The sequence below is a fragment of the Cynocephalus volans genome, chromosome 6, assembly GCF_027409185.1.
Source record: "Cynocephalus volans isolate mCynVol1 chromosome 6, mCynVol1.pri, whole genome shotgun sequence".
Classification (NCBI taxonomy): Eukaryota; Metazoa; Chordata; class Mammalia; order Dermoptera; family Cynocephalidae; genus Cynocephalus; species Cynocephalus volans.
The window spans coordinates 27587873-27652075 of record NC_084465.1 but is presented as its reverse complement, the minus strand read 5'-3'; the positions used below and the strand labels follow the sequence as shown (position 1 = coordinate 27652075).

At 44.2% G+C, this 64203-nt stretch overlaps 2 protein-coding genes across 3 annotated transcripts; both read right to left on the bottom strand.

Annotated features, from left to right (window-relative positions):
• Positions 1-13805: 13805 nt before the first annotated feature.
• Positions 13806-44018, bottom strand: RBM28 (RNA binding motif protein 28). Its single transcript, XM_063099994.1, has 19 exons — positions 43807-44018; positions 39945-40103; positions 39515-39609; positions 39008-39083; positions 38459-38551; positions 37643-37714; positions 36659-36818; positions 36262-36401; positions 34327-34399; positions 32113-32222; positions 29447-29520; positions 28492-28627; positions 27452-27516; positions 25537-25695; positions 23599-23748; positions 23157-23231; positions 20517-20773; positions 19790-19889; positions 13806-17954 (listed from the first exon to the last, which is right to left on the bottom strand). The coding sequence occupies exons 1-19, from the start codon at positions 43922-43924 to the stop codon at positions 17820-17822; spliced, it is 2247 nt and encodes a 748-aa protein (XP_062956064.1). The 5' UTR covers positions 43925-44018; the 3' UTR covers positions 13806-17819.
• Positions 44019-49147: 5129 nt separating this feature from the next.
• PRRT4 (proline rich transmembrane protein 4) lies at positions 49148-57228 on the bottom strand. Of its 2 annotated transcripts, none has more exons than XM_063098582.1 (4): positions 56577-57228; positions 56386-56490; positions 55910-56029; positions 49148-50973 (listed from the first exon to the last, which is right to left on the bottom strand). In XM_063098582.1, the coding sequence occupies exons 1-4, from the start codon at positions 57226-57228 to the stop codon at positions 49148-49150; spliced, it is 2703 nt and encodes a 900-aa protein (XP_062954652.1). The 2 variants fall into 2 exon arrangements, with proteins under 2 accessions (XP_062954652.1, XP_062954653.1); XM_063098583.1 differs by having other exon boundaries at positions 49177-49712.
• Positions 57229-64203: the final 6975 nt, after the last annotated feature.

Below are 64203 nucleotides of genomic sequence, written 5' to 3'. Positions count from 1 at the left end.
ATATACAGTGAAGATAAAATAATGAAATTCTTGCATCAGTGTAGCCATGATGCAAGAATTGGCAGACACATCAGTGGCTCATACCTACAAGCAAAAGTTAGTGTGTAAGAACCTAGGGTCCAATGAAAGCGGAACCACAATCCTGAGTAGAGAGATGCAGTATGTAATAAATGGTTTAGAGAAAAATTGGTTAATGATTTGGGGAAAAATTATACCTTCTTTCATACCACACATCCAAATAAATAAATTCTTTGTGGATGAAAGCATTTAATGTTGTTATGGGTTGAATTGTGTCTTCCCCCAAAAAGATACATCGGGGCCTAACGCCCAGCACCTCAGAATGTGACCTTATTTGGAAATAGTCGTTGCAGATGTAATTAATAAAGGTAAGATGAGGTTATACTAGAATAGGGTAGGCCCCTAATCTGATATGACTGGTGTCCTTATAAGAAGTGGGCATGTGAAGACAGGCAGAGATCAGGGTTACACTGCGCTGCTGTAATCTCAGGAAGTCTGGGGCTACCAGAAGCTGGAAGAGGCAAGGAAGTACCCTTCCCCTACAGGTTTCAGAGGGAGCATGGTTCTGCAGATACCAGACTTCTGGCTTCCAGAACTGAGACAATAAATTTCTATTGTCCTAAGCTACCCCATCTGTGGCACTTTGCTACAACAGCCCTAGGAAACTAATACAAGTGTATAACTTTAGAACCATCTTAAAAATGCAAAGAAAACATAGGTGAAAAATGAATATACTTTCAAAAGCAATAAGGACGTTTAAGCATAAAAGCAATGGAAAAACCCCAAAGGGAAAATCAATACTTTTTATATATAAAAAACTTATATGAAAAATAGCTTTACTAAAACTAAGAGGTAAACAGCAAACTGGGAAATACAATTGCCACAAATTGAAATATGACACAAAATGACAATATTATTAATATATAAGGAGAATCCTAAAACCCCATATAGAAAATTGGGTGAAGAATACGGTTTGATAATTCACAGAATACACGTGACTATAAACATAAAAAAATGTTCAATCTTGCTGGTAAACAAATCCATACAAGTCAAAGATAATTTTTGCCTTTCAAATTAACAGCATTTATGTGATAGTACTTAATCCCAATAAGAGTGCAGTAAAAATTATATACCTCCCCCACAATACTGTTCAAACTATAAATTTCCACATCTTTTAGAATGCAATCTGGTGCTATGTATAAAGAGACTTTTAAAAACCTGGGGCCTTTGACTCAGTAATTCTCCATCTAAAAATATTTTCTTGGACTTCCAGTCAAGATGGCTGAATAGACGGTCCCTAGCATCACTCTCTCCCACAAATCAACTGATTTAAACTATAAAAACATAACATCAAGTGCATATGGAACGGGGAGACGTCCAGCGGGGGAGGCAGAAGCTCCGCGGAGACCACATGCCCTGCGGGGCCGCCACTGTCTGATCCAGCAGATAGGCTTCACCGCAGGCACCCGGCTCCATTCCCAGCCTGGCCTAGTGCACTCGGAGCAGGGAGACGTCTGGCAGGGGAGGCGGGAACTCCACGGGGACCACACTGCTGCTGCACGATCCAGCAGCCTGGCCCAATGCATATGGAGCACAGAGTCGTCCAGCAAGGGAGATAGAAGCTCCGTAGAATCCACACACCGTGTGGGGGGGCCGCCGCCACACGATCCAGCAGCAAGTAGGCTTCACCGCCACCACCCAGCTCCATCCCAAGCCCGGCCTAGCGTGCACAGAGCAGGGAGACATCCTGCAGGGGAAGGGGAAGCTCTGCAGAGACCACACACTCTGTGGTGCCTCAGCACATCCCAGCAGCCCGGGCCAGAGCACACGGAACCAGAGCAGGGAGAAGTCCAGCACGGGAGGTGGAAGCTCAGCAGAAACCACACACCCTGCAGTACCGCCCCATGACCCAGCAGCCTGGCAGAGTCCAAGCTGACAAGAGAGGGGGCTCCCCGGACAGGCCCAAGACCTGAGGCAACCACACATGCACGGCACTAATGGCCAACTGAGTAGTCACTGAGGTAGCCATACCAAATTGGCAACAACACCAACATCTTAGTCAGTCAATAGTGTCAAATCTGTGGACTGTGAAACCCCCTGTCACAATGAATAAACATCAAAGAAAAGATACCAGAAATACGAAAAATCAAGAAAGTACACCACCAAAGGATAATAACTCTCAAGCTCTAGATCCTATAGAACAAGAAGCCCTTGAAATGACTGACAAGGAATTTCGAGTGATAATTCTAAGGAAACTGAATGAGATACAAGAAAACTCAGCTAGACATCATGATGGACCTTGAGAGCTTGTTTGGAGGTTCTAGCAGGGGAGCGCAGCTACTCGTATACCCTTGACCGAAGAACGGTCCTCTCCTCTAGCGGGGAAGGTCGTCCTCTTCGACCGAGCGCGCAGCTTCGGGAGGGACGCACATGGAGCGGTGAGGGAGGAAGGGGACACCCGCCTAGCCAGCCAGATCAGCCGAATCAACCCTGGCGATCAATGGGGTGACAGATGTCGCAGCCAGATCGCCCTCACATCCTAGACATCATGATGAAACAAGGAAAAGTATAAAGGACCTGAAAGAGGAAATGCACAAGGAAATCAATGCACTGAAAAACAATGTAGCAGAACTTGCCGAACTGAAGAAGTTATTCAGCAAAATAAAAAACACAAAGGAGAGTTTAACCAGCAGGCTTGCAGAAGTTGAAGAGAGAACCTCTGAACTTGAAAATGGGCTGTTTGAAATAACACAAGCAGACAAAAAGAAAAAAGAAAAAAGAATCAAAGGCATTGAAGAAAATCTGAGAGAGATATCAGACAACCTTAAGCGCTCAAATATTCGAGTCATGGGTATTCCAGAAGGGGAGAAAAAAAGGAGATTGCATTGAAAACATATTCAACAAAATAGTGGCAGAAAACTTCCCAGGTATAGGAAAAATCACAGATCTTCAGATCCAGGAAGCTCAACGATCTCCAAACATATTCAACCCAAAAAGGTCTTCTCCAAGACATGTTATAGTCAAATTGGCAAAACTCAAAGACAAAGAGAGAATCTTAAAAGCTGCAAGAGAGAAGCATCAAATCACCTATAAGGGAGCCCCAATCAGGCTAACATCAGACTTTTCATCACAAAACCTAAAAGCCAGAAAGGAATGGGATGATATATTCAAAATACTAAAAGACAGAGATTGTCAGCCAAGAATACTCTACCCTGCAAGGCTATCCTTCCGAAATGAAGGGCAAATAGTATATTTCTCAGGCAAACAAAAACTGTGGGAGTTCACCACCACACGACCACCCTTACAAGAAATTCTCAAGGGAGTACTGGGTTTGGTTCCTGAAAAAGTAACTACCACTGCCATAAAAACCCAAGAAAAATCAATACCCACTAGTATAATAAAAATGGCATTCATGAAGAGAAAACAAACAAACAAAGAGGCTATCTACAACCCAAGGAATCAACAAACACAGAAAACAAACAGTAAATCATAAAGCAAGGAACAAAAGACACCTAAGACAACCAAACAACAATCAAAAAAATGCTAGGAATAAATCAACACTATTCAATAACAACTCTTAATGTAAAAGGCTTAAATTCCCCAATCAAAAGACACAGACTGGCTGACTGGATTAAAAAGGAGGACCCAACTATATGCTGCCTTCAAGAGACCCACCTCACCCATAAAGACTCACATAGACTAAGAGTGAAAGGATGGAAAAAAGATTTACCATGCAAACAGAAAAGAAAAACGAGGTGGAATAGCTATTCTTATATCTGACAAAATAGACTTTAAACTAAAAACCATAAAAAGAGACAATGAGGGACACTACGTAATGATAAAAGGATTGATCCATCAAGAAGACATAACAATCATAAATATGTACGCACCCAATGTTGGAGCAGCCAGATTTATAAAACAAACTCCATTAGACCTAAAGAAGGAAATAGACACTAATACCATAATAGCAGGGGACCTGAACACCCCACTGTCAATATTGGACAGATCATCTAGGCAAAGAATCAGCAGAGAAACACAAGATCTAAACAATACTCTAGACCAATTGGACTTGGCAGATATCTACAGAACATTCCACTCAACAATCTCTAAATATTCATTCTTCTCATCAGCACATGGATCATTCTCCAGGATAGATCACATATTAGGTCATGAATCAAGTCTCAACAAATTCAAAAAAATTGGAATTATCCCATGTATTTTCTCAGACCACAATGGATTAAAATTAGAAATCAATAACAAATGAAATTCTCGAAACTATACAAACACATGGAAATCAAGCAGCATTCTACTCAATAACATATGGGTCCAAGAAGAAATCAAGCAGGGAATCAAAAAATTTATTGAAACTAATGAAAACAATGATACATCATACCAAAACCTGTGGGATACTGCAAAAGCAGTACTAAGGGGGAAATTTATTGCATTAAATGCTCACCTCAGAAGAATGGAAAGATGGCAAGTGAACAACCTAACACTTCACCTTAAAGAACTAGAAAAACAAGAACAATCCAAACCTAAAGTTAGCAGACGGAAAGAAATCATTAAGATCAGAGCAGAACTGAATGAAATTGAAACCCAAAAAACAAAACAAAAGATCAATGAATCAAAAAGTTGGTTTTTTGAAAAGATAAATAAAATTGACAAACCATTAGCATGGCTAACAAAAAAGAAGAGAGAAGATTCAAATAACAAAAATTAGAAATGAAAAAGGTGATATTACAACTGATTCATCTGAAATACAAGGAATCATTCGAGACTACTATAAACAACTATATGCCAACAAATTTGAAAATCTGGAGGTAATGGATAAATTTCTGGACACACACAAGCTCCCAAAACTAAGCCATGAAGACGTAGAAAATCTGAACAGACCAATAACAATAAAGGAGATTGAAGCGGTTATCAGAAGGCTCCCAGCAAAGAAAAGCCCAGGACCAGATGGATTCACGGCAGAATTTTTCCAAACATTCAAAGAGGAATTGACACCAATTCTTTACAAACTATTCCAAAAGATTGAAACAGACACAAATCTCCCAAACTCATTCTATGAAGCAAACATCATCCTGACACCAAAACCAGGTAAAGATATAACCAAAAAAGAAAACTACAGGCCGATATCCTTGAGGAATAGAGATGCAAAAGTCCTCAATAAAATACTAGCAAACAGAATACAGCAACACATACGTAAAATTATTCACCACAATCAAGAGGGATTCATCCCAAGGATGCAAGGTTGGTTCAACATACGCAAATCAATAAATGTGATACACCATATTAATAAAATCAAACACAAGGATCATATATGATCATCTCTATAGATGCTGAAAAAGCATTTGACAAAATTCAACACTCATTCATGACAAAGACCCTCTGTAAGTTAGGTATAGAGGGAAAGTATCTCAACATAATTAAAGCCATATATGCCAAACCCACTGCCAATATCATCCTGAATGGGGAAAAGCTGAAAGCTTTTCCTTTAAGAACAGGAACTAGACAAGGATGCCCACTCTCACCACTCCTATTCAACATAGTGTTGGAAGTACTAGCCAAAGCAATCAGAGAAGAGAAGGAAATAAAGGGCATCCAGATTGGAAAAGAGGAAGTCAAACTGTCCCTGTTTGCAGATGACATGATCCTATATATCAAACTGCCTAAAACCTCTACAAAAAAACTCTTGGAGTTGATAAATGATTTCAGCACAGTAGCAGGATACAAAATCAACACACAAAATCAGGAACATTTCTAATCTCCAATAGTGAACATGCAGAAAGAGAAGTCAAGAAAGCCTGCCCATTTACAATAGCCACCAAAAAAATAAAATACTTAGGAATTGAGTTAACCAAGGAGGTGAAAAATCTCTATAATGAGAACTACAAACCAGTGCTGAGAGAAATTAGAGAGGATACAAGAAGATGGAAAGATATCCCATGCTCTTGGATTGGAAGAATCAACATAGTGAAAATGTCCATACTGCCCAAATTGATATACAAATTCAATGCAATCCCCATCAAAATTCCAATGACATTTTTCTCAGAAATGGAAAGAATTATCCAGACATTTATATGGAATAACAAAAGACCACACATAGCCAAAGCAACACTGAGTAAAAAAAATAAAACTGGAGGTATAACACTACCTGACTTTAAACTATACTACAAAGCTATAATAACCAAAGCAGTATGGTACTGGCATAAAAACAGACACACTGATCAATGGAATAGAATAGAGAATTCAGAAATCAACCCACACACCTACAGCCATCTGATCTTTGACAAAGGCACCAAGCCTATACACTGGGGAAGAGACTGCCTCTTTAGCAAATGGCGCTGGGAGAACTGGATATCAATATGGAGGAGAATAAAACTAGACCCATACCTTTCACCATACACTAAACTCAATTCAAAATGGATTAAAGAATTAAATATACACCCTAACAATAAAACTTCTGAAAGAAAACATAGGAGAAACACTTCAGGAAGTAGGACTGGACACAGACTTCATGAATACGACCCCAAAAGCACAGGCAACCAAAGGAAAAATAAGCAAATGGGATTATATCAAACTAAAGAGCTTCTGCACAGCAAAAGAAACAATTAACAGAGTTAAAAGACAACCAACAGAGTAGGAGAACATATTTGCAAAATAGACATCTCACAAAGGATTAATATCCAGAATATACAAGGAACTCAAACAACTTTACAAGAAAAAAACAAGCAACCCAATTAAAAAATGGGCAAAAGAGCCAAGTAGGCATCTCTCTGAGGAAGATGTACAAATGGCCAACAGACATATGAAAAAATGCTCAACATCACTCAGCATCCGGGAAATGCAAATCAAAACCACACGGAGATACCATCTCACCCCAGTTAGGATGGCTAAAATCCAAAAGACTCTGAACGATAAATGCTGGAGAGGTTGCGAAGGAAAAGGAAATCTCATACGTTGTTGGTGGGACTGCAAAATAGTGCAGCCTCTATGGAAAATGGTATGGAGGTTCCTCAAACAATTGCAGATAGATCTACCATATGACCCAGCTATCCCACTGTTGGGAATATACCCAGAGGAATGGAAATTATGAAGTCGAAGGTATACCTGTTCCCCAATGTTCATCGCAGCACTCTTTACTATAGCCAAGAGTTGGAACCAGCCCAAATGTCCATCATCGGATGAGTGGATACGGAAAATGTGGTATATCTACACAATGGAATACTACTCAGCTATAAAAACGAATGAAATACTGCCATTTGCAACAACATGGATGGACCTTGAGAGAATTATATTAAGTGAAACAAGTCAGAGAAAGAGAAATACCACATGTTCTCACTTATTGGTGGGAGCTAAAAATAAATAAATTCACACACACACGCACACACAAAAAAAAACCAGGGGGGGGAGAAGAAGACATAACAACTACAATTCCTTGAAGTTGATATGACAAGCAAACAGAAAGGACATTGTTGGGTGCGAGGAGGGAGAGGGAGGAGGTAGGGAGATTTCAGTAATGGGCCACAATAATCAACCACATTGTATATCGACAAAATAAAATTTAAAAGAAAAAGAAAAAAATCAAAATATTTCTTAAGGAAACTATTTGAAATTTAGGCAAATATCTACAAAGATGTTTATCATTGCATTATTTATAATAATGAAAAATTAGAAACAGCCTTGATGTCCAACAATAAGGGAATCATGGCACATCCATGTAATGTTGTTATGCAACAATTAATGGTGGTGATTTCAAATATTACATGGAAAATAACCGCAATAAAAATGTAAAATTAAAGAGCTCATTATTATATTTATATTATAAACCAAATCTTATAAGGCACATACTTCCACAGGAAAAAAGTGTTAAACTAAGTCAAAACATTTATCTTTTCCTCTAGATAGCATGATTTATGGATGATTTTAATTGTTTTTTTCTAGTAAAATATAAATTTAAATATTTATCATTTTAACCATTTTTAAGTGTATAATTTAATGGCATTAAGTACATTCACAATGTTGTTAACCATCACTATTATGATTTTCCAGAACTTTTTTATCTCCTGGAACTTTTTTATCTTCCTATACTGAAACTCTGTACCCATTAATCGATAATTCCCCATCCCCCCTTCTGCTCAAGCCTCTGGTAACCTCTTATGAATTTGCCATTCTGGGTAGTTTGTATAAGTGGAGTCATAGAATATTTTTTTTTTTTTGTATCTGGCTTATTTCACTTAGCATGATGTCTTCAAGGCTCATCCGTGTGTCAGAATTTTCTTCCTTGTATGGCTGAATAATATTCCATTGTATGTAACTTACATACCACATTTTGTTTATCCAATCATTCGTTGATGAGCATTTGAATTGTTTACAGCTTTTGGCTACTGTGAATAATGCTATGAACATTAGAGTACAGGTATATATTCAAGTTCCTGCTTTCAATTTTTGGGGGTATATACTGAGTAGCAGAATTGCTGGGTTATATGGTAATTCTATGTTTAACTTTTCTGAGGAATCGTTCATTTTAATTTTTAAAAACTTTCTTCTGCATTTTTCAATTTTTCTCTATTGAGCATGTATTTTTTTTTTTATAATTAGAAAAAAATAAGCATATTTGTTTTCAAGTAGAGACTTCAAATGGCTCTGCTGAGGGGTCCTGAGGCACTTTGGGTGCCCAGGAGGGACTCACTCTGTTAATTAGCCCCAGTCCCTGAACACATGTTCCAAGCTGTGTGAAAATGATGGAGGTACTTAGGGCAGGCAGTGAGCTTCTTGTCACTGAAGGTCTGCAAGCAGAGAGCAAGGGGATGTCTTGTCTTCTCAAACAGAGATTTCTCTTCTGTTGCCTTCATCTGGGCCACTGGGAGTGGGAATAAGGATGAGATAAGCATTTTTCTTAATGAGATGATCTTTTGCACATGCTTGACACATAGTAAGCACTCATTGTTACCTGCTGTCAGTAACTATCATTTGAGTTTACAGTGCCCACCCTCTTGAAGAGAGTGAGAGAGCAGAGGCAAATGTTTATTCCAAAAAACTGCCCCTTCCCTGGACTCACTCCAGTGGCTGGCGGCCAGCTGCAACCACATGTGGCTGGCTGCAAGCAGGAGAGCTGGGCTCCAACTGGTTCATGCTGGCAGCGGTCCTTGCAGACGGGGATTAAGGATGTGGGACTTCCTGAGCAGCCACTTCAACCCAAATGTCCCTTTAATAGCCCTCGTCAAATTGCCTTTGCTCTCCCCAGAGATTTTCATGACTATGGAAAATAAATAGCCATTATCTGACCTCCAGGGGAATGAAGATGTCTGCAGAATTCGGGAAAAGGCAGTTATAAAACTGAGTGGAGCCAATCTACCCTTTCTGTTAGAAACCCCAGTGTAAAAGCCAAGGTATGGAGCCCTGACTACCGCCAGGGAATCACAAAATAAATATATTCACTGCTCAAACTCTCTTTTCATGTATTTGTATACACGTGAGCGCATTTGACTTCTGGTAGCATGGCAGGGTGGGGAACAACTACAAAAATATGTCAAGACTGGTTTATTTTGCCCTGGGGTAGAAGGGAAAGGAACTGGTGAAGCAAAGGGCTTAATTTTTAAGTTAATAATTTGTTATACAATTTTGGCATTATCGATTACATGAAGTCTTAAAAGATTTCACCATCCAAAGAATGTGAGAATGAAAATGCCTTTCCTTTTCTTACCACCTCATTTGAAAAAGAGAAACCATTTTTTACCCTAAAAACATTTGGTAACTCATATCAACCAGCCACCAAACACAAAACCAACCAAACAAACAAAAAAACATTTGGAATACCTGGCAAAAAGCATTTTCAAATACAAGATAGTTCCGTAAACAGGCCAGAGCTCTGGGCCAGATGGTAGCTTTGCTCTGGTCCTAGCTCAGGAGTCCCTGCTTGGCCAGTCTTCATGGGAAAGGGGCAGTGCCCAAGCCCCACACACATCATGAGGACAACTCTGCCAAAATGGTCCTTGACTGGTCCTCTCCATGCCAGGGTGAGACTGTGCAAAGCCCACCCATAGGCAGCTAGCTGCCCCTAGGTATGGTTTGAAAGGGGCTCGGAACCCCTTCTGACTAAAAGTATCTTTCCATGTCAAGACCTATCTGGCCTGAACTTCCCATAACACTTGCCACTTAAAAGGAGCCTGTAAGAGAAAGGGCGAGGTCTCCACAGGTCACTGTTTTTACCAGGCAGGGCTAACTTCCTCCTAGTAAAACTCATGCACATATCAGGAACTAACTACGAGGCCAAGGGCCTAATGCTGAGCGCCCAGGACTGAAAAATATTTAAGCATAACGAACAGAATAGCCTTGAGGAAGGGTAAGAAAAAGTCTGGAAGATTGGGTAGAACATTATTGGGCAACTAAAAAAGAAAGTAGGGAGGGACACCCCAAGCAGTGGGCTGGCCACTTCCAGAAGCCATGAGAGCAGAAGACAAAAAGGCTTTATGGCAGTGGTGTGCTGGTAAATGCTTAACAACTGGCTTTCTGGGATAAAAATATATATATGTATGTATGTATGTACATAAGTTCATCAGAAATTTCATAGATAAAAAGGATGTGCAGCACATAATTTACAATTAATAATAAAACATACAATGCTTTTTATTGTGATTCTATATAGGCAATTGACTTTTACAGAATGCTTTTGTTGATTTCTGCCAACTATTATAACCATAGGGAACCTGTGGTTGCAATTCAACCATGATTTGACACAAATGTTTGATTGCTGTCTGATTCAGCAAAGTCACTTGTGTCATTGGATGTAGGCCATTGGTCAGTAGGACGTGTTAAATGGTTCAGTGTTAATTCATCCTTCCAACAGAAACCCCAGAAAGTTTGCATCCCGTTGGCAGGCTCAGGATCAGGAGTACCATCCAGGTGAGCAGAGTTGGCACTGGGACCTCTCAGCTGCTGTCCTGAACCACAGGACACATGCTTCCCAGGGGCACTTCCAAGTACTGAGAGGTTTTTCCTTTTGCTGACCCAGTGAGGGGGACTTTCAGACACTGCTGGCTCAGAAGGGGCCAAAGTGCTCTGCCTCCAAGTTACTCATTTTATTAGTGGCATTACCCACGTCTGAGGTAGCGCAGGCCCGCCTTGCTCCCCAGGACCCTGCTGCAGAGCAGGCGGTGTTCTGAGGGCTGGACAACTTCACATGCTCTGGCAACTGATAGCTACTGTGCTGCTGGAGGAGGGATGTCTGTCGGGGTGCTCTAACAGGTTTATTATTAGAAAGGTGCACCTTAATCTTGCGCTCTTGTTAATAGCAGAACAATGTCTGGGCCTCTCCCTTCATCCGAGGTGCCAAGTGCTATGATAGTGTCTTCTCCACTGTGGACCAGAATACAAAGCACCTTTTCTGAGGTAGCATCCAAAGGGAAACTTCATCAAAAGTACGGCATTTGAGGGCCGAGCCCGTGGCTCACTCGGGAGAGTGTGGCGCTGGGAGCGCCGAGGCCGCGGGTTCGGATCCCATATAGGGATGGTCGGTTTGCTCACTGGGTGAGCGTGGTGCTGACAACACCAAGTCAAGGGTTAAGATCCCCTTACCGGTCATCTTTTGAGAAAAAAAAAAAAAAAAAAAGTACGGCATTTGAGTATCTTTCAGTGAAAATGCATGCAGATGATAGGGTATCAGACACAGGGGACAGGAAAAGGAGGAAGGAAAACTGGGAGACAGGTTGAGTGAGAAGAGGGGGCACTTGAGAACCAGTGTCTCACAGCTGGGGCTCTCGCACAGCCAGCCTTCACCGTCCAGCCCTGTGCATAAAGACTGGGAGTCCCTTGAGTAGCCAGGGACAGGAATGGATGGGCTCTGGCCATGAGGCAGATGAAGCAACATCGGAGGGGAGGTGCTGGTGGACTGAGGCCAGACAATAGTACAGGGGAGAAGAGGAAAAGAGTGAGAGCACTTACTATGAGAGGAATGAGGCTGAGCAAGAACGAAAAAATACATAAAGCCCATGGTGGGGTGAGGTCACTGCAGCAAATGACTGTGTGCTATGTTCTTCACCTTCATCATCCACTCTCCAAGGACAGCCATCTGCCAGGCCCTGGTGCTAGGACTACAGGGACCTAGTTCTTGCCATCAAGGGACTCACTGTCTACTTGGGAGGGCAAGACCTAAAGAAATGACAAGTAAGCCACTGTAGCATATGCTTTGTCGAGTGAGAGGACACCAATCAGTAAGTGTGCCAGGGACCAGAAGGAGGGATCACAATGCCCTGGGATGGTTGAGGTCCCCAGGGAGGTCAGGTCTTGAGCCTGAACTTGAACGCTAAATGGCACTTTGAGTGGAGGAAGGACAGAGAAACTGTCCAGCTTGGTATGGACAGAGCATAGCAGAAAGGACATAGGTGGTACATTCAAGGCAGTTTACTTTTTTTTTAATATCACTCAGTATGCTGGGCCTTTTCACATATATCACCTCAGGAAATGCCTGTTGTCCCTCACAAGCCCAGCTAAACTCTGGAACAGATGGCCTTTAGTGAGTTCAACAGTACTAAATAAACTCTTACTAGGAGTAAATCAATGTTGAGTGTTGCAGGATATGTGGAAAAGTATAAAATATAGTCCCTGCCCTCAAGTACAGAAAGGATTTTCCTTCTATCAAATAAATGTCCAGTGAAGGAGATTCCAGATGGCCCCATGGCAGTGAAGTCTTATCTGATTAAAGGCAGCAGGCTCTGGGCAGCACGAACAAGTCTAAGAAAAACTGGATTTGTTACCAAGATGTCCATTTGGGGGTGGTCCAAAAGGTCTTTCAGGGACTCAGCAGTTTTCCTCAGAGTTGGTTCCCAGTCTGTGCCCTCCACAGTCTTCCCCGTATGTTCCTTCACCAGCACAGAAACTTGTCTGCAGCCAATCACCAGTTTAGAACCAGAAGCCAAAGTAGTTACAGACTATCCCTGTAACTCACCCCGTGTTTAGGTCACTGAGTAACACCCCAATAAATGTGAGATCAGACTCTGCAAATAATCCTGGAAAGGAAGAGATACCAGCACAAGAACAAAAGAGCCAAACAAGGTAACACATGTGGATGACTTCTAAATTGGTCAACCCTGGGCAGAGGAAAATTTGGAAATCTTTACTTGGCCTGAGAGAAGACCCATCCTGGCCCTTAAAGCACCAGTTAGAGCTAAGTTGAAAGCAGGAGTTGAGCATCACCCAAGACAAACTGCAAACAAAGTCATCTCAGGCACCCTCAGTCTAACGACGTGACTGTCCACAAAAGAGCAGGCTGTGGAGAGTGCAGGAACTTTCTGAGTTGCATGGGCAGAGTTGCTACATGTATGACAGAATTGGCAGATGCCCGTCAGTCTCTTCACAGTGAGTCTCAGGGATACGAAGCAGAGAACTGGCTCCTGGGGCCAGCTGGAGAGCTGAAGACTGCAGGTTCAGGGGGGTCAGCACTCACCGCGGCACATCTGACTCCTGCCTCTTCAGAAGACAAGGCCAAATGCACGATGAGAAGGGGACCTCTGGAGCCTCGAGAGTCTGGATTCCTAGTTGGAAAACCTCTTTGCAAGACAAAAAACATACCAAAGGACATTTGGAAGTATTTCCAAGAATGAATCACATGCCCTAACTGTAACAGAAGAAGCCATAGGTCTCATTTCTGTGACAGGTGAAGCATAAATAAGCCTTGCCACAGGCTACACTAGAAGAACGAATTATATAAGCTGGAGCAGAGAAGATTCTTCAAAACTACACTAGCCAAAAAATAAAAAATCAAAGGGAAAAGAAGCAACCACACATCATTTTAAGACTTTATTTAAAGGTCATATCCCTGAACCAGGCTACTGTGTAATCAAGCAGAAAAGTGCTACTGAAACTTGATAGTTTTGACCGCTGGCCTTCAGTCTTGGATGTTAACAAATATTTGCTGTTGTTTTTTAACCAAGCAGTCTATACCTCAACCTTCATGTTAATTCAGAACACTCCGGGCCGAACCCGTTGCTCACTTGGGAGAGTGTGGCGCTGGGAGCGCCAAGGCCACGGTTTCTGATCCTATATAGGGATGGCCGGTGTGCTCAATGGCTGAGCACAGTGTGGACGACACCAAGCCAAGGGTTACGATCCCCTTACCGGTCCCAAAAAAAAAAAAAAAAAGAACACTCCACTTCCTGAAATATCAGGCTCTAAATTGAAGGAGAGGGAGCACAACCCTCACTGAGTTAACATTTCCAAGGCAAGGGGTCAATGGAGCTGACCAAATAACCCATGGCAAGGTGTCCCAAAGGAAGCCACCATATGTGGAATCTGGGTGTTGGGAAAGAAGATGACTCATCCTCATATTACTCTTTTAAAGAACTGTGCAATAACTTTCCAAGCAACTGAATATTTTAACATACTGGGTTGCTAAAGCTGTTAGAAGAAATATCTGGACCTAAGAGAATCTGGCAACACTATCTGAATGAACACCAATTTTTATCTATCCTAAATGTTAAGATATATTTTTGAATGTTGAAGATTTTTGTATATTAAGAAAGTGTCTGGTGATCAGATAGAGTTGGCCAAGGGAAAATTGATCACCTGACAGGCAGGCTGTGGCTATTTTGATACCCTTAATAAAATGATATAACTATTCTCCTTACTATACAGACTTTACTATACAGACTAGCCTACAACAGATGTGCTGCCAGGCTACTGCAACACCCATGTCACCTGTCCCAAGGTGACCCTGAAGATAGAGTACCTGTCCTTTCATTCTCTCCAAAAGGTTTAGGGCCGAGCCCATGGCGCACTGGGAGAGTGCAGCGCTGGGAGCCCAGTGATGCTCCCGCCGCGGGTTCGGATCCTATGTAGGACTGGCCGGTGCACTCACTGGCTGAGTGCCGGTAACGAAAAAGACAAAAGGTTTAAATATTTTCATGGCCTCCCTTCATTTCTAAACCAATTGAGGGCATTTTAGAGCCTTCATTCATTTCTCAAGGTATTGCAATGAAATAGCCATATCCTAGCTTAGCAATGGTTCAGTGAAAGCACTGAATTGGACTAGGGAATCTAGACCTTTGGGCTATGTTCTCAACTTTTTCCTCTGTCCACTGAGTACTGTTCTTCCTTTCCTCCCTTATTTTTTTTATTCAACAAATACAAGGGGCTTCAAAAAGTTCATGGGAAGGTTTGTATCATCTTTTTAATTCCATTTTTCCATTAACTTTTTGAAATATCCTTGTATCTATTCAATACCTACTATGTGCCAGGGTCAATAATAGGTGCTGTGTCTGCAGGAGCAAACAAGGGAGATAAAGTCCCTCTCACAAAGCATACATTGTCACTGGGGAGATGAATAATTCCAGATAGAGGTTAGTGCTAGAAAGAAAATAAACAGGCTAACAGAATTCAGTGATTGGGCAGAATAGAGGGGAGAGGAACACAAGCCCGACTTTAGACAGGGACGAGCCCAAGAGGAGATGGCCCAGTGGGGATCTGAGTGATAAGCAGAAGATCTGAGGGAAAAGCTTCCAGGCAGAAGGCAGAGCTACAAAGGCCCTGAGGTGGTAAAGAGTCAAGAGAACTGAAGGAAGGAAGGCCTGAACGGCCAAAACCGAGCAAAGAGGAGAGAGTGGATAAAGATGAGGTAGGAGAGAGGATGAGGCTGGACAGCCTAGGGCACTATGTGTTATGGGAAGGAGTTGAGACTTCAATTAAAGTGAGATGAGAAACCACTGGAGGGTTTTAAGCAGGGGCTAAGCCATATCAAGGGGCAGACAATGAGGACCAGGTGTGTGAAGGATAATACATAGAGGATGACAGCCAGATATTCTCTGGAAAGGGATCTCAGAGGGGGCTGTGGTGAGACATGAGGCATGTCTTCAGATCATCTTGGGGCCAAACATTAATGCATTGACTGATCCTTACCCTCTCTTCTAGCCCAACCCTCTCATATCAGAGTCCCTTGCACAATGTAATAGACTTACCATATCTACACTTGGACTGTTCCAGAGATTGACTCATCCCCTCTGACAGCTACATTAAAAATTTCTTCCTTATATTAAGCCAAAATCTGATTCCTTGTGACTTTTACTCATCTGTCTCTGTATATATTCTTCTGGGCTCTACTAACAGCTATTACACCCCAAGAATTCCTTTCTCAGGCAAGTCAGTACCAGTTTCCTTCAGTTACTCATGTGACTTTTCTAACTTTTCATTATGGAACATTTCAAATGTTCACAGATGCAGAGAGAATAGTTTAACAAATCTCAACTGACCCATGGCCAGCTTCAACAACAATCAACTCGTGACCAATTCTGCTTCCATCTGACTTTTTTTTTTTAAAGATGACCGGTAAAGAGATCTTAACCCTTGACTTGGTGTTGTCAGCACGATGCTCTCCCAACTGAGCTAACTAGCCATCCCTATATAGGGATCCGAACCCGTGGCTTTGGTGTTATCAACACCACACTCCCCCGGAGCTCCAGTGGCGCAATCGGTTAGCGCGCGGTACTTATACAACACCACACTCCCCCAAGTGAACCACAGGCCAGCCCCCCACCTGACAATTTGATTTCCTTTACCAACTTGGTTACTACGTTTATCTTACAGGTATAATCTGGCCAGCTCAGAGTACTAGCAGCTCTCTCAGTTGAGACATCACATGTCTACTAATACAGAATAACAGTCCTATTACGTGCGGTGGCAGACTGGTGCTTCATAATGTGAATTCAATTGACTAAAACTCTCCCAGCAGAAGTTGTACAGTTGGGTTTTATACCCAAGAATGGGGATTTATGTTTGTCCCAAGTGATTTTCATCTTATCAGACTCAGTCCATTCCTTCATGCCATCAGGATCCTTGTGGGCCTTGATTCTCTAACATTAACCAACCCTCCCAGCTTTTGTGATACCTCTAAAATTTAGAAAATATGAATATGGACAGATACGAATTAGAAAAAGAGTTCTGAGCTGGGAAGGATCAAAGGAAACATTTAAATTCCCTATTCTACAGATGAGGAAACTAAGATCCAGAGAGACGGCCTCTAGATCACAGCACGATGCAAGTTAGGCTACAGCCTGGGCCTCACGCTCCCTGCTTTCTCCACCATGTCCACAAGTTCTGTAAGTCCTCAGGAGGAGGTGCTCTAAGAGAGAGATGCAATCCTCACTAGCTAGGCCAGTGTCTGCGGGCCTCCAAACTGATTTCCAGTCAACGGCCAACATTCCTCCTCACTTGGCACACACTCACCACGTGCTGCTCTCTGCCAGGCTGCAGCCCTCAATTACTTATCAGGCATTTCCCAAACTCAGAGATTAGGTTAGAAAGCATTTTTCTCTGCTCTCAGTCAACTCCTGCAGTATGGAGGACTATGCAACTGAATTAGTTAGGAATGTCAAAAACGTTCATAAATAATAAAGTATTCACATATATTAGAAATGGGAGATAGTCTGTTATTAAAAAGCCACACTTACAGAGGTTGCCTAACAAAATATACATCTTAAAAATTCAGCACTTTTTACAACTGTTTCCATCTGAGAAACAAAGAATAAAAATGGGTAATAATCACAGACATAACTTCACACGATACTCTGGATAATATTCAAGAAGCATCATGATGTTTTTCAGATATTTCTCTTTGTGACTATAGTACTAACCACACACTGGAGGAGGGACGAAAGTTCAGATGTGCACAGCCCAGAGAGCCTCCAAGCAGAGCGGCAGTGCCCTTGGGGATTTTCTTTCCCTCAGTAAAAGACATGGGGGGTGGAGGGAGTCCGGGAGCTTCACCAAAACATACACAACCCAGCTTCTCATCCAGTCTGCTGGCATCATCAACTATCAAACCACTTGCTCCTCTTTGCAAGAGGTGCTCCTTTAGAAGGTCCCAATAATTTCTGCTTATATTGTTCAACCAGCTGATTGAAGCGGGTTTCTGTTTTATTTCCCTTAGCTTTTTTCTTCGGTACCTACAAAGGAAAGGAAAGGAAACAAAAAGATAATCAATTTCAAATACTAAATATCACCTTACCCTCAGGCCACCCAAGAAGGAAAATAACTAGGTACAGAAATCATGTCCACCAAGAAGAGGTTGACTTCCAGAGAGAGACCGTTAGAGAGGAAAGCTAAAAAAGAATCATCCATTGGTTAAGAAATCAGACCAATAGTGCACGCAAGCAAGGCCCAACTAAAATGCCATTCAGGGGTTTCAGAGACCTCCTTGCTCTCACTCCCAAATGCACACTTTTACCTCAATGCAGACAAGTCTGCCCAGAGTCTGGGCTTTTTTGCTTGCTCGTTCCCTCACCAAGAATACTGCTTATGGGATTTCAGAGGCAGATTTCTATAATCTAGTATGGAATAGGTCAGAAATTTCCCAGAGACAGATTTCCTGAATAGGATGGGAAGCTAATACTTCTTTTACCCTTAAGGGAAAGAACTAGGGAAGAGGAGAAGGAAGCTTAACCTCAAATGTTCAAGAACACAGGAACACCATTTTCTACTAAAAGGAACCAAAGCTCCTTAGAAAAATGGCTAACGACAAGACTGTGGGAAAAGTATGTAATATAAGCCTGGATATCTTGTTGTACTAGGATACTTCCAAAGACAAAAATGGTCATGTCAGAAGGATTCAGGAGACAGCCTGAAGGGGCTTCTGCTGGCCTCAGATGGGACAAGAATATGACTGCATTTGATTGAAACACTTCAAGTATATAAAAACTCAGGATTTCATAATACTAAAAAAATCTTATTGGTAGGGAAGATTCTTCTTTCTAGAATTCTGTTTTAAAATGAAAAGGACTGATAGAATTAAGAAGTCACCATTCTGCAACCCATAATGAAATAATGGATCTAGACAGCACTCATCAGTGTTTGCTAAAGCCATTAAGTGAAAGGCTGATGGGGGACTTATCAATGGAGGGATTAGGCAGACAATCCCTAAGTTTACCAATCAGTCTTGGCACCACTAAAAACGAGCAGCCAGGTAACATGTGCCTTATGTGCTACAAGGAAACACACAGCACCACCTATGAAATACTCATCAAGAAAACTGAACTTGATCAAGCCTCCAGATCTATCAGTTGACAGGTAATATGGGGTGTCACAGGAACAAGTTAAATGACACTGCCAAGAGGCAAGCAGCTAAATTCAAAATGTAATACATTCTAAAGGGCAAATGACCTGGTTTCCCCAACAAATTAACAGCATGGAAGAAGAGGGGTTGGTAAGGAAGAGTGGGTATTATAGAATTTTTAAAAATTTGAGAAATAGAAAAACCAAATGTAATGTGTGGACTTCATTTGGATCATGACTCACACAAACCAAGTATAAAAAACATTTTTGAGGCAACTGGGGAAATTTTAATATAGGTTATATATTAGATGATATTAAGTGCTTCTTATTAATTTCAATAGATATAATGACATAATGTACGCATTTTTAAGGCCTGATCAATTAGAGATGCATCCTGAGGTTTTTCTAAGCAATATACCTCATTTTCACATGAAGTATATTTACATATGAAATAGAGTTTGCTTCAATACACTCTAGTGGGGGAAAAGCATGTATGGGGAATAGGTAAAACAAGGTAGCTATTGAAGCAGAGTTACAGATATATGGGTGCTCATTTTACTTTTCCCTCCACTCTTATGACTGTACCTTAACATCTTCTAAAAAGCAGTAGTCCTGCATATAGCTGCAATCAAGAAGCCCTTTCTTTTTGCTCAACCAACCAACGTACAGGAGTGGCTGCGAGCTCAGCAGAGCTTCACCATACCAAAGCCATGTGCCCTGCAGAACTCACCTGCTTGGAAGATAACTGCTGTTTCTCTTGCTTCCACTGGTTTACCTGGGACTTTGGCTTTGGTGGAGGGAGAGACTTCACTTTACCTTTGTCCCGCAACCTGAAATAAGAAGGCCAAGTAAGTGTCACCCTGAGTCCTTCCTCTAATTGGCACCCCTAGGTTTTCTCAGCTCAAGAGATAAAATTGCTTTTTGCACATTGGCTCTTTCTAAGCCCATGATAAGTTAGGTCATTCTAAAAAGGATACTGCAACAGACTATCCTACATATATCCTGTATATTTACTGGTTTTCTATGGGGTTTTTTTTTTTCCCTTAAAACCTTATGGGAATCTCAAAAACCTTCATTTATTTAATAAATATTATGTAAAATTCTACTATGTACATAGCACTAATCTGTTGCCCCAAACAGAAACTACAGGTGAATCTCAAGTATGTGGCCTCAGCTGACAGAGATGGCCATCTAGACAGGAGGAAGCTCTTCAACAGACGAGGAAATGGCATGAAAGCCTGCCCTGGAAGGTTCCTCCGAGGCCCCCTCTGCCGTTTGATCCAAGAGTGACATCTCTGCTAGTTAGAGAGACATGTACGGTAATCCTTCGTGTGGGACTGGCACAGCACCATGCATCCCTTTCATCCAAACAAATGCCACAAAGAGGAAAAGAGCTAAGCAAAAACAAACCCACGCAGAAGCCACCCACCATTCCATGCTGCCCTCCTACTGCTCACCTAATTTTGGGGCCTCGGTGTGAAGGCAGCACCAGGACCTTTCTTCTCTTCGTTCCATCAGGCAGCTCCACCTGCTCCACTTCGGCCTTGGTCTGGAACCCTGCCCAGTAGGTAGAGTCCGCTTTCCCCTTCTGCTCTGGCGGAGCCTTGCTTTGTTTCTGTGTGTGGTTTTGGGCTGCCTTCTGTTGCTGGTCTTTTCCAGGCTTTGGTTGCTCCTTCCGGGGCTCAACAGTTGCGGGCTTGGATCTCATTTTTTGCTGCATAAAATAAGAAACTGCCATCTGGTTTCCGGATGAGGTTTGTTTGCTGGAAATACTCAGCAGAAAAGGAGCTGTATATGAGCTTGGTGAAGGGGAATTCTCCCCCACACAGTTGGAGGCTGCAGCAAAGTGAACACAAGTAGTTCACAAGCCCTGCCATAATACAGATGGTTACTGAGTGGGGGACACAAAGCAACCATTCCTCTTTCCATAACAGAAACAGGGGAGAGTACACACCTAAAACTCAAAAGCCAGTAGGTGGGACAATTAGAAAAGGTGTAACACTTAAGGGGAATACCAAGGGAAAAAGAGAGCAACAGAGGAAACATCTGAAGTAATAAAGGCTGAGAGTTTTTCAAAATTAATGACAGATACTAAAGCACAGACACGGGAGCTCAGAGAACACCAAACAAGATAAATAACAAAAAATCTACACCTAGCCATATCACAGTCAAATTGCAGAAAATCAAAGACAAAATCTTGAAAGAAGCCAGAAGAAAAAAAACACCTTACCTATAGAGGAGCAAAGATAAGATTACACTTGCTTTCTCTTCAGAAACCATGTAAGGAAGAACAAGCGGAGTGAGATATTAAAGTTTTGATAGAAAAAATGCCACCAATTTAGAATTCTGTATCCAATGAAATTATCCTTCAAAAGTGAAGGAGATGGGCTGGCCAGTTAGCTCAGCTGGTTAGAGCATGTTGTTGATAACACCAAGGTCAAGGGTTCAGATCCCCATACCCGCCAGCCACCAAGAGAGAAAAAAAAAAGTGAAGGAGAAACAAAGACTTTCTCAGACAAACAAAAATTGATGGAATCTGTCACTAGCAGACCTGCCTTACAAGAAATGCTGAACAAGTTTCTTCAGAGAGAAGGAAAATGGCATAGGTCACAAACTCAGACCTACCTAAAGAATGGAAGCGCATTAGAGAAGAAATAAACAAAGTGAAGAAGACAAGGAAAAGATGCTATGAGAGAAAGGCGTAAAGGATGTTACAGATTTATTTGCGCAGAAGTGGAAGAAAAAGATTCATGTGAAATTAATGTAATAATAAGTGGGGTTTTTTGCCTTTTCACCTTAAAAGTCCAGATAGGCACATTGATACAACCAACATTTATTATATGTCTATAATGTGCCACTTTGTTTCTAAGTGGTAAGGATACAGATGGAAAGAATAAAGTGTCTAACTTTCAGAACTCACAGATGACTGGACACAAATAAAGCAAAGTAAACAACCAAACAGTTTAAGGAAGTTCCTGTAAGTCCAACTAATGAGGGCTTATCTCTTTTGAGAGAGGCAGGAGAATGCTACCCGAGGATCACTTGAGCTGAATATGGAAAGTAGTACAAGTATCCTTTTGAGTCAGGGGAAAGAGGCATTTTTACAAAGAAAGATGAGTACATACATAAGTGGTGGTGACAAATAAAGCTATTTAGATATTATAAAAACAAACAAACAAACAAAGCCAGTAGCTTCAGAATCATCTCCGAAGCAATGGCTTAAGGCAGTAAACAGTTCTATTACCTAGAATAACAAAGTTGCCTTGAACAATAACCAGACCCCAGGTTTTCCAACCCAGGCCCATTAACTGAAATTGCTCAATCTGTTGGTCACGCTCATGGCATATACCACAAAGACTACAAATGTTTGGTATACATGCAAGTTATGGTATAATATCAATGAGAGTTGTAAGAATTTTGGAATCAAGAATAATCTGGCCCTATACGTCCTGGGGGAAGATGGGTAAGAGAATGAGTATTAATTGCATGCTGATCATGTAGTATGCTAGACAACTGATATGCATTATCGCATTTAATTCTCATCAATAATGTGAGGAAGATGTTGTTAACCCATTTTACAAACCGAAGCTCAGGGAGGGAAAAACATGTCAAAGAATACGTAGAAAGAAAGGGACAGAGCTAGAGTTTGAACATGAATATGCCTGTTCCCGAAGTCTATGCTCTCTCCTCTGTACACACTAGATTAAACACAGTACCAAAACTATAGAGCATCAGGCTTCTGGAGCCATCCAAGAAGAAAAAAGAATTATGGAAGGGAAAACTGACATCTATAGGTAATGTAAAACCTTAACCTCAGCCATTAATTTTGACATGTGCCATCACCAACTGCACAAGAACTGCTGACTGGTAATAACATCAGTCTGCTTCTCCTCTCTCCTTCCTTTCCCTTCTCCTGTGGAGCTATCACACATGGGCTGGCAGAGGAGAAGATGGCCTGGAGAGTCTTAAGGAACTGGGAGTGAAGGGCAACAAAAAATTTAATGAGGTGGAGAACCACTCTAAGGGAGGAGAAGCACAAACTGAACAAAATAAAGAGTTTAATTTATGTCTGTCAAGTAAAAAAATAAGTTCAGTACCAGGCTGCGCTGGATCCTTAGTTCCTTCATTTTAAGTTTCCTTCGATCTTCCAAAGAGAACTCCACTATTGGTCTCTGTGTCAAAGGAAGACAGAATGTCATTCATTAGACTTCTTAATCTATGAGTGCAATGAGCTGAGTTTTCTCTCTCCCCCTGACACCCCCCTCCTTTTTTTTTTTTTTTTTTTTTGACAAATCAGAGGCTTCTGCTCACTTCCTCTACTTAAAGGTAAGGGGTCAGTTCTGCAAGCAGTCTATCCAATTTAGAGTTCCTTCAAATCACCTTATCTCCTGGAATCACCACTCACTCCCCTCCCCAACCCCGTCCACTTGCTACTCTTTCCCACCACTCAAATGTCAGAGGACACTGGGCTTGAAGGAGGAGACTGAGTGTCTGCAAGTGGTCCTCAGGGAACAGGTCTCTGCAGAGAATGAGGCTCACCTTCTGAGGCCCAAAGATTTCTGGATTGTTGTTGATGTGGCGAAGGGCTCCCAGGGCATGCTCATGCTCCTGGAACTCTGCAAAGGCATAGCCTAGGGACTGACCTTTCATGTTCCCATGAACTCCTTTAAGGTCTCGCATCACCCTACACTACAAATAGAATAAGAAAAAGAATCAATAATTACAGAATGAGAAGGCTTGCCTGACATGAACTGCTTTAACAGATTCAGTAAGAAATCAAGTTATTGAAACAGAATCTTCACTTATATCACTATCACAAAAATCATACTGGAATAAGATGGACTTACAAGTCTCCATCTTATTAGAATATACCTACTGAGAGCACAAATTAAATAGATATTTTGTTGCTTTCTAAGAGTTTATAGACATCAATACAGACATACAAATAAAAGAAAACTTCCCAAGGAAAATTTATAATAGCTAACTGTTTACATACAAGTTGAGAGGTACATGATAAAGAAGAAGGCCTGATAGCTGTAGATAAGAAAGACATTTCAGGCAAGGGAAAGAACCTCCCCAACATACAGCCTCAGACATACAGGAAGAAGTTTCAGCTCTCTTTGCTTGGAGCTCAGATCCTCTCTGGCATGATCTTTCCCTAAACCCTTAAACTGGATGTAGTAGGCATCCTGGAGCACTGCGGTATCATAGGATATTTTGAGAAAACTGATCATTTACCCACTATTACTCCTGGAAGCAGTCGTTCTCATGTAATGGAAAAGTCTAAGTAATGGAGACATGTGGATGCTACATTTGGTTTATGTCCTGTATCTACTCTGTTCCTAGAACTATCATGCACTGTAGGGGAAACAAGAGAAGTATACATTGAAATTCCTATCATTGATATGCTTACTTTCTATGATACCATACTTACACATATGAAAGAATTAAAGAGAAAAACTCGCTATACTGCAAATATTACAGAACAGAGATTTCTCTAGATCATGACAGGTTTTAAATATGCAGAAACTTACCAAGTATTATAGATGTTGACATGAGAAATTATACAACTGACCCCTATGCGAGTAACACCTGGAGCAGTTTTACTAAAAGTAATGTCAGATTTGTGCTGATATATTCACATTTTCTCATATAATTTCCCAAATACCAATACCTACATTTTGAAGAGGCTTTCAGGGATCAGGAAAAGTTTATAGTAATGAAACAGAGCAAAGCAGACCCAAAATACTGGTAATTAAACTTTTTTAATAAATACTGATTGAGAGATTACTACATGCCAGGTACTATGCCTAGGATTGGGGATAATGAGATAACACTTGTCCTCAAGGAACTCAGTCTGGTCAGGAGAAACCACTGACACAATTTCAAGCCAGTGAAATAGTTAAGTGCTATAACAGAGATACACAGAGCGTGCTGTAGGGGCAGAGGAGAGGTTTCTGTCTTCACACAGAGTCTAACCAAGTCTTGGTGTGAACCCAGCGTTTTCCTAATTCAACTGCTAAAGACTTGCATGGCTCCCTGTACTCACTATGGGGCACTGCAGACTCTTACCATAGGGTAAGAGCCTAATCAGTACTAAAATGCTCTTCTAAAGAGCAAAGCACACACCAAAAAAAAAGCAAAGCACACAAATTATTTTCTCTGCAAGAAAATTCACATTACAGCACATAATATAATGCTGACACATGGCAGGCATTTAATAAATGTTTGCTAAATTAGTTCATGAGGACAGAGACTTCCTCACATTCTGCTGCAATTTGGTCAGATGGGAAAAATAGTTCTTAGAAGAAAAAAAAAAAAAAAACCAAAATCAAGAAAACTGCTGAACTCAGCCTTGCATGCTGACAACACATCCAAAAGAAACTCTGCTGACATGCTGGCACCACAGCCTGAAGTAAATGCTCAGTCTGAGCCAGGATGAGAAGGAAAGTTCTACATGGGCAGGGCTACTCTCACCTCCTTGATGCGTACTCCCTTCTCCCCTCTAATAGCATTCAACAGCAGCTTTCTGAGCTGTTTGTCATCCACGGCCTTTGGGAGATTGTGCAGGCAGAGTCTGGTACGGGAGACAAAAATATTCTGGTCCTTGAGTTTTTGATGCTTCAGTAGCTCAAACTGAAAGAACAAGTTGGTATCAGCATAAGATACTCTTTAAAAAGGTAAGCTTGTAAACATCCAAAAGGAAAGAACCATAATCCCTATCCCATAACCACGCACAGAGAAAATGGAAGAAAATTGCCTACACTGAAGCCTTAAAAAAATGTCCAGCATAGGGAAAGAAAGGTCCAAAGAAGCAAGATGGTGAGTCAGTAATAGTAAGGTGGTAGGAAGATTATGGGCTCTGGAGTCGGATCTGAATTAGAAAGCCATCCCTAACTGGAGAAATTACATGAAATTTTTAAGCCTCGATTTTTCAACTACGAAATAGAACTGCAGATCAAAATACAACACGAATCTCTCAGCACTGATGTGAGGCCAAAATGAGATAACATACAAAACAAAAAGATCCCTAGCTCAAAATGCAGCCCAGAGCAAATAATAAATAACACTGTGGTTAACATCTATGTCCTCATCTACCCACCAACTCCAACTAATTATCTAGTCCTTCCAAAGGAAATGAAACTTTTTAAGAATACTTGATAGAATGTGTCTTGTCTCAACTCTGCCACCCTGAGGCAAAGATGTGTCCATAACCAGAGAAACATTCTGGTTTTAGAGCCACATCAACTGTACTGCCACAAAACACCAGTTCCCAGGGTGACCAATCTCCAAAATGAAATGAAGAATAACATTCTTCTCCTAATTTGTTTTTAAAAATTAGGTTAGTAGAAAAAAGTTTTCAATTAAATTGTTTCTTTTATCAAGTCTTAGTCCTGCTGCTTCTTGTTTGGTAATGGTACTAACAAATCACAAAATAAAGAAGTGCTCTGGAAATAAATATTAAAGGGACATCTGAAGAGGCTCTCATGCCTAAGTTCAACAGACTATTTCTCTCTCAAGCAAAGCTGTGCCTGCTGTGAATTTATAATGCACACATATAACCTAGTGAGCTTTTTCCTAGCAAAATTAGTTCTTAAATTAAATATGTTATTGCCTTATGGTCTAAAAAGGGTACACAATGCCCCCAAATACCATTATTTCCAGATGTTCACTACCAAAAAAGCTGAGAACACTAGTCTAGAACCTATGCACACTGAAAAAAGACACACTGCCTCTTGCTGTCACTGTATTCTCATCTCTGTTCATAATCACCTGCACCTAATTCTGTTCATGGTTATATATCTTTACCATTCAGGGCTGGCTTAGCTTTTTGAAAAGTAAGCTACATAGGTAAAAATAAAATTTACTGGGAACTAATGTTACCAAACTACAAAAAAACTTAATGGTATCAGTTCACAGTGAAAACTCCCATAACATGGAGTTTTCCTAAAATGATTTTATAATCTGGAAATAGCAACTCTTCCCAACTGACATCTCAACTTCCCCTTCCAAGAGCCACATCTCCTTCATTTCCTAAGAACTCTAGCCCACACCAATCTTCCTCTCTGATGTTATTCTGAGTTTGTATTGACACCTAATTATACACAGCCCTAACCTCTAAACATCTGCTGCATGATCTGGCAGCATGCTATTCAGCAAACATTAGGGAAACAAAGAATAAGACCCTGTTCTTATGACATATAAGGCTGATATAATACTATGTATAATCTTGGGTTATTTGCTGTTTCACTGGTATGCTTCTGTTCTGTCTAACAAGACTGTAAGTAAGGTATATGACCTACACTAGGCTCTTTGAGGAGCACATCGAGCATTCAACAATTATTTTTATTGATTTATGAAGAATCTGAAGGCTGGTGCCTAATCTACTCACCCGTTCTCTTTTGGCCATATCAGCAGCACTCACACCCTCTGCAGCCTTCGTCCCAGCACGAATCACTGCAGAAAGAGGGAAAAAGGCCAAGACATCACCAAGGGAATTTTCACTGAGCAACAAGAGGAATGTGATTTGAATGATGCAAACTCTTTGTACAAGACCCAGAGGACTATACTGGCCAGGACATGGTGACATTTGGTTAGATCCAGAAATAGGCTACAGGGCTAAGTTCTGGGCTCAGAGCTTCTGTCAAGGACTAAACTCTGAACATTTTTTTATTTTGTTCCTCTTCTCCTTCTCTCCCCTCAAAGAAGCTTCATGTACATGCCCAAAGTCAGATGGAAAGGCCTAGAGGAAGTTCTGCAAATAAGTACATTTCAGGCATTTGGAATGCAAAATGTTCCACCTATAACCTGTCTCTGGAACTTAGCTGCTCCTCATGTACTTGGGGGCCATTACTCATTACAGTGAGATAAGCCAGCCTGGATAACAGATAATCATATCGCCATAGAAGCCTAATATCAGAGGCTAATGGACTAACATTCTTCGTCCAGGCTGTACAGCTGTGCAGGAGGTAGGCTGATAAATACCATTTTACCTAGAATAGACTTAAAAAATAAACAACTTAAAAGTTAATTTCTGATTACCTTTCTGACATTAGGGGAAAGGTCCTGTCCTGGGTGCACATTTTAAATCCATGAATAATCCAGAAGAATAATTTTAACTCCTTCAAAAAACCTCTTACTAGAAATGATAACAAGAAGCAAAGGTAATTTGAGTGTTTCTGCCCTCTTTGCCTTGCCAATCCCCTAAAAAAAGAAAGGCAGTCAGGCAAAAAAGAGAACGGGATTGGTTAATCCACAAAATGGGTGAAGGTTTCTAACAGAAAGCCATATCAACTAAATAGAATAATGTAAAACTGTTAAAGAGGATATTTAAATTGAAACATGCTCCAGAACACACTATTGTTGGGTCACTGTCACAGCACAGGGTCAGCTACTTAGAAGGCTGGTTCACACCTCCCTTCCACTACTCACAGCCTTCTCGGGCCAGATAGAGGTTCCGGGTTCCAGTTGGCTTCTTCACCTTCTTTGTCTGAAGCTTTGCAGCTTCATCACGGGTCACTGCCAAGTCAACCTTGAGCTGTCGGCCATCCAGTTTAAGCCCACCACCCTGTAACAGATTACAACCCTCTTTTAAAATACAAAACGAGTACAAACTAAGCACCTGACAAGGAACACCAAGGAAAGGGAAACAGCACACCCCAATTATGCTATGGAAGCCAAGCCCAGGTTGTTTCAGCCTAGCTGGCTCTAAAGTGGATCACTAAGCCTCACAATATTTAGCATAGCTGTGCAAAAGGCCACATGTGTACCTGGGACAGTCAGCAGTAAAGAACTTATTTTATGGAAGTTGATTAGTCCTAAAGGAGGCCCAAATTGAGGAATATGATCTATAAAAGGCAAATTTTTAGTATTCTAAAGAAAGCGAATGAAAGAAAAAAGAAAACAAATTAAATAGTAGAGTGTTTACTCAAGAGAATAGAAGAGATAATGGCAATACAGGAGAACTTATCTCAAAACAATTTACACTTGGTTATAAAACACACAGAAAAGTTCTCTATCACCCACACACTTTCAAACATTTACTCCACTTCCTAGATGATCTTACTACCTTCCTGTCCCAGTCCTTATTATCAATCTAGGATAGAGGCTGACACACAAACAGCAATCAATTAAGTATCAGCTACATTATTATACCTCTTTTCCTCACCTGTGCTATAGGACAGCAGTTCTACTACTTCATAGGGCTGATGTCATGATTAGATAAGATAACGCGAGTAAAGTTCAGGGCCTAATGCACACTAAATGCTCAATAAGTGTTGGCTTCACTATTTTCGACAATAAACAATAAACCTTTTGTAAACATCAGATGTTGCCCCTAGGACCCACTGTCTCCCATGTTATAGGGTAAATGAAATGTCTTCCTTACCTCAGTCTCTGGAGAAGCAGCTGCAAGGCATTTCTGAGCTGCTTCTTGAGTCATGAACTGTGCAAATGCACAACCTACACAAAGAGATAAAATTAAGTGAGATCCCAAACTCCCATGATCCACCAGAAAGCCAAAGACAACACTACAAATGGTGGCAGCCCGACCCAGAGTGAAAGGGGTAGGTAGCATCTATTTACTAAGTACTATAAGACAGGCTCTATGTTAGGCACTGAGTCAAAGACAAATAAGATACCACACCTGCTGGCAATGAAATCTTATTACTACTTCCTTCATTTTTTCTATTGCTTCTTAGAACTTTAGACTCATCATTCTTTCCTTAATAATAACTATCCATATGAAATGGTAGAGATTCCGGACTAACACCTTATTTATCATCACTTACAGAGGGCCTATTAGAGGATTAAAAAATGAAGCAAGAATCACTTAATCCTGAAATGACTCATAAATCTCACTATCTCACAGTCACTTGGGAGGCATCACATAAGACAGATTTGCCCCTTGGGGTAAAAGTTGCTGGCCTCTATTACATGAATATAGCAGAGAACCTGAAAGCCATGAGCTCAATTTTTGGTTCATGCTATAGGATCTCCACAAGGCATGCCTTTCATAGGCTAGATGCAGGGCCAATCAACCCATCCAAATTTATGCTACTGACAAAAAAGCAGCTTTTATAAGCAAAGAAAAAATGTTTACCTTATAGTAGATCCCAAAAAGAAATTTAAGTTTTATTATACTTTGTTAGAATTTCTTTAAATTTTAAGTATTCTCTCATATATGAAAACACTCCCCTATTTCCTAGAGCTACTGGGTTATCACTCTTCTGCCCACTATAAGAATGAGTGGCCACAGACTAACTGAAAGGACACATGTGGCAGGCCAACCCAAGAGTCACCATCTAGTGAGGTCTTCCCTGACTCCTCCAGGCCGAGCTGAGTGCTGCCACTTGTGTCTCCACCCACATCTCTATTATAGCATTGGTCACGTGGCATCTTGCCAAAAAAAATAAATGCCTCAGGAATAAGGACCACGTTTCTTGCCTATTTCTCCATCCCTAGCACATACCAGAGTGGACAGCATTAATAGATACTCAACAGGAAGAAACAAACAATAAAGAAAGAAATATGGAGGAAAATGCTTCTAATAGGCAGATTAGCCTAGTCATCCAATATGAAGAAAATGAGTACTTCTCTGAATGGGTGAGAATGTTATCATTGGAATTTCCAAGGTCGGTGCTGGGTTCAGTCAACATTGCCCTAAAAGTCTGCAGATGATATTTAGCTCTTTCAGGTAGTAAATGGCATTCTTGGGAGGGATAAAGTGTAGAAGGAGCACAAGGCTGCATAAGTTGGCAGAGAAGATGTCAGAAAAATTAAACATGAGCTAAGAAAAGACAATATATTAAGAAAAAAAACTAAAATTATGCTTATTAAGACCATTAATAGACCAAAAAAGACATCTAGTAAGTCAACTGCAGATTACATTCTGAAATATCAACCCAATATATTATTGCACTCAAAAAGGGACAAAAGATACTGGACATCATCAAAATAAAGCAATATCATACCAGTACTTGGAACATTTTATGCAATTCTAGTTGCCCAGTTTTAGAAAAACATAGTGGGAATGGAAAAAGTCCAACACATGTAACTGAATATTAGAGCCAAAGGCACCTTAAGTGATTACTCTAGTTGAACCCACTCATTTTAGATAAGAAACTGAAGCCCATAGTCGTTAAATGATTTGCCAAAAATCACCCAGCAGATGCGTGGCATAGTTGGAATTAGATCCCTAATCTCCAGGAAGCAGTTCAGTGTTCTTCCCACTGTACTGCCTTATTTACATCTTTTTTAGCAGAGAAAAAAACTAAAAATAATCAGGTCTTATCAATCTGGAAAATAAGGTTTAGAATGGAGGTTCTTAATCTATGGATAGGCCCCAGAAAGCTCACAAACCCTCAGAAATGCCTTTTTTCTGGGAAGAAGGTTCAGAGCTTCTGCGCAAAGGGATCAAGAATCAAACTAAATTAAGAACTCAGTGCTTTTAAAGAACAACTGCAGTCAATGAAGTCAAAGATTATAAGTGGGTAGAAAAGATGCTTACCTAATAACAGTATTCTAGAATAAGGAGTGGTTAACCCTTAAAGCTCAAAACAAATAGCTTTAGGAGAAAGAAAACCTAAGGCTGTGCTTCTGTGACACAGTTTTTCTTCCTACTGCTGCTATGTCAGAAGAGCAACAAAACTTCTAGAAGCTTCTCTGTCAGCTTCTATCTCTAACAAAAGCAACAGAAAAAAAAAGATCCTGGTAATTTTAAGCAATGTGGAACGATTAATACCCATGAGATGCTATCACATTTGAAATTCAAAGGAGAACAACAAATAGAATTCATTACCCTAAAATAAACAAGCAAGGGTTTAAAAAGCTTAGACAAAATTATGGCTGGCAGCACCGTTTAAGATGCTGAATTTGGCATCATGGAAGACAACCTCAGAACGTCATTGGTGCTCCTATGGAATCCAGAAACCTGGGTGGATGGACCATGGACCCCTTAGAATGGCACAATTATGCTCTCATGTAACTTAGTCAATGCCCACAGCAGTGGTCTTAAACCTTTTAGGGCCTGGCCAGCCAGCTGACAGCAAATACCTTTAGAATGCTCTGTGTCTGGATGCAAGACAATGCGGACATACTTAAGATCTCCAAATTGCTGGAGGAGCTCCCCAAGTTCTTCTTCCTCTGAGTCAAAGGACAGGTTTCTATGGTAGACAACCAGAGGTCATAAGGAAGGTCAATTACAAAAATGACGTCCTGTGTTCTGGTAAAGGTAGGTGACTTAGATGTCAATGGGGGTGATTCCCTTCCTTACAACACCCTCCCTTGTTCAGAAATAGCACCAGTACATAGGGGTGGCCCCCAGTGGCCAGGCTTCTGCTATCTGACTCTGCCCCTCGGTCTCAACTGACTGACCTTCCTATGTCAATCAGGTTCTCTCTCCCAGGAATTTGAAACTTAAACAGACATATACACATACAAAGATCAGAAGCTGTAGGTGGAAATCCATTTCAAAATAGCAGTGCCCTACCTAAGGGAAACTTCTGGGGTGCTGAAAATGTTCTGTATCTTGACCTGGGTAGTGGTTATATAGATATATACATATGAAAAATTTCACTGAGTTGTACACTTAGATTAGTATACTTTACAGAATATATGTTATACCTTATTAAAAAAAAAAAAAAAATCAGTGTCTCCAAAGACCCAGAGCCTCCAGCAACTGGGGTCCCAGAAGTGCCCAGATTTTCAGCCCTTTCTTGAGGTTTGCTCTTTGATAACTTTGATTCTATGAGACACTCTAGTGTTTGTCCAACAAATCACTTAAATTGGCCAAAATTACTTTCTCTTACTGCAACCAGACTCACAGCAGGCTAGTGAACAAAGTCAAATCTCTCTCTCTCTCTCTCTTTCTCTCTCTAGATTAGCCATTTTTCCCCTCTGTGTTGCTGTGAAATCCAGGTTTCGGTTAAAATTTTACAAAAGTCAGAAAATCCTTCAAAATAATAACACAAAAGCAAACATGGTAAAGTTTACAAGCTAAGCGCAAAAAAAGAAAACTGCTGATTTCTCTTGATGGGACTGAAAAATATTAGAAGATTTTGTTGTCCTAAATCCAACATAGTGTAACGATTCCTCATTTCCCCAGCTATGCACATTCTTCCATAGGTAAAAGGAACAGTCCCTATAAAAATCTACAATTTTACTTCTTTTATACCCAATAAATAACCCTATAAATGATTCTATTTCATGGAGTAACCCAGATAAAAAAGGTTTTCTGCAATAAGGCATATGCTAGCTACATAATTTCTTCTAATTTGCCTCTTCGTGTACATAGTTTTCTCTCTTCCACCCCTTTATTTCCCTAAGTTCTTTATTAATTAAAAGATATGTAAAGAAATGATATCCTTAGTATTGAGGTCACAGCCTTCTAAGTGTGATGTTTCTTCCTTACTGTTAGAATCCTCTATGAATAAAAATTTATTCATATGGCAGCTCCAAATAACACAATAAAAAAGTATATGGAAAGATGCTGTTAGTGAGAAAATGGGCTATAGCACAGCATGTATGTAGGCTAAGCCCATCTTTGTAAATATTTATGATTTGGGCATGAGTGTGGGTGTTCTCTGAGTAGTGATTAAGGTTAATTTTTTTTTTTTTTTGTCTTTTTGCTCATGGATTTCATAAATCTCTTACAATGAATATAAATTACTTGTATGACAAAAACAATCTTAAAAGATTGTACAAGAAGATAAAATACACACCTTCAAAATCAGACCCAAATGACCCTAGTACACTAGTACTTAAGAAAGGGCAAGAAAGCATGCTTGAGGTGTACTGAAAATATCCTGACCTTATGAAAATGCTAATCTACTGCAATGGGGCTGAAACAGCAATAGCAACATAAAACAAAACCTATCTCCACCCCAACTCCCACCCCTAGTTTTCCTGGAAAGAGATGGGATGCTGATTTGTTCCAAATGATGCCACCCCAATTACAAAAAATGAAATCTAAATGAGAACAAGATATTAAGACCCCTGCTATTTATCTTCTGTGTTATAGTTCTGATTCTCCTATATTACCCATTATTTAGTATGTTCCTGGGACCAGATGTGCTTACGGTCTTAGAGGCATCTAATTTTCTGGACTAGGTAACAGAAATAGTTGCAAAAAGAAGGAAGAGAAGAAGAAAGTAAAGGAGGGAGGAAGGAAAGGAAGGAGGGAGGGCAAAGAAGGGGAGAGGAGAGGAGAGAAGAGGAGAGATCTATGAAGGCAACACAAACAGCAGCTCTTGAGGTGGAAAGGCATACCTGATAAAAACAGTTTTCCCTTCATTCACATCAGAGGGTAATTTCCTCTTCTTTTTCTTTGTGACTTGTACATCTAAGGTAAAAAAGAAAAACAATAAACTGAAAAAGACTAGTGTAAGCCATAGGACAAAGATTCTTAAATATTCTCTAGATTCTTAAATAGCTAAAGATCTTGCATAAATCAATAAAATGAAAAACAAAGGATATGCAATACATGAAAAGATACTCATAATTAAAAAAAAACAGAATAAGAAATGAAATACTATTTTTCACCAACAGATTGACAAAATCAAAAAGATTGATGGAATCCAATGTGGTAAGGGTATAGGAAAAAGACATTCCCATATATTACTGTGATACTACAAACTTCCTGGAAATATAAGACACATAGAACCTTTGAGGAGAAAACATACATATACATTCACACACACAAACATAAAACTGTATTGTGTGTGTGTGCATGTGTTTTTGCTTGTAAATGTATTAAAATATCTCTAGATATACAGGAAACATATAACAGTGGTTGTCTATGGGGAAGCACCCTATGAAGCTGAGGATCTGGGTATAAGGGAGACTCATCATCTCTTTTGAAGAATAGACATATATGCTTATATAAACATAGAAAATTTCTGGAAGGAAACACAAGAAACAACAGTGGTTCCTTTGGGGAACTGTTAGGACTGGTGGGAAACTTTTACTTTCCATATTACACTCTTCCATGCTTTATTTAACTTCCTCTCATTATCATGTATCTGTGCTATGATTTTTTTCATATGAAAGAATTACAAGAGACAACTGAATCTGAGTTGTAGAATGCAGGGTCTCATAGTCCCTTCTGTGTAAAAGCTTCTTGGATTCTAAGGTATCCACCAGTCTCTCCTCACAGAAAGCTTATTTCCTCAGATTTCTTATATGGTCACACCAACATGCCAGACTTACAGAAATAGGAGCAGAGTAAAAGTAGCTGAATAAAAATGAAAATTTCCACCCAGACAAATCAAATGACCAGTTACTGGTTATTTCTTGTTCTGTAACAACATGCCTTCTTCAATAAATGAGTTGAGATTACCCCCAACATTCTCAATAAAGGCAGCAATGGAGATTGCTATGGAGACTGGTAACAGTTTTACAAAATGCTCCAAGAGGTCCTTGTTACAAACTAAATTGTTTCCCTCCCAAAATTCATATATTGAAGCCATAACCCCCAGTATGACTGTATTTGGAGATAGGAACTTTAAGGAGGTAATTAATGCTAAATGAGGTCCTAAGGGTGGGACCCTAATCCAATAGGATTAGTGTCCTTATAAGAAAAGAGAGACCAGAGCTCATTCTCTCTCTATTCCCCCTTGAGCACACAAAGGAAAGGCCATATGAGGACACAGCCAGAAGGCAGCACTCACTAAGCCAGGAAGAGACCCTTGCCAGGAACCAAATCAGCTGGCACCTTGAGCTAGGACTTCTAGCCTCCAGAATTGCAAGAAAATAAATTTCTGTTGTTTAAGCCAGTTGGTCTATGATATTTTGTTATGGCAGCCCAAGCTGACTATACAGTCCTTATCCCCATCTCAACTCAAAAGAGTTCTTTAAAATCCACGCTGGTGTTAAGATACAATATCCTGTTTACCCAGTTATTCATTCAACTTGGATAATCAAGAGTGAGAGGTAGTAGTACCTCAGCATTAAGCTGTTTTAAACTCCCTGAGAAAGAATATTTATCCTCGAATACCACTCAAACTCATTTAAAAAACAAACAAGAAATAAACAAGCACAAAAACCTTCAGAAGAAAGAAACATAAATTTTTCCTTTTCACATTTAAACGTAAATTTAATAGAACACCTTATGGTCCTATTTAAAAGAAGGCCTGAGTGGAATTGATGCACATTTCTCAGTAACTTATTTAAAGCTTAAAGCCATTTATGAAGATCTAAGCAAACCTTCATCGTCTTGCTCTTCAGTGCTGGCATCACTCTGAGCCAGTTCCTCTCCACCAATTCCATCACTTTCCTCCAGGTCACTGTCCTCATCAGAATGATCTTCTTCACTGCTTTCTGCAGGGGTTGCTCTCTTGACTGCCCTGCAATGGCACAGTTCAAAACTAAGGATCTAACACCAAGGTCAAGGGTTTGAATTTCCATACCAGACAGCCCCCAACTACCCCCTGCCCCCCACCAAAAAAAGGATTCAGGATCCAGGCTGAACAAGGCACCTACTCAACTTCATTACACATGTCAATTCTGCAGTGATGGGGGCGGGGAAAGACATGGCAATTTCTCCTCTCAGAGACAATCCTGAATCCTCCTCTGTTATCTCAGAACAGCCTGATCTGCTTACCTCTTCCGAATTTGCACAGACTTTGTCACATTTGATTCTTTATCCTCCTCATCTTCATCAACATCATCATCATCATCACCTTTCTCTTCTTCCATATCCTCTTCCTCCCTGCCATTCTTTTTAACTGATTCCTGATGGTTAAGTTCATGGCTCTTCTCACCTATGGAGGGAGGTAAAGAAAGTTAGGAATTCATTTAATATCCAAAGCAAGGTTATTTTAACAGGAGTAATTAATACTCCAAGTTTCTGGTATCTTTGGTTTCACAGAATTTCATTTATTTTTCTTATTGTATATAATGAGAAAGTATGAGGGGAAAGAAGCAAAAAACTATCACAAACAAACAAAACCTTCATCACCCAGATTCCTTTGGAGTTTGTCCCATTCATCAGAAGCCTAGAATTAATCTGGCCCAAATGAGAGAAGCAGCAGTTGAGCCTCTGCAAATAGCCCACCACTTGTACACCACGGCCAGCACAATGCTCACTCTGGAGCCCAGCCATGAACTTAATCTCAGTGAATTCTGTTCTCTGAGATCCTGGTGGCTTAAAAGCCAATTGTTTTCAAAATAAAACTCAAGTTTTAAGTTTCTCTATTTTTAATGTTCCATTGCTCCTTATTATGAAAAGCTGGAAAAGGATGGCAAGTAGAGGGGACAATGAATTCAGGCTCTACTCCTCACTTACATCCACTCCACAGGGGTGGGCTTTGACTCAAAAGATCTATGATTTGGGAACAGATCATTAGATGATACAATATGAACTGACAAACAGCCCTGAGCTCATTTCTGAGCCAGTAGGAATTCAGAGTTTTTTGTGAATGCTTAGTCCATAGTTTTGGTGAATCTTGTGCTTTTGGTATCTTCAGCCCAATATTTTCACTCTGACAAGCAGGTTCCCTTACACTTTTATCATAAACACAAGAGTTGCTTCCACACTCTCACCCAGGACTTATAACCCCTCTGACCCAACTCCACCACCTCTTACCTGGGGCAGAAAGTGATTGTGTATCTTTATATTTATCCTTCGCCACGGCCCAATCCACAGCCACTGTCCGCCCTGTCAAACAGAAAAGTGGCATCAGAAAGGCTTTCTTCCTTTTGACATTCCTACCTCCTACAAATAACTTCCTACTCCTCAAATACAGTAATGGAACCAGTGGAGACAAAGAAACGGCCAATTCAGAGAATGTTGGTCCTTAAATAAAGCTCCTAGTAGCTTCCTACTCTTTTTAACACTTAACTTTTTAATCAATGAACAGATATTTTGCCTTTCTACACAGCTACCACACCTGGGATAAGATGGAGTAAAAAAATAAAGAATAAGAACAGTGTTTCCAGTTAGACCAGCAAGAAGCAAAACAGGCATTCTGGAATAATCTACACCCTACTCAGAAGTTAGGAAGTCTCTAAGCCAAACCCTTCTTTAGGCACAATACCTAATAAATCAATACCTAGAGCAGTCTCAGTCAGTTTAATAGCCCATGTATGCTGAACAGTGATCATAACCAAGGAAAAGGAACCCAGACACCAAACTGCATCTGTCAGTTATTATTTCAGGGACATTTTTCATTAGAGAATTAAAAGGACACCTTTATTAAATAAAGGAAAGAATACTGGCATGAGTTCTTTCAAATTTAACCCTAAGATCAAGAACTAAGAACATCACTAAAACAGCTTCCATATTAGCAGTGAGACTTTCAACAATGCAAACACCTTTTGAAAATGTAGAAAGTGGGTTACTGTGCTAATTCACCCAAACACCAGAAAATCTGGGTCAGTGGTACAGGTGTAGAAACCTTACCTTTTATTTCTTTCATGTTCATGCCTTTGAGAGCTTTTCCTGCTTCTAGGAGGTTTTTGAACTGAACAAAAGCAAAACCACGCATCTTTCCATCTGTGTACAAATGTACAAAGAAGTTAGAGGCAGCGGGGGCAGCCAACAGAACACTAAGAAGGAAACTGCAGCAACACCAGCTGGCAAGATAGCCCAAATCCTGCCAACTAACCAGCCCCTTCCTCCAAAGCAACAGCTTAGACCCTCTTGCTGAGTATACCCTGACTCGAGTTTGGGAAGAGCAATGCATTTTCTCAAACTGTAACTTGTCTTTTAAAACTAATTTTGAACTAACTAAAAATACAATCAGGGGAGTAGCACTATTATTTTGGTTTTCATTACTTGTCTAGCACTGTGCCAGATACTTTACATATATCATATCATCTAGAGCTCACAAAGAGTATGACATGAACCTTGTATTTCTATTTCAAATGGTGCTTAGTTCAAGGGTAATATGGAAAAAGACAGGTTAAATAATCTTAATCTAAACCACACCAAATGAAAGTTTACTAGTACCTGGCTTCCTAGGGATATTTACTTCCAGAACAGTACCAAATTGAGCAGATATTGTCCTCAAGTCATCTTCTGAACACTGAAGCCAAAAGTGAAGAAAAAGAGAAATATTATCACAGCAAGTAAACGTGAAACATTAGCTTCTAAGTTTGTTTCATTAGAGAGAGCTTTTTTACTCCTTTTTTACTTGCGAGACTAGGATATCAACATTTCTGAATAGAAGACATCTTACTCTGTATCTAAGAGGCAAAAAAGACAGATGTCAGAGAGCTTTTTCTCCCCTCCCTTTCTCAACAGTAGTTTCCCCAAAAGGAAGGTATCTTCACACTGAGTATCCTTAATAAGTTCTTGTTTATACGGGCCCATTTTTTGAATTTGACAGGGCTAAGTTTCATTCCCAGAAGGAATTAAGCCCAATTATACCATCTTGGTAAGGAATTCCAAAACTGAGCACACCCCTGGCTCTAATAGCCTTCAGAACACACAATGTAAGTTTTCTTTGTCACTTACCTTAAAGCTCAGGTTCCGAATAATTACTCTGGCTTTTTTATCTGCCACTTTGGCTTTTTTAGGCTTCAGTTCCTTCTTTGGGGACTCTGAATTTTCTAAAAGTAAGAGGCAATGGAATAAGTCTGTGCTCCAAAACCACCCACTTCCAGGCCAGAAGATCACAGGAAAAAAGCTACTAGCAACAGATGGCATTTATCACAGGGGTAAGCATGGCAATATCCAGGAACACCAGATTTTCCAGACTGAGGTGGAAACAAAGGACTAAAACGAATATCGAAATACACTGGAAGATTATGGACATCAAGACTTCATAAAGCTTTAAGTTCTAGAAGCTCCCCTCATGCCACTCTGCCTCTCTCTTTCATTTTCATTGTGTACCTCCTTACCTTGGGGGAAAACTCCCTTTGATTACCATTTTTTAGAAACTCACCATTTTTCCCCTTTTCCTTAGATTTGTTCCTCAGTTTTTTCTTGGCAACAGTCACGTTGATCTTGCAACCTTCAAAGGTGGTAATCTCCTTGAGGGCCCTCTGAGCATCTTCCAGCATAGAAAAAGTGACATAGCCAAAGCCTCGACATGCCTTACTCCCTGGAACAGAATGGGAAGGAAAGGGGGTGGGGTGGGGAAAAGGAAAGAGAAGCGTAAGCCAAGAGCTCTAAAGCAGTAACTCAAAGCCTAAGCTAGCAGATATACTGCCGAGCCATCCTGTTATCAGTTTGCCAAAAGTCTCAGAAGAGAAAGAAACAGATCAGGATCAGAGACTGTTAGACTTTGCTCAGAGACTGTTAGATTTCTTCCTGCTTCTAATTTGGTGTCTTCGGTATTAGCTCCTCTTCTTCTCCCACTCCTAATAATCACGAGAATATGGAGAATCCATGACACACATTAGGCCCCCAAAGAAGAACTCAACATCAAATAGAATGAAACATCATCAGAGAAGGTAGGAAAGGTAAGTGAGGTAGCTTTGAAAATCAGAATATAATAATGCAGCCCCTCCTCAGAATATATCAGCAAGAAATGCCTGAGGCCCTGACAAAAGAACTTCAAACAATAAACTGCCTTGGGAAATATTATCACCATTATTACCAATGCCTTAGTTATCAATATCAAATTAAACCTTTCCAAAACAGCTATAAATCTCTTCTCTCATTTTATCTTCAGAATACCCCAAGTTAGGTAAAGTGAATATTATCATCCCCTCTTTGCAAAAGAATAATTTGAGATGAAGAAAAGTAAGTAAATTGGGTAATGTCACACAGGGTGTTAGTAGCTGAATTAATTCCTCCTTACCCGCACCATGTTCTTCCGCAGGACTCCACAGAGAATATTAGAACCAAGCAGATGAATAATCACAAATATCAACTATAACTCACCTTTGCCTTTATTGGTATGCTTTTTTGGTTTAACATTTTTGTACAGTAAAATTTTAAGTAATTTATCACATCGAAAAGGTAAAGCGCAGACCAAGAAATCTACCTTCTACCTAAAAGAAGAAACAGAACTCATGTGCTCTGCTTCTCTTTCAACTGCACTTGAATCTCCTTCAGGATACAAGCCCTTTAACACAAGTAACTAATCCACATAAACTGGTTAAAGTTAATAATTAGCACCAGGAAAGCATACTGTGACATGGCAATTGGTTTCTTTTCTCTTGGAACTCCTCACAAAAGCCTCCCCACTCACCTTTCAGAAAATAACAAGAAAAATCAGGGCCCTTCCTAATCTGTACAACCAGAAATAAAGCAGCCAAAATGTGGAGTTCAGCATCCAAATAAAAGCACACACTCACAATAAATACCATGCATTTTATATGTCTGCACGAAACACTCTCACGGACATTTAGAATGTGCACAACGACCACCCTGTAAAATTATTCCCATCTTAAAGAAGTTAAATGAAATGCCACTACTATTGCGGAAATCTTCACACCAAATCCCATGATTCCCATCCTATAGAGCACAGCACTCTTTCCAATGTATCTCAGCTGTGTGGATAGGAAACTGCATAGTTTTTTTAAAAAGGGAATAAGAAATTTTGTTAAGGATTTAGACTAAGTACACAAGGTTTAAGGTAAAGTTACACGCAGCCTGTATTCTGAGGACTCAAAGGAGAATTCCATTCAATGGCCTTTTCTTCCCTGGAACACAACCACCTGGCACTGTAGTGTTTCTCAAACTGTTTCAACAACCCACAGTAAGGAATGTAACTTATATTAGAACCCAGGACACACATAGATTCTTTATATAAAACTGAAATAGAAGTTTTACAAATATTCATCTTTTAGCATATATGGATGCACTCCTAGTCTATTTCATTTTTTAAAAATTCTAGTGACCCACTCAAGACCCACTAATGGGTAATGATTTGCAGTTTAAGAAACACCATTGTATAGTACTCATTCTCTCATTCAGCTATATCTATACTTAAAATAACAAAGAACCAGGCAGGTGTCATGGCTTGTATCAGAACCACGTTGACCATCCTAACTATAACTTCTATTACTAAAAAAAGAGAAGCTAAGGATGGGGTGATTATTAGTATGTGTTAGCCTGCCTACTCACATACTCAGATACCATGGGGGAAAGGAGGAGTCCCATGAGATGCCAGTTCCCACAAGCTGTTCTGCTGAGAGACAAAGAAGCAGCCACCTACAGAGACAGCCTGGTAACTTGGGAGCCAAATGTGTGTTCTGGGTAACATCAGGTGCCCACCTCAGGTGCCCCTTAACAATCTAGAAAAAAGGAAGAAATGCTTCTACAACTAAAACCCTTAAAATTCTTCCTCACTCTAATACATGCCAACCCTACTTCATAGTGACGCGATGAGCATCAAACAGAATGCGAAGCATACAGCATATTCCACAAGTCAGTAAGTCTCTCCAGTGGTTCAAGCCAAAAACCTTGCAGTCAGACTTGACTCCCTGATTCATCTTTTTCTCATACTCCACATCTGATCCAGCAACAAGTCCTCTCAGCTCTACCTCCAAAAATGTCTATATTTCAACCACCTTTTCCTATCTCCACTGCCACCATCCTGGAAACAACACCATGATCTCTCACCTGGAGTATTGCAAGTTTACTAACTGGTCTCCCTGCTTCTGTCCTATTTTTCAATGGCCAATTCGCAACACAGCAGCCAGAGAGAATCTTCCAAAATGTTAGCCAGATCATACTTAATGTTCTCTGCTTAAAACCAGTGGCTTCCCATCTCAGAGTAAAAGCCAAAGTCCTTGCAATAGCCTGTAAGGTCCTACATGATCTGGTACTCTAGATCTCATCTCTGAACTCTCTTCCCTTCACTCACTTCACTCCTCACCCTGGCCTCCTGCTTCAGTATCCTTGAGCTTACTGTTTCTGCTACCTGGATTGCTCTTCCCCCTATCTTCACTCTCTCACCTCAGTCAGTCCTTCCCCAGCCACCCTATCTATCCAGCCACTCCTCCCCACTACCCCACCACCACCCCCCACACCTAGACTCCCTATCTCCTGCCTTACTTTTCTCCTTAGGATTTGTCACCATTATCACTATCTAGTTGGCTTATTTGTTTATTGGCTGTCTTCCGCATTGGCTGCCTTCCCCACCTTGAAGACTTACAAGAGCAAGGATTTCTGGTTTGGTGTTGCGCACTGCTGTATCCCCAGGACCTACAACAGTGCCTGGCACATAGTAGACATTCACCAAGTATTTGCTGAATAAATAAATGGACAAACGAAAAGCATACTGACTAAGAGCTCCAGGGCTGACGATCAAATTCTGAGTCTACTACCTACTAGCTGTATGGACTTACAGTTACAAATTTCCCTAAATCCCAGATTGCTGTCTGTAAAACGGGATTAAGACATTTCACAAAATAAGATTGTTGAGAAAATTAAGTGAGAATAACTTGTGTCAAACTCAGCACGGTGCCTAGCAATCAGTTGACTCTCAATAAGCCTTACTGACGCTTTATTAAGTTAGCTACTGTCCAAGGTCAAGGGTTCGAATCCCCATAAGGCCGTCCGCAAAATAAATAAATAAACTATTGCCATTATTCCCAAATAAGATCTTATAGGTGAACGCACATGATAAACGGAAAGCGCTGTAGAAACGTACGGGAATACTTTGCCTTTCCTAAACCGACCCCCAATGGCTCCATCTAATGCAGTCAGTTTGGAAAACAAACCCAATTCCCAGTCTCTTCTCTCAGAGGCGGGAAAAGAATTATTGGGCCCCCTGAAGCTGAGGAAGATTTCTGTGCCCCCATCCCGCTCCCAGGCCACCCCAGGCCTGTCCTCGACGCCCCGCCCCCCACCTTTCTCGGTCACCACGAAGCACTGTTTCACCGGCCCCACTTGGCTGAACAACTCCTCCAGCTGCTCACTGCGGGCCGAGGGCGGGAGGCGGCCCACAAACAGGGTCAGGCCTGCCATGAGACCGGCAAACCCGAGGCGCGTGAGGCGCGAGGCACCGGCACACGAGAGCCGAAAGCCTGGCTTCGGCAGAAGGACCACGCCAAGCTGCCGGGAGGCTCCGGAAGTGCTTGTCTCCCAAAAGAGTCCGGAGGAGAGCATGGTGTGGCATGAATAAAACGTTCCGGATGAAAAAAAAATGACGCCCACAGGGCGGGGCTTCTTAAGCGGGGCTCCACCCCGCTGTCCCAGCACCGCGCCCGCCACTGTAGGGAGACTTGGCTTCAACAGTTTTTACCCTGCTTAAAATTTCACCTCCAGGAGACCGATCCCGAATTCACCAAGACAGACAGGAGAAGTCGTTTTTGCCCGGCCTAACCCAGGATCTGACATACAATGGGCGTTCAATAAATATTTTCTTTTTCTTTTTTTTTTTAAAAGATGACCCGTAAGGGGATCTTAACCCTTGACTTGGTGTTGTCAGCACCACGCTCAGCCAGTGAGCGAACCGGCCATCCCTATATAGGATCCGAACCTGTGGCCTTGGTGTTGTCAGCACCGCACTCTCCCGAGTGAGCCACGGGCCGGCCCAATCAATAAATATTTTCTGAAGTGTCTCCACAGATTCCCAGATTATATGCATAAAATGCCACCAGAACTCACAGACATAGACACAAATATGTCACATACATCATTCAGAAAATCCTCATATTCTCGGAGATTATGAGACGTCTGTCACCTTGGCCTGATAGACAAATTATAGGTACCGAAGTACATGTAGACACAGATCATACACAATTATTCTTTCAATAAATATTTCCTGAGCTCCTAAGTGCCAGGCATTAGGGATAAAATAGGTGAGCTAAAAAAAAAAAAAAAGAAGAAGAAAAGAAAAAGGGCTGGCCCGTGGCTCACTTGGGAGAGTGTGGTGCTGATAACACCAAGGCCACGGGTTCAGATCCCTATATAGGGATGGCTGGTTAGCTCACTTGGTAGAGCATGGTGCTGACAACACCAAGTCAAGGGTTAAGATCCCCTTACCAGTCATCTTTTTAAATAAAATAAAATAAAATAAAATAACACACCCAAAGCAAACATAACATCTGCTTATATACACAGACCTAGAACCTAAGTCCACCCAGAGACAGAAGATCCTCCCTCAGGTCAGCTTATCAGACAAACCCAAATCTGAGAGATCTCACTGGCCTAGAGGAGACCTGGGTGCTCTTGAATTTCAGAACACAGAGAATGTTTGCCATCCCTTTGGGTTCAGCAACTGACCTGTGTGTAAGACCATTGCACCCTACAGAATGCCTAGCTGAAAAAAGTTCACAAGGAGTTTTTTTTTTTTCTGGTGGGTGGTCAGTAAAAAACAAGGCCTTTTTAAAATCATTACTTTTACTTATTTATTTATTTTTAGTTTAAAGATCTCAATTGGCTTTATTGTGATTCTCAAACTGAGCAATGCTTCATTCCATAAAATAGAATGTGTTCCTTAAATCACTATTTTAAATAGTAGTAACATGGTAGGTAGAAAAATTTTAAAGTATAAAAAGTACAGTAAAAAGTAAGTTTCCCTTTCTCCTCAAGCCCCATCCACTTTAATACATTTTGGATGGACGGATGACTGGTTGGTAGTGATGGGAGGGGAAGGGACAATACCAAACATCAGATTTATGAATCCCTAGCTCCAAAAGTAAATGTTAAAATAAGTAAATAAATAAGAAAAAGAAATACAAAACAGATTTTTAAGCCTACTGGGTTAATTCTATCCAGGATAAAGAGAGACAAATAGACAAAGGAGAATGTGATAGGTCATTTGAACAAAGTGGGTCTGGGATTCCACATTCCTCCTTCTTTCTCCTTCGCTCCTGCCTCCTCCACCCACCCCCCCACCACCGTAGGAACTGAAATTCTATCCCCAAAGACCAAATTGCAAGCTTCAGGGCCCCAGCTATGGAAAGGTCTTCCCAGTCCTGGCTGCAGGAAAAGAACACTGAGAAGGTTTTTCCAACCTCCCTTTGCAACACCCCCTACAAACGCTAAATTTTAAGTATTTTGGACCCAAATCTTCCTTAAAAGACAAAACCAAACTGTGTCCCTATGCCCATCAGGGGGCAGCAGCCACCTACAGTGCAGGGGTTCTGTGCCCCTCAGGGACAACAACAGTACAGCTGACCCTTTCTACCCTCCCCACAGTTCAGACCTGGCTTCCTATCTGTCTCCCAGCCTCAACCTCACCCCATCCCCTCCTATCCATTCATATCAGGGAGGGCTCGTGGTTTTTCAATTAGGAATATTTGCTCATCCATCAACCCAGGACACACGCAGCGTTCTTTATTAAATAAATAGCAGGAGTCGTGGTACCTTGCACCACACTAGCAACATGGCTTCCAGGGGAAATAAACTGCTGGCCTCTCCCTAATCCATCACTGTACAGAAGCCCAGAAAGGAAGTAAGAGAGGCGTGGGCTGTTCCAGCCAGCCTCTCCCAGGCCTCATCCCTCCGGCTCCACTTCCACTTGCAAGCCAAACCTTCTTATAATACCAAACGGTTCTTGTTCTTAATACTTCTCACAACTGTACTTAATTACTTTGCTATTCTGATTATTTGTGTGGTTAGTGTTTAATGTCTGCCTTCCCCCCAAAGCCCTTCAACTTCACAAATTCGAGGCTGGTGTCCACCCAGTATATCTCTGTCCCCAGCACCTAGCACATTGTAAGCATTCAATAAATATTTTTTAAGAGATTGAATGAATGAATGAATGAATGAAGGTGAGTTTTTCTCTCAGTCCGCCACAGTATGAAGATTTGCAGCTGAAGAGTGTATGCATTAGGATCTATCTAGACTCCTTCAGGGAAATCTGCTTTGGGTAAGGGTTAAGGCATGAAACAAAAGGAAAGGGCTGTCTAACCAAAGTCTTGGCCTCTTTATGAAGTCAAAGGGCTGAGATAATTCTTGCTGAGGAAAATCAAAGAAATATTGCGGCTGGCGAACACTAAGCTGTATTCCCTTGCCCCTCCCCCTGACCCCATTCAGAACTTCCAAACAGAAAAGGAGTGTGTGTATGTGTGTGTGTGTGTGAGAGAGAGAGAGAGAGAGAGAGAGAGAGAGAGAGAAACAGACAGACAGACAGACAGACAGATTGACTGGGGGTATTCAGGGTTTGGACTGCTCAGTTGGGAGGTATGTGCATAAAATCAAGGACCTTGATGAGGACAGTAAGTGAGAGAGAACAGCTGGCAAGGATTACAGTGAGGAATAGATGGCAGAGAAGAGCTGAGTGGGCAGAGGCAGGTGAGAGGCAGATGGAAGGGTAAGCGGGAAAGAAAGAGAGCAATTTCTCAGAGCAGCAAGCACTTCTTACAAGACACAAAACAGCTACGGTGCTGGGCTCACTGCAGCCACTACGACATAGTGAGAAATGCCTGTAATTAGGAGGTTGGCAGTTCTCTGGGCCTCAGCCCAGACTGACGATGCAGCAGGAATTTCTGAGCCAAGCTGGGCCAGGTGATGGAGGAAACAGAGTTAGAACCACTCCAGTCCTGTTCCTCAGCTGTGCCTGCCCCACCTTCCTCCCATTTCTTTTCCCTACTGTGACTCTCACTCTCCCCCAAACATCACTCCCCTCCTCTCTCTGAGGTCTCAGGCCCTGGTTGCTCCTCTCAGCCAAAACAGATCTTCATCTGCAAGGACAGCAGTGCTTGGATTCTTCCTCTAGTTCTTTGGACCTAGTATGGCTGAGGCCCCACCCCTCCCGGCCTCCCTGCCTGCTTCCCTCTTGGCTCCCTGGTCTCCCTTCTCCAATCCCCACGAGCTGATGGGCAGAGTTGGAAGAAAAACCATCTACGTTCCTGCTTTTCCACTTTAAGCCTACTGCGTGTGCCCCTGCAGGTTGCCCTGTGATGGGCAAGACATCCGCCAAAACACTGTCAGATTTTCATTTTCGAACCTAATCTACAACTCTGTTTTTGTGCTACTCTGAGCCACTGCATTTTAGCCAATGACAAACACACACTACTGAGCTCAGAGCCAAATGCTCCAGGCAAGGGAGGGCCTGGTGGCCGGATGTGTTCATGAGTATCTCCACTGTGAGTTCAGCTTTGGGAGCTAGGCTGGGGTGGGGAGGTGGACACAGGCTTTCTCTAGGCAGGACCCGCACTCATGGGAGATGAGAGTTCTGCAGGGAAAGGGAAGGGTGGTTGTGAGCCCACCCTCAAAGAGGCCCTGTTGGTGGGTGAAGGAGATAGCTTCATCTTTGTGCATCTCAAACTGCGGGAATGTGGCAGGGGGGATCACTGGGAATCCCAGCTCCAAGTGATCAGGCCCTTTTACTTCTGTATTAGCACCTCCATGAAGGACCTTACCACAAGCTAATCTAGCCAGCAGCCCACCAGGACCTGAAGCCAGGCTCCTAGGAACACAGGCATTTCCACCAATGACTGCAGAGTTTCTGCCTCACCTCTCAGGGCTGTGTTCCATCTCTGTGTAAAGCCACTTCCCAGGGAGTCAAAGGGTCTTCAAGGGGCTCCTCCTAGGACCCTTACACATCCCAACCACAGGACAAGATTCTTCAGTCTTGGGTGAAGGTCACTGGGGTCTGAGGTAAATGCAACCCACCCAAAAGCTGCTTCTATTCCACTTCTGGTGGACCCACTGCTGCTGTTGCCCCATCTAAGCTTTTCCAAGAAGGTCAGAACTTTCTCCTCTGAAAATATTTTATTGATAAATTAACTCTGAAAGCATTCGCCTTCCACCCGACTGCTGTAAAGCCACCTAGATGGACTATGGACCCTTCTGTGCAGAAAGGTCACTGCAGGACAGAGAGTCTCATTCAGGGGTGGGATTCCTGGACATGGCAGAGGTGGGCATGTGGCCTGGGGCACGTCCTGAGGTCTTCTGAGGACAGCCCCTCTCACTCAGCACCAGAGTGGGGAGTGGTGGTCAGGAGTGGAGCACCTTGGAACTTTATTGCTGGTGAATGCCAAGGAAAGTGGGACCCCTGCCAGCCTAGAGTTGCAGCTGAGGGCATCAGCTTCCCAGGGCTCCAGAGAAGGTGGCACTCATTCCCAATCAACAGATCCTGGCTGCTGACCCACCCACCCAGGGCCCCTGGATGGGGAAGGAATCGGGAGAGGTATCTGAGCCAGGCAAGATTGGGGAAGGGTTACAGTATGCAGGTCTCGGCAGAGCAGGTGCCTGAAAGGGACGTCCTATGGCGGGGGCAGCGAGGTGGCCACCTCTTCACAAGTCTATGGTGTCGCTGCCCATGCTCAACTCGTCGATCTGTCGGCAGGCGTCCAGGAATTGCTCCTGCAGCAAGGCCTCCTCGGCCTGCAGCTCAGGAGCAGGCTCTGGGGAGTCGCGGGAGAGTGGGGACAAGGCCTGGTAGGATCCCGAGGCCGGGAGTCTGGGGCTGCTTCCCGAGGGCCGCGGGGGAGTGAGGACACAGACCAGCGGACAGCGCGGGAGCCTGTCGGGGCTGGAGCACAGCAGCATGGACGAGCTGTCCCGGGAGAGTCCGCACAGCGAGCCTGATGAGGCGCTGCTGCCGGCCAGCCAGGCCCCGGGGGAGGGGAGCTCCGGGGCTGCCGGGGAGCCCGGGGCCTCCTGCGACCTCCCACTGGGCCCGACCCCCGCCTTCGCCCCCAGCGAGGCAGTGCGGTGGACACGGAGCCCAGGCAGGGCTTCCTCGAAGGCAGGGCCCTGGAAGAGGCCGGGTGCGAGCAGGGCCTCGCTGCACAGGGCCTCTTCGATGCTGCGGCGCAGGTTGATGGGAGAGGGCGGGCGGAAGTCCACGGTGTAATCGCTGCAGGGGGAGGAGGCCGGGGACGGGGCTGGGTTGGCCACCGCGCCGTCGAAGCCACTGCAGCCGCCGCCCTGGAGTAGGAGGTCAGGGCCTGGCCCTGCCAGGGCGCACAGCTGCAGCAGCTCCGCGTCGCCGCGCGCTATGGCGCTACCCAGGGGCTCCTTGTCCGGAGGCCCGGCGACCCAGCCTGCGGGCAGCAGCGGGGCCGCGTGGCCTGGGGACAAACGGAAGAGCTTGGCCCAGCAGCGCGGCGGCACGCGGGGGCTGCAGAGCGCGGGGTAGAGGCCCAGCAACGCCAACGGGAGCGCGACGCCCACCTCGCCCAGGCGCAGGCCGAGCTGGAAGGCCCACCAGGGCCAGGGCCCCTCCAGGCCAGGTTGACCCCCATACCCCAGGGCGTACAGCACCTCGTAGCCCTGCAGGACTCCACTCAGCAGCCCGAAGGTGCCTGCCACTGGGGCCGTGCGCGCCGCGCGCCGCCAGGACTCCCGCGGGGCGAAAGGGCTGCGCGCCTGCGGGAGAGGGGTGGCTCCCTTGAAGCCAGAGCCCCCCAGGGGCGCTCCGGCCCGCCGCCGCCGGCCCCCCCAGCAGGAGAGCATCAGCAGGAGCCCCGAAAGGAGGGCGACGAGGAAGGCGTGCAGCCCGCGCGAGGCGAGCCGCAGGGGCCGCAGCGGGCGGTGCGCGGCGCTCCCGAGGGCGGCGGCGGCCGCCAGCCCCAGCCCCAGGAGCAGCAGCGCTGCCAGGCCGCCAGGGCACCGCGGCGGGCGCGGCCGGGCCAGCAGCAGGCAGGCCAGCCCCAGGCCCGCGGCCAGGCAGGGCAGCGGAAGGTCCTGCAGCAGCAGCCAGGCGAGCGCGGGCAGCCGGTCGCGGTGCCCGTAGGCATCGTAGAAGAGTGGGAAGGCTCGCGTGGTCCCGGCTGAGAGCAGCAGCAGGTCCAGCAGCGCCAGGCAGGGGGCGCTGGGAGGGCAGCGCCAGGGCAAGAGGGCCAGAGCCAGCAGCGCCAGCAGGGCCACCAGGCCGAAGAGCGCGCCTACCCCGTACACATGGGCTTCCCAGGCCAGCCCCCAGCGAGCCCTGGCCTCTGCCCAGTCGGCCTCCAAGGTGAGGAAGAAGAGGGGCAATGGGGCTGCAGGAGGCTGCCCCTCGTGTTCAGGCAATTCTCCCTTTCTGCAGGACTCTGTCCCACACTCTGGCTGCACCGAAGGGTTCCCAAAGCTGGCAGGAGAGGGGCCATCTGGGCCAGAGGTGGGGATGGTGGGGTCTGTGGGCAAAGAACATTTGGCTGAAGCAATTTTGCAGCCTTTCCCCTGCCCTCCCCACAGCAGTAGCCTGAATGCCAGTCAGAGAGTCTGCCAAAGCATCCAAGATGCACGTGTCTTACATATGAGACTCACCCAACCTCTCGGCCTGACCTCTTCCCCTCCCCCATTCAAACTCTTCCTAGTGAAGTTTCCACTCTCATCCTTTTCCCTCTTCCCCCTCCCGACCCTGTTTCCTCCACCCCCCAGCTCCTACTGAAAAGGGTTTTTCTTAAGTCATAGAACTTTACAACTGGAAGGAACTGTAGAGGCCCCCTCCAGTCCAATCTCCCCACCAGAAAGGAAGCTTTATGAAAACAAGAATTTTTGTTTGCTTTGCTCATATCTGAATCTCCATGCTTAAAATGGTTTCTGGCACATAGTTGACATTGAGCAGATATTAATTGAATAAATGAATCTTCTTATTTGCCAGATAAAGATAGTGAGGCTCTGCTGAGAGGTAAAGTGACTTGTCCATGATTACACATAGGCAGAGCTGTAACCAGAATCCAGATCTCAGCATCAATCTGAGCCCCTTTCCACTATTCCAAATTCTTTTCATAATACTCGTTTGCTTATCTCTTGTTCTGCACCCTGACTCCCTACCCCCACCTTGGTGCTTGAAGAAGCTTCCCCTGCCCTTTTCAACTGCTTCCCCCTACACATACCACACACACACACACACACACACACACACACACACACTTACAGAGCACGGGGAGGGGTATGACACTCCTGTCCCCAGCACTCTGAGGGGAACACCATTTCTCCTTTTTCACTGGCCTTCCTGCCTGCTACACCCCAGTCCTCACCTACTCATGGCTGTAACCCCCATCCTGACTCAATCATAAAGCCATTGGTCCAAGGCTCTTAATAGAGATGACTCATTGGTTCTCCCCCCATTTTACAGGTGACATTGTGATGGACTCCCTTGGGTCTTAGAGGCTGTCCTTGAACTCCCAGAAAGGAACAAATGGAAAGATCATAGTGGGACAAAATGCCATCTGAGTAAGTGAGCCCCTCAGGAGCTCTGGGGTTTGCTAACTCAGGCCCCAGGCCCCACCTTGTGCTCCAACATCTTCCCACATCCCTTGGGGAAAAGGAAATCAGCTAAGAGAGGGTAAGGCATAAGATCCCTAATTCTACTCTCCCAGAGCAAAAAAAGTCTTAGGAAGAGTTAGAACCAAGGATTCTCCTTGTGGCCAGGCAGCAAGAGAAGATGCTGGAAGCTGAACCTGTCCCTATCCCCACTTAGCAGGCTCAGCAGGATTGCAGCTACAGGCAAGGCTGGAGGAAGTAAGAGTGATGGTGACAAACAGGGACAGCCTATGGGGATGGGGAAGTAGACAGACAGATGTAGAATGAGCGGGGGGAAGGCTCCTGACAATCAGACTCCTGCCCCAATTGCCTGGCCATGCCCTGGCCATACCCCAACCAGACAACACAGGAAAACTTCAGGAGCACCCCCAACCCCAGCAGTGCCATCTCGTGCTGGGGACATGCAAAATACAGCAGTTCTGAGAATAAAGAGAAGGAGTGAGGGGTCCAGAAGGTGGCTCTGGAGAGGACGATGGAATTGTGCAACTGGGGGTGGCTCAAAAGGAACAGCCCAAAAATTAAATATACATTGCTCGCTGCCAACTGGAAATGGCAGCACGCACCCTGATGCCCGTTGCATCACATTCCTGAAATCTGAAATGGGTAGGAGTATCTACTGCACAGGACTGTTATGAGGATAAATGAGACGATGCATGTAAGACTCTTTGGAGTGCCTAGTGCATAATAATCATTCAATATGATTGTTGTCATTGTCATTATTGTTGGCAAATGTTCAAGACTGATCAATCGTCAGTTTGTGTCTGCGTAAGTGTGGCCACTTCTGGCCTCAAACTAGTTCTTGATTTAACTAACTAAAGGCTGTTGTCTGTGTTAAAGGCCCTTAGCATCTCAAACTTGCTTAGAAAGACATCAATTAGTCAAACAAGTGAACAACAACACAGTCTCACCTTATGAACTCTGTTTAAAGAACACCATTCTGCTAGCCTAACCCCTAAACACTAATGAAGACACCAGCTATCAGTTAAATGAGAAACCATTTGGTTGGGAATGGATAGCTTGATGAGCAGGGGTGGGCATCAGTCTGGGATTAAATACTCACACTCCCTCACCCCTCACTCTTTGGTCCCCTCAGATGACTTTATCCAACCCAGTTCTTCTGCAAAATGAATGAGTTTGCTTCGTCTTTCTGTGGCCTTTGTGGGATCTGCAGAAGGGCAGAAAGACCCTGCCCAGGAGCCCACAATCTGTCCCAGCCTGTTGGGCGTCCCCCCACCCCCCCGCTCACTGTACAGACAAGTGCAGCTCTCAGAGGTCAGCTCCACATCCCCCTCTTCCATCTCCACTTCTCACCCATGCGCCACAGGAAACCCTGGCCCAAAGCACTATGGCAACTACAGCAAATTTCAACATTCATAAGAACCCAGAAAAGGAATAAAAACCAGAAAATAGGCAAAGTACAGAGGTAGCTCAAGTGTCAGAGAGAGAGTTCTGAATTAGCAGCACTGATTCCAGGCGGCAAAGCATGCCTGGTGTGGCCTACACTGGGCCAAGTGTGGGTGGGGACAAGCAAAAGAAAACCCAGCTTCTGCCTTGGAAGGGTCCACTTGACCTCATCTCCTACTTCCACATTCAAGGCTTCCCCAGAAAGGGCCTTCAGTTTCTGCCAGAACAGTCCAGACAATAGTGATCTTCTGGTCCTCCCTTCCCAGGATCCATCTCCTGAGCAGGCCTCCCCTACAGGGAGGTCCTACTCTGGCCCTCTGGCCCCTCTTGACCTCAGGAGCAAGTGAGGAGATGGGATGTCAATGTGAGTAATTAGTGAGGCAGGAGCTTGCTGGGGAGGGGCCAGCTCAATTCATGGAGAAGTCAGGCCTGATTATCCACCAGCTGCCCAGATCAAAGGGCTGGGGAATCACATCTCCACTCCGGATGCTGGAAGCTGCAGCCTGCTTCATGCTCTGGCCCCATTCCTCTCCCCACCCCTACCTCCAGGGTCATGGAGGACTGACTTTGTAGGGATGACACTCAAAATATCTAAAAACTGGGATGGTGCAGGTGCCAGCCAATCAGAACAGACGCCAGCCAGGGTGGTTAAGGAATGGAGGGGAATACTGAGGGGACTAAGAGCAGTGGATACCTAACAACTTGTATGAAAGTTCTTCAGTATGTTGTGACTTGTACAACTGTTCTGGCATGTATGGGCTAAATACAAGCTCTGTCCAAGGTGAAGGAGACCCAATGCAAGGAAACCCTAAGAGTCACGGGCTGATTGCACCTAGGTTAGAAAGATCCTAAAGGGGATACAGAGAGACCCCCCTTTGTCCAGTAACTGCTCAGCACTACTACACACACGCACGTGCACACATACACACACGCTGCTTGCATGAGCAAGACCTATTGGCCTTCTCTTGTCTTCAAGGCCTGTAGTCCTCCTGGGTTTATCCAAGAGGAGCAGCCAGGGAGAGGTTGAGCTCCTGCAGCCATCAGTGAGGAGGGGGAATGAGGTGGGGCTGCCAGCCTGCTGAGCTGGGCTGCCTCTGATACTGTCCAGACTCATTAAACCTGCCTGGCCAGTGCTGTCACCAAGGCCGACAGACTGCCAGCCAGCATCCTTCCCCTGAGGCACAGAGCCTGCCCCCCATCCCACAGCAGACCCAGCCACTGCTGCACACGGGGCTGGACAGGGGGGATGGCAGCCTCTTCACCCACCTGCGGAGGGAGTGCAGGGACCAGGCTAGAGTGAGCCGGAGAGAAAGGTGCTATGTTAAGTCTGGAGCTGGAAAAACCGGGGAGACCAGTGGTTTCCACTGCTGAGCCTCGTGTGGGGTGGCTGGGAGGCTTCACAGCCACAGCAAACCCTTTGCAGAGCAGATCTGGGACTAGTGGCCCTCTCCATGGCCCCCTTGGCCTCATCTACCAGAACCTCTCCTGAGTACCTATGCCCTGTGCCATGTGGCTTATGTGTTGTTCCATCAAAGCTTGCGGCCAGAGTTAGGATGTCTGAGAGGTAGGATCTGGAAGTGTATGTAGAGTGCAGTTGGGGAAAGAAGCAAGGTCAACAGCTACTATTTAATGAGCTTCTACTTTGTACCCAACGTCCTGTCAAGAGCTTGCATTATGTAGAAGCATTACAATAACTTGGCAAAATAACTACTCTTATTAAACCATAGACACATGAGAAAATGTAGGCTCAGAGAGGTTGAATAACCTGCCCAAAGTCACCCATCAAGTAAGTGAACTGGAATTCAAAACGAGGTCTCAAGATTCCAGAGTCTGTGATCTTTCCTCTGCACCACCAGCTTGTCTATGTGCATGTTCTAAAAGGCTCCCTTAAATGAAGGTGTCATCTGTCTACTCAAGGTCCCCTCTTCAATGTCTTATCAATAAGAGGCCCAGCACTGCCCACATCTGACAGCATGTCAGGTCAGATCAGACAGCAAAAGAAAGAGCCCGAAGGTTAGAAGGATGGGGTGTGGTGGGTGGGGGGTGCACAGGATGGAGGGAGGCCAGGCCGACTGGAGTGAAGGGTGGGGTTAGTGCCCAGGCTGTGAAAATCATGGAGGAGTTCCTGTGTCTGTTTACTCCTGATACATCTGTCTTCATCCTGCTCTGCCTGTGATTGCAAAACCTTCAGAGGACCATTATTTAACTCTGTGTGGGACCTTCCCCAGCAACACTTGTTCTCAGATCATTCTGTATATCTCCATGGTTGATGATAAAGAGAATGGTGATTATGATTATGACAACAATGAAACAAAAGGGTCCCAGAACACTGAGTAGCTAGTAGGTAGTAAGTGCTCAGTAAATAATTGTCGAGTTCAAAATGAATTGGACACTTACCTAGTGATGCTGTTGCCATTGTGGCAGAGCTTAGGGAAGAAGCTAGGTCCAGTGGGCTTGGGCTTGAGAGCTTCCTCTCCCGGGGGGATGGGGGTGGGGACAGAGTGGTGCCAAAGAACCCTGCAAAGGGAGCACATGGGGCTCAAGTACCATCCTACCAGCCAGCCTTGGCTTCTGGGGCTTTGGAGAAAATCCTGTCCTCCCTAGAGCTTGCCCTAAGGAAGCCACTGTCCTAGGAATTGCAGCCACATGCTTAGCTTATGTACACCATGAGCTAAGCTACAAGGACCAAACCAGACTCAGTATGGCAAAGACAATGCTTCCCCACGGGAGAGTAGCCCAGGTCCCAGGGCCTGGAACAAGCAATACAGGCCTCCCCTGAGCTGAGAAAGAAAGGGAGGTGCCAGTTAGGCCCCTAGCACAGTGCCTGGCATGTAGAGTGTTCCACAAATATTTGTTGCAATGAAAACACTCACCTGGAGAACCTGACACTCCAGAGGCAGAGCTTGGGGATGCAGTTGCACCTGGGGGGCTGGGGCCTGAGAAGTTCCGGAGTGGAGACAGAGTAGTGCCAAAGAACCCTGCAAAAGGAGCCCAGGCTGAAGCTGCCTCTTATCTGCCAGGGGTGCCTAGGAGGGGCTCTTCTTGGGATGGGGTGCATACTTACCAAAGGGTCCCAGGCGCCCAGCAATCTCTGCCAGGCTGGCCCGCAGGCTGGGCAGCAGGGGCAATGTTCGATGCCCAAGTGTGGGGGCTGCACCTGCTCTCAGCGCCATATCAAACTTCAGCTCCAGCTCACTCTGGTGGGGCCTGGGAGCTCTGGATGGAGGTGCTGTAGCCGTCAGAGCAGTGTCCCAGGTCACAGTGCCCATCCTGGGCTGATAGGGAACCGTGGGCCGGTTGGTGGGCCCAGAGAGGGGGGATGTGGACTCCAGAGGCAGGGAGGAGGCCCAAGGCGAAGAGCTGCCTTCGGCGGAGCCCCACTCTGGGGGAGAGCTCCCAGGGTAGCCCACCAGCAATTCCCAAAGAGGGTCAGTCCTCAGCCCACTGGCCACCTCTTCCCCTGGCTCCTGGCCTGGCCCAGGAGAGAGAGATTGGGTCTCTGTGACAGGGCTCCCCCAGGCAGCAGCAGGTCCCCGAAGATGGAATTTGAAGTTAAGTCCCAGGTTGAGAGACAGCATGGAAGCCTCACTCTGAGGTGGCGGGGTCAAAGTGGTGAGAGAGGCACCTGGGATGGAGGAGGTAGGCTGGGGGCCCACAGGAACAGTGAGCAGGACCCAGCAGAACAGCCCCAGCCCCAGACAGCCACGGCCTGCCATGGCCCCACCTGGCCTCAGGCAGCCTTGGTGGGCAGGGGCTCAGTTCTTCAGCACCTTTTGAACACGAAGGTCCTGGAGAGAGGAGAGGCCCTATGAGCCCTGGCTGCTGCCACCCTCTTCCCTTTCCCAGGATCAGATGCCCCAGGGAGAGGCTTCTGATCACAGGTGGTGGGGCAGGAAATGAAGTGTTCCACCCAAGGAGAGAGACTTCTGATGGCTCTTCTGGTCAGGTCCTTCTCATGCCTTCAGGCCCCAGCACCAAACTCTCCTCTGAAGTTTCTTCTCCCCACCTGCTCACCGGGGGACTTGGGCCTGACAGCAACCAGTGGCCCTTTAACTGATAGCAGAGGGGATAGACTTGAACTCCCAGACAGATTTCTCCCTCCTTCCTTCCCTCTCTTCTGCTTAGCTTTCCTTCCTCCCTAAGATATTGACTTGAGGCCTACTATGTGCCAGGCACCCTTCTGGTAATAGGGCTGTGAACAAGCAAACCCTCCCAGATGACTGTCAACCTATTCCCACCCCCAGCCCTGGCCCCAGTCTGAATTGCTGGCCCTGTCTCTCTCAGACCTCCAGAGCACAGGGCCCCTGGGAGGGGCAAATCCCAGGCCTGAGTGATCTGGCAGATTCGGAGAAGGCCGCCCTGTCTCTGACCAGAGAAGCAGGGTGCCTAGTCTGGCAGAAGCTCCCTCTCTTCCACCCTTCCCCTCTTTCCTGGGGCTTGGCCCTAGAAGTCTTTGGGGGAGGGGCCGCTTGGCCATCTCTGGCTCCCTGGGGGAGAAGGCCAGGCAGGCAAGCTGGGCAAGGGGCAGCTGCAGCCGACTTCTACCCCTCCCCAGAACTCTCCCCTGCATGCGCACATCTGGTGGGGGAAGGGCCGGTGAGCCAGGAACACACGTGCACCCGGCACCCTTACATCACACACACAACCGCACCTAGCACTGTGACACTCGTCCACTCACCCTTCACACACCCCTGCACACACACGCACACGCACATTCCCTCCTGGTGAGCCCCTCCCTCCTCCATGGGTTCAGACCCCAGCTCTGAGCTCCCAGCCTGCAACACACACACGGCATATACAGAGAGGCACACACCCCTATACACACATCCACACGGCCCGTACAGACACACATCACACACGGTCATTCCTCCCACGCCCCTACACACCCTCACCCCTCGCAGGCACCCCTGCACACGCGCGCGCCGCTTCCCCGGGCCGGGCCGGCCGACCTGCTCCTGTCGCTCCCTTCCGCAGGCGGGTCTCCGCGGCCAAGTCCCCCGAGATGGGGCGGCCGCGGCGGCCCCGGCGCCCAGCTGGGCAACGCTCCGAGATGTCTCGCCCGCTCTCTCCGTCGCGCTCCTAGCCCCGCCTCGAGATGGGGACACCGCCCCCCTCCCAGTCCCCGACGACCCTTCGGCTCGTCCCGGCCACCGCGGCTTCGCCGACCCGCTGCCGCCGTGTGTCCCCCGCCCGGCCCGCAGCCCGCAGCGCTCTCACCGGGCTGGCGGCCGGGCTCGCGCTCCCTCCCCGCGGCGCCGCCTCCTGGCTCGGAGCCTCGCTCCCCGGCGAAGCCGCCCGCGCCGGGGCTCCGCGACAGCCGCGCTCTGCCGGCCCGCCCTCCCCCCGCGGCTCGCGCGCCCTCCCGCTGCCTCTCCCCTCCTCCTCCCACCCAGCCCGCCGCCCGCGGTCCGCCCCACACCCGGGCCGGCAGGCGGGGCGCACGCAGCGCAGAGCTCGGCCGCCTCGGTGCCCCGCGCCCCCACGCGCGCTCCTTCACCCCGCGCTGCCACTCGGCCGCGGCGAGCGCCGGTGCCGCGTTCCCAGCCCGGAGCCGGCAGCCACACACGCCCAGGGCGGCCCCGCACACGCAGCCTCCCGCACGCCTTCCCGGGAAGCACGGCCGCGGGCCAGAGCACCCCACGCCGCGCGCACGCACGCACGGCAGCCGGCCCCAGCACCTCATTAGTCCTTGCCAAACCCTCTGTGTATCCCCATTCTACAGACAGGCAGATTAAGACTCAGGAAATGACCAAAGGTGCCCGAGATTGCACGGCTTAGCAGAGACCTGAGCCCAGCCTCCAGTCCTGCCCTCTCTCCCACGTGGTGGTGTTCAACAGTTGTAACCGCTCCACGGGAGTGCCTCCAACACTTCACAGGTGAACTGCCAAGTGTCAACTGCTGTGTAACACTTCTTTTTGCTTGATCTTTCAAAAATTCACAGAGTTTCAGAAATGACTGCCAGAAAGCGGTGGGCTTAGCTGCTGGTGAGAGGTGGACTGCAGCTTGTTTCCACTAGGAGGGGAGAGGAATACGGTAAAATCAAAGGGGATGTGCGGCCTCACCGAATAAGAGCCTAGGCAAAGGCTGACACGGTGTTCAAGAGGACCAAGAGAACAGAGCTGTCCCTCCGGATACTGATGCTTCGTGGACCCTGTTAGTGCTGGAGCAGTGACTGATTTCAGTAGTACTGACTCGTTTATGTTATTTTGAGTCTCTAAATCCCTTCATGTTTTCTTCCAAAAATTCTAGTATTTAAACGTATCAGGAGAATATAAAACACCTGAGGCTCCTTGCACCATGTAAAGCTTTCCCTCAAAATCCAGACATCCATCCTACTGTGTGCCAAGCACCATGGTGGATGCTTTATAAGAATCTCCTCACTTATTCCTCATCACAAGCCACAGAGACAGAAAAATTATTGTCACCATGTTACAGCCCTGGATGTCACTCTGAGCCTCTTTTCCATCTGTACTCCTCTTTTCTGTTCTTAAAGGTGTGTGTGGGGGGGGGGTGTTTAAAGAGTTACCTAGGGTGGGTTGTGCCTCAATTATGGAGAGCTCCGCATAGCACTTTGCCCATGGTAGATGCTCAATTACTATTTGATAAGTGAATAATGAATGAATGATTCTGGGGCTCATATGGACAATGAATTGCATTTCAAAAAGGCATCCAGGACCCACTTCCTTATCACAGAATCCCCCTAATTGACAAAAGATTGAAACAGGCCACCAACTGAGATGATGTCTGGGATTTTTTCTGGGTCTCTAAACAAAACATTGCAAAGGGTGTTCCCTGGATGCATCCTCAGGGGTTACTATAGGGTCTTCCCTCTACCTACCCTCCCAGCCCATCAGGGGCTGCCTGAAGGTTGCATACAGGGATTCAGCCTCTGATTTTTTCTCATATTTTTAATAAAAGTTATCCCACTGGAGACATTTTCTTTGAATCCTCTTCATAGAAAGGCCCATTTCCTGCTAATTACATTCACTTAAAGACTTCTACATGGAAAGACAGAAATAAATAAACCCCAGTACATTAAAATAGCAATCCTCTATGACCAAGTAGGGTTTTTCCTAGAAATTATATTTTTAAAGACATATTGAAAAGGGAAATTAGGGTTTTGGGTTAAGATGGTGATTGAATGCGTACATCTAATTTCACTCCCTCCCCAAGCCCCACTAAAACTCCAGTAAAGAGATTTTAAAATCAAGAGATAAACTACAAGGATGGTAAGATCAGGAAAGGAGACAACAGCAACATAATTTTTGAGCCAGGATAGCAGGCAGTCATGCAGTTACTGAGTTAGCCCCAAGGAAAAAGAGGTCTCAAACTGGCAGCGGGAGAACTGAGAGCTAACTTGATTTACATTGCAAGGTTCTCAGAAGGCACAGAAACTGGCAGTCCAAGGTACCTCTGGAATTGTGGCAGAGGTTGCTAAAGTAAGGACTGGGATGAACTGAAGTTAGATCTCTAGATATCTTCCCTGACTCCAAACCTCTGGGCAACAGTCCCTCCCATATCCCAGCCAGAGGATTTTCCTCTGAGGAAGGTAAGATAGAAGGTATCTGGCCTAGGGGAAGCTTCAGGCACAGATGTGAACAGACATACTATACTGTAATGCTGAAAGAAAGGGGATTAAGTGACCATGTCACATGGAATGCTGAATGCGAGACCCTGAGCCTACTACAACTGGGCTCCCAAAGGGGTGGGAGCAGGACCTTTGCTGTCAATGCTGGAGACTGGAAGATTCTACCCTGGGGCATTTCACCAGCTCAGGAAGATCTAAAGATAATGACAGGGGGTTCTCAAAAGTATCCTTGCTGGATCACCCTATAGCAGCAAACCCAACCTGTGAACTCAGAGTTTCTCAGCAGCCTGCCATCCCCATCTCCCAACCTTCATCATGACCAAAGATTACCAGACATCTGGGAAATTTTCTAACACAGAAGAGGAAGACAAAACAATCAGAGAAAGTAACTTGGAGGAAACAGGTCACGCAAAGAGAAGAAGGTGTCAAAAAGATCATCGTTAGGGCCGGCCCGTGGCTCACTCGGGAGAGTGCGGTGCTGATAACACCAAGGCCCCGGGTTCGGATCCCATATACGATGGCCGGTTTGCTCACTGGCTGAGCGTGGTGCTGACAACACCAAGTCAAGGGTTAGGATCCCCTTACCGGTCATCTTTTAAAAAAAAAAAAAAAAAAAAAAGATCATCGTTAACATCTTCAGAGAGAGGGGCTACCCAGTCAGCTCAGCTGGTTATTTAGAGCATAGTACTGATAACACCAAGGTCCACGGTTTGATCCCTGTACCAGCCAGCCACCGAACAATACCAAACAAAAAACAAAACAATACCCTCAGAGAGATGAGAAGATATTGCATCCATGAAACAAGAATAAAATGCTATACAAAGGAACATTGAGAGAACAGCAACAGCAGAAATGATGTGCTGAAAACTAAAATCATGACAGCAGAGACAAAAACTTCAACAGAAAGACTGGAAGATAAAGTTGATTAAGTCTCTCTAGGAAGTAAAGCAAACACTAAGAGACATAAAACACAGGCGAGAAAAGATAAGAACATTAAAAGATAATTCCAGGAGTTCAACATCAAAATAATAGAAGTTTAAAAAGAAAAAAAAAATAGAGGAAAATGGAAGGGAGGAAATCATCAATTAACTAATTCAAGGGATTTTTCCAGAGCAGAAGCACATGAGTTGCCAGATCACAGGGGTGGGTCCATTAAGACCCCAGCACTGTGGATGAAAATAAACCCACACTGAGGCAAATTAAAGAGAAGAGCCTAGAAACTTACAGAAAGGGGAAAAAAGTAATATACAAAGACTCAGGTATCAGAAAGCCTTTGAATTTCTCAACAACGACATTGGAAGTTAAAAGTAATATTTTCAAAATTTTGAAGAAAATTACTTTCGATCTTGAATTTGTACACATTCCGACTATTGATCAAGCAAGGAGTTAGAATATGTATTTTTTCAGACATACAAGATTTCAAAAGGTTTGCCTCCCATGCACAGTTTCTGAAAAAGCTCCTAGAGAAAGTGCTCCACCCAAACCAGAGAGTAAACCAAGAAAGTAGAAGACGCAGGGTGCAGCAAACAGATCCACCACAGGAGACAGGCAAAGGGAGCCCCTCGGAAGACGGTGAAGGGGATCCCAGGATGTCACCTGTGCACCACATGTACAGGGATACCTGCTCAGACTGTAGCAGTGTGACTAATTCAGGAGGCAGACACATTGACAGGTGTCATCACCAAAATCCCCGCCACCCATGTACCATCTTTGGCACTTCAGGTCAGAATGTCTGGTGAGCCTAGCCCTGACTCTTATTTGTACTTGCCTGATCTTGACCAAGTGCTACGGGCCTTCTGGTCTCCCTTCCACACCCTGCTGCTTGATCAAGAAGTGTTCCACTTTGACCTGCTCCTGGGAGGAGACAGCGCGAGCTCTGAAGCAGAACGCGCAGAACAGCCTGCTGCTCTGAACATTCTCCATCCAATGTCCAAGATCGGGTGGACACTACAGTCCTGCCACACGCCCTCACTGCAGTAAGCTCTGTGTTTCCAAGGCCTTACTCATGACCTTGCCCACTAACATCCCCAGAAAATGTTCCTGTAAATTCTCAGGGAAGCTAAAGCCACACCAAGACCCAGAGGGGCTGTTCAGCATCTCTTCTCCTGGGAGTCTTCATCTAGTACAAAAGTGTCCTTTCCTTTCACAGTCAGGATGAGGCATGCTTCTCAGTATTGTTCAGGAATATACACATATGTGGTGAAACTATAAACAAAAGCAAGGAAAGGATTAACCGAAAAGTCAAGAGAACCATTCCCTGGGTAAGGGAGGCAAGGGGGAGTGTTTATGACTGAGGAAGGCAACGCAAGGGGCTTCTAGGATACTGGTCATATATTATATCTTAACCTATGTGATGGCTACATCGGTGTTCATTTTCTTATTTTTTTAAAGGTATACTTTTATTTTCCTTTATTAACATAGACTTTTATGCACTCTTCTGAATGTATGATTCATTTTTCAATAAATTTAAATGCATTAATATATTGCATCAAAGAAAAATATATAATCATTTTAATAGATATTCAAAAGGCATATTCAAAAATTAATACTGGAAAGATATTTTCGTAATTGATACAAATACTCTTTCAAAAGAATGGCTAATCCTATACTTAACAGCTTAATACAAGAGGATTTCCCATGAAATTAGAAACGGAGATTCTGCTATCAATACTGACATTAAACTTTGTTTTTCAAGTTGTAGCCAATGCAATAAGACCAGAAGTAAAAGGAGGAGGATGATAAAGAGAAGAGAAGGAGGAGGAGAAATAATAAGTACAAAATATTGTAAAAGTAAAGGAGAAGCCAAAATATTATCAACACCAGGCTCTCACCAAGTGAGCTAACCAGCCAGCCAAAATAACATTATTTTGTGAAACAACTGGAAAACTATTAAGAAAAAAACGTGATTAGATTAAAGCTAAAGATCCCCATCAATAACTTTTCTGTGTAAGAATTGGGAGAGAAATCCCATTCAATAAAAGCAAAATGCATTAAAGAGAGAAAAGTTTATCGGGACGTAAAAAGAACTTATGTGAAGAAAACCACAAAACTTTATTGAGAAATCTAAAAGCCTTGACAAGTGGAGAAACAATTCTCAGTTCTG

Coding starts and splice junctions, on each gene's coding strand:
- RBM28 (XM_063099994.1), bottom strand. CDS start 43,924: ATGGCAGGCCTGACCCTGTTTGTGGGCCGCCTCCCGCCCTCGGCCCGC. Junction 36,402..36,658: donor TCTGTGCAAATTCGGAAGAG/GTAAGCAGATCA, acceptor GTGCCATTGCAG/GGCAGTCAAGAGAGCAACCC. Junction 23,749..25,536: donor AGGGAGTACGCATCAAGGAG/GTGAGAGTAGCC, acceptor TTCTATTTGTAG/TGTAGGGTGATGCGAGACCT.
- PRRT4 (XM_063098582.1), bottom strand. CDS start 57,228: ATGGCAGGCCGTGGCTGTCTGGGGCTGGGGCTGTTCTGCTGGGTCCTG. Junction 56,491..56,576: donor TGGGCGCCTGGGACCCTTTG/GTAAGTATGCAC, acceptor CTCCTTTTGCAG/GGTTCTTTGGCACTACTCTG. Junction 50,974..55,909: donor AATGGCAACAGCATCACTAG/GTAAGTGTCCAA, acceptor CTTTGCCCACAG/ACCCCACCATCCCCACCTCT.